Source organism: Octopus sinensis, unplaced genomic scaffold (genome assembly GCF_006345805.1).
Source record: "Octopus sinensis unplaced genomic scaffold, ASM634580v1 Contig14465, whole genome shotgun sequence".
NCBI lineage: Eukaryota > Metazoa > Mollusca > Cephalopoda > Octopoda > Octopodidae > Octopus > Octopus sinensis.
This window is the reverse complement of record NW_021833249.1, coordinates 3,620-75,708: the sequence shown is the minus strand read 5'-3', so window position 1 is coordinate 75,708 and position 72,089 is coordinate 3,620. Positions and strand designations below refer to the sequence as shown.

Sequence of the window (72,089 nt, the reverse complement as noted above, 5' to 3'; positions counted from 1 at the left end):
ACCAATTTTATCGTGTAGTAAGTTTGGGAGATTTGTTCGCAATGTTCTATTCATTATTTGATTTGCAGGGGATGGTGCACCATTTTGTAATTTAGTCGTGCGTAATGCTCTTGAATGCCTTTTTTAGAGTCTTTTTTATTGTCTGTATATTTCTCTCAACCATGCCATTCGCTTGATGATAATGCGGGCTTGTCTTCGTGTGATGAAAATGCCATTTTTTTGCAAATTTTTTGAATTCAGCCGAATTGAATTCTGGACCGTTGTCACTTATAACTGTTTGCGGAATTCCGAATTTAGCAAAAGTTTCTTTTAATTTTTTGATTACGGTTTTTGACTGGCAAACATTTATTTCGTGTAGATCAAAAAATCTTGTTGTATAGTCAATAATTGTGACATACGAATTTCCAGACAGGTGAAATACGTCTGTACCCACTTTGGTCCATGGTGTAGTAGGTATTTCATGATTTATTAGTGGTTCGGCTGATTGCTGTTTTTTGTAGTCGATGCAGTATGAGCATGTGTTAATCATGTCTTTGATTTGAGCGTTAATGCCAGGCCAGTATATATATTTTTTTATTTTTATTATCATCTGTATTTTGGGTTCTTTTAGTATTCTGACACCATGTTGTTGTTATAAATATATAATGTATTGAGTATTAAAGGAAGTAGTGAGTACTTAGTATGAAATATTAAGAAAATGAGAGAGACTGAAAAAACGTGTTAACGATACGAGATACTTTATTAGACTGCCGTTGTTGTACAAGGTATTTGTTGTGGCGGGAAACTTACTGAATGTCCTTGTATCAAGGGAGACAATGGGCAACGTTGATTGTTCATGTTTGTTGTGATGATTACATAACATGGTGCAACATACTCCAACCCAAGAAAAGGACTGCACAAAATTTCCAAGCATTCAACAACGATGTTCCTACGCTATACGGGTTACGTAAGGACCGTAAATCCTATGTGAACCCTGTTATGGGCTCCCCAACCCGGCCTGTCTGTGGAGCGAATATCTCCAGCAATTATAGGCTATTCTACTTCCTCTCACAGGTGTTACGACCACTCATTGAAATGTCCCCAGATGCGAGCACGGGGGATCTAAGTAGAATCAGTAGTCGCAATTACTCCAACGGCCTCATGGGTTGTGTAGTGGGTTGTATGGATGTCGTTTCATTCTACCCATCTATAGACAGATTTTGCTGTGGAAAAATGTACTGAGATTACTGTGAGATTGAGGTAGTTCTGCGAAGCCAACACGAGGGAACTGGGCCTCCTCCTTAAACTAAGCTATGACTGTAACTACCTAGATAAACATGACCAGGTCACAGAGGGGAAGACCACCCACCATCACCTTGGCAGCGAAGAAAAGCACCACAGAGCGCTGGAATGGTTTGAACCATACTCACCCGGGACCCTAAGAACAACAGTTAGGTGAAAAGAATGATTGCACATGCAATAGGAACTAACATAAGAACCATGGTTGCCAATTTAGCATATTTTATGCTAGATTTAGCATTTTTTTCAGCATTTAGCAGAAAATTTTTGAATCTAGCATTTAGCAAGGAAAATAGGTTTAAAATTTTATTTAGCATTTTTTTTAGCATTTTTCTCTGATCATGATATTTCTCCAATAGTTACCATTTTTTCTTCTTTTTCCTCCTTTTCTACTTTCGTTAATTTTCTTTCGCTTTCATGAAACTTCAAATGAAGATTTATTCAAAAAGAAGTTTATCAAGTTAAGAATTTTTCCATCCCCTCCCCCGGCCTGGATACGGAGTGGTGCTGGTGGGGGAGGGGAGAATATAATTCATGTCAGCACCTGAACTCACTACATAATAATGTAAATATGTTGCAAATAATGAAATTTGTTCTAACAATGCTTTATTCTGTAGTGGTGAGTTTTTATCATGACAGGTTGTCTGATTTACTTTCAGTTTGACTGTTTTAAAATAGACGTGTATTTTTCATGCTTGTTTTGGATTATATATCTTGTGTAGAAGTATGGGTTTGGCAGGGGTCTTCCCCTTTATATTTCTACTTTTTTTTTCAAGTATCTCTTATGATAATTGTAGTTATATTTCTGGCTTTATCAATAGATATTAAATGTAAGATTGAAAGCGAGCTCCACCACTTTGATGACATCTTAAATGTACTAACTGAGGGCTCCAACGCGGATGTCATATACCTTGATTTCAGCAAGGCCTTTGATAGAATCAACCATAATATATTGTTAAAGAAATTATACAACGCTGGAGTCGATGGAAAGCTACTTCAATGGATTAGGTATTTCCTAACAAATAGGACCCAGCATGTTGTTGTTGCTGGCATCCACTCAAAACCAACAAAAGTTACCAGCGGAGTCCCACAGGGTACTGTGCTGGGTCCACTTCTTTTTATTGTCTATATCAATGGCATTGCAAATTTCATTGAACATAGCACCATAAAAATTTTTGAATATGACTCTAAGCTCCGTAAAATCATTAAGGGAGCATATGATCGAACAATGCTTCAATCGGACCTATGTGCAGTAACCCAGGGGGCACAAAAAAAAACCAAAACAAAAAACAAAACAATATGCAGTTGAACGAAGAAAAATTTGAGCTCATCCACTTTGGAAGAGAGGGCACACTCAAACAACGATATACACTACCGTCGGAAGACCTACTTGAACCGTCGGATAATAACAGAGACTTAGGTGTAACTGTCGACAACAACCTTAGTTGGAGTGTGCACATCAACAAAAAAGTCGATGTTGCCCGCAGAATGTGCTCGTGGATCCCCAGAACTTTCCAAGACCATAGGGATCATGAAACCATCATCCTTCTCTTCTCCACATTCGCTAGGCCCCACCTCGAATACTGTTTCCCCCTAAAAAAAAACAAGACATAATGAAGATAGAAGCGCCACAAAGATCAATCACAAAAAAAAAGAATAATAATAGAGGGCATGAAGGAACTTGATTATTGGACTCGACTTAAACAGTGGAAGCTCTAATCTCAGCAACGCCGCCGTGAGCGATACATTATTTGCACCATGTGGAAAATATTCCACCAATATTATCCAAATTATATTGGCATTATGTTTACAATTCACCCAAGACTAGGCCCCCGTGCAATGCGTCCCCTACAAAGGTCGAAATCACATCACATAATAACATTGCAACACAATTTCTTCACTGCAAATGGTCCTGCACTTTTCAATGTTACCCCCAAAGCAATTAAAGTAGAAAAATACCTCACAACTTTTAAAAGATACCTGCACAAATTCCTCCAGGAAATACCGGATAAACCATCTACACCTGGATACGTCACAACCAACAACAACTCTCTGCTCGAGTGGTCCATCGTGTCCCGAAATAATTAACTAAAAGACTTTTCCAGGTAATGCTATTGAGTTAGTCATGGCCTGGGCCGATAATGGCTGAAAACGAATGTAACTTATATCAGAACACAATTTTAGGATTTCTGCAGATTTTACTTTTCAATTTATAAGTTGGCCACCCTGCATACTCAATCAGTGTTCTTCACCTCAAGAATTTGTAAGCTGCAAACATAAGAACTGTTAACGGCGAATGAAAGAATTCTTAGCGGCAAACTGATAAGTTGTATTTTATATTTCTACTAGCTTAAGGTGACCCGCTCTACGCGCGGGTAAGAGTGTGGTTGTTATTTTCTGTTGCTTCCTTTCTGTTTTTATCACCACATTCTCCCTCTTTGTTTCTCTCTCCTTTCTCTCTCACTTTCCCACTCTCTTACTTTTCTTTTCTCTCGGACTCTCCCTCGCTTTCTCTTACTCTCTATCTTTCTCTATCTATCTCTCTCCCATTTATAAACAACAAAAGTTCTTGAGTAGGTTGAGAAAGAAAATATTTTGAAAGATCAATCATAAATATCAGGCAGTGACAACGGAAAGGTCTGCTTCAAGATAGACAGCAAAACACTAACATTTAGAAGGGACAGACGAACTTGCGAGCTGAATAAAAATTAAAAAATATTGGAAAGCAAAGTTTGAAGGGATATAATATGAGGATAGTAGAGTCACCATGGCAAGCATTCAAAACCTCTTCATCATGGACGCAACATATTGAAGATTTAAAGGCTGGTGCAAATTTTTTAGCTTGATGTAACAGAGAATTCCTAAACACCCACTCTTGTAAATTTTAATCCCCTTCCAGCTCCATTTAGACCCCTTTTGACATTTTGGTTAATATAACCCGATTTCATTCGGGTCTACTCGGGCCACATTTTATAAGATGAGGAATTTTGTCCTAGAGGTCACACCTTTCATTTAAAGAAAAAAATAGTTGCCATGCAAACTCGCCAGCACTTTTAACATAGGTGTGCATATTTTCAGCTCAACCGACCACATAATGCACACATTATATATATATATACGCATTAAATATATATATGTACATATATACGAATTATATATATATATATATGTGTGTGTGTGTGTACGCATTATATATACAAATGTGTACAAATTATATATATATCTATAAAACTGAGAATGTGTGTCTGTCTGTCTGTGTTTCCCTAAAACTTGAGAACTACACAACCAATTTCATTCAAATTTTACACATGCCTTACTTAGCGTCCATGTAGTTTCATGGGCAAAAAGATGTTCAACTTCTTGCCTAGGGCGAGCCCATAGCAATATCATATCTTCTCCACTATTTCAGTATTACGTGTTAAAAGTGAAACGAAAACATTTCTCTATTTTATGTCAGATACTTTCACTTTAACAATAAAAAATATAGATAATAATAACAATTGAATTATATGTAGTAAGTAATAATTAAAATCAAACTAAAGTATAATATAATCGTAACATAACAAAAGTAAAAATAGCAATTGGTATAAAATTGCATCAATGACTTGAACTTGAATAAGTGGTTTCACATAAATGGGAATAAATTAAAAATAAAATTAGTTGCATTTGTTAAATAATTGTAAACTGTAACCCTCCCCCTTTGGGAGAAGGAGCTTTGGTTATTATTTAAAAATTGAATTGTGTCCCTGTTTGGGGAATTGACAATATTTTCATCGTTTATACGAAAACATTTTTGTTAGAATGCCTTTGATAGAAGAAAGTCCAACAATGAATTTCGCTGCAGCCGTCGGCGGGCGCGATCTCATAAAAATTAAAATGGAAGAAATACAAACCTATTTCGGATTGATCACCGACAAAAACGGTGAATCTAGGATAACACCACCAAACGACATAAAAATTAAATTAAAGAAAAGACTATTGTCTATAAAGTATACAATGTAGAGAAAAAAAAGATTTGAACACCTGGAGGAAAGCACCATCGAAAAGTGTCTTGGTGCGACTATGAAAGATATCTAACCAGAGGCGGTAAATTTGCCACAATAGAAGCAAGGTTCGAGTCAACGGAGCGTGCAAGGGAGTACTCGACTAGAACCTTGCAAAGTGGAAATATTTTATTTTTACCTTTATATCTGGGATTAGGACGACCCAGATAAAAATTTTAAATGTCCCCCCCCCCAGAAGTAGAAGTAGGCTGGATTGTAGCCACACTTCTATACAAGAGGGAGGACAAGATACAATTGATCGAAATTGCAAGAGACGGGCCTACAATTCCAGTCTGTTATATATTTTGAGTATTGTTATCACTAGATATAACTTTGTATTTTGTATTTTATGTGCAGATATATATATATATATATATAGATGTACATGTAATATGTACACATATACATACACATATATACATACATGACGGGTCATAATGCTAGTATATATATAAATACAGATATATACACTTTGTATATATACATTATATATACATATTTATATATAGAACACACACACACGCGCACACACACACACGCATATATAAATTAACCCAATAAATATCTGATTCATATTTGTTCTCATGATTGTGTGGTTGTGGTGGCGATGATAATTCTCTCTATGAATGCAAGTACTTCTTAGCACTGATAGATAGACATTTTCCAGTCAACCATACTTACAAGGAAGCTCTTCAATAACCTATAGAGAGAGAGAGAGTGGGGATGTGGGAGAAATAGTGACAGCGCTGGCGAAGGCGGCGGGGGTAAAGATAGTAGACGCTGTCAAACGACATTATAGAGAGAAAGTGAAAGGAAGGGAGGAAAGAGAGAGGGATGGAGGAAGACAGGCAGATAAGAGAATGAGAGTAGACTTGTCAAAGTGTGCGTTTTTGGCCCTAGTAACCACACCTTTTAAGATATGGATTTCTAACCTAGCCCACTCACATCCTCACCTCATTTTACATGTTCCTGTAAATTTTGGAGTCAATCCGACGGGATCTAGTGCCCTTTAACTTGTTCCAATGCCAAAACCAGACAAAGAACTTTTCGCATTTCAAATTTATAGATATTGACTAGCTTAGGGTGACCCGCTCTATGCGCGGGTAAGAGTGTGGTATATATAAATATAAATGTATACAAATTATATATATATATATATATATATATATATATATATATATATATATATAAAACTGAAATGCGTTTTTACCGCTTGGATCGCTTTCAATGCCACTACATCCCGTCCGATTCGCTCCAAAATTTACAGGGGCATGTAGAATAAGGTGACAAGGCTCGTGGGCTACCTTACAAATCCCTATCTTGAAATGTGTGATTGCTAGGGGCCATCTTCCTCACTCACGCTATTTCCTCCTTTCTCCCTCTTACTCCCCTTCATTTTTAACTTTGAGAAGTCCACTACCGTTATCTAATGTATTCCCCTCAACTCCCTTTCACTTTCCCTTTATAAGTTCGTCAGACGGCTTTCTTTGATGTATCTGTCTGCATTCATAGGGAGAATTATCATCGCTACCAACAACACACAATCATGAGAACAAATATTATGAATCAGATATTCATTGCGTTCATTTATAAATGTGTGTGTGTGTATGTGTGTTCGATATATAAATATGTATATATAATGTATATATACAAAGTGTATATATCTGTATTTATGTATATTAAACTTTTTAATACTTTTTGATAGTTATATATATTTTTAAACAAATTATAAATATAAGTTAATAATTGCTATTTTAAATTTAAATAATTCAAATTTTTCAATTTTCTATATTTTCTATATTATATTTTTATTTTTATGTTTTTTTTTTTTTGCCTATTAGTGGTTTTATCTCTAATTTAATTTATACATATATATATATAATTTGTATATATAATGCGTGCACACACACACATATATATATATAATGTGTGCATTATGTGGTCGGTCGGTTCAGCTGAAAATATGCACACCTATGAACCCTTTCGTTACTTGGTGTTTATGAATTTTCTTTTACATCAAGTTCAAAATTTTACGCCAGCCGTTAAACTGTCAATACGTTGCTGTCCGTCGTTAAGAAATGCCAGCCATGGTGACTCTACTATCCTCAGATTCTATCCCTTCAAACTTTGCTTTCCAATATTTTATTATTTTTATTCAGCTCGCAAGTTCGTCTGTCCCTTTTAAATGTTAGCGTTTTGCTGTCTGCCTTAAAGCAGACTTTTCCGTTGCCACTGCCTGATATTTATGATTGATCTTTCTAAATATTTTATTTCTCAACTAACTCAAGATCTTTTGTTGTTTATAAATGGGAGAGAGATAGATAAAGATAGAGAGTAAGAGAAAGCGAGGGAGAGTCCGAGAGAAAAGAAAAGTAAGAGAGTGGGAAAGTGAAAGAGAAAGGAGAAAGAAACAAAGACGGAGAATCATCATCATCATCATCGTTTAACGTCCGTTTTCCGTGCTAGCACGGGTTGGACAGTGTGACCGGGGTCTGGGAAGCCAGGAGGCTGCACCAGGCTCCAGCCTGATCTACAGGTGGATGAACTTCCTAACGCCAACCACTCTGTGAGTGTAGTAGGTGATTTTTTCGTGCCGCCGGCACAGGTGCCAGGGGAGCTCGCTGCGGCAACGATCGGTTGGTGCTTTTTACGTGCCACCGGCACAGAAGCAAGTCAAGGCGGCGCTGCAATCGGCCACGTTCGGATGGTGCTTTTTACGTGCTGAAAGGACGCAACAGAAAGTAACAACCACACTCTTACCCGCGCGTAGAGCGGGTCACCTTCAGCTAGTATATATATATAATTGATATAGGATAAAATTTTTTCGGGAAAAAATTTTTATCAATGGTCAGCATATCAAAAAATGCCTTTAAAGGTAAAATTTATACATAATTTATCTTGTAAATTATATATATATATTTATTCATAAATACAGATATATACACTTTGTATATATACATTATATATACATATTTATATATAGAATACACACACACACACACACATATATAAATTAACCCAATAAATATCTGGTTCATAATATTTGTTCTCATGATTGTGTGTTGGTGGTGGCGATGATAATTCTCTCTATGAATGCAGACAGACGTAGAGAGAGAGAGTGTGAAAGCGCTGTCGAATCGGTGGGGGAAGATATAGGACGCTGTGAAATGACGTTATAGAGAGAAAGTGAAGGGAAGGGAGGAAAGAGAGAGAAACGGAGGAAGACAGATATATAAAAGAATGAGAGGAGACTTGTCAAAGTGTGCGTTTTTGGCCCTAGCAATGACACCTTTTAAGATGGGGATTTCTAAGCTAGCCCACTCGCATCCTCACCTCATTTTACATGTCCCTGTAAATTTTGGAGTCAATCCGACGGGATCTAGTGGCCTTTAACCCGTTCTCAATGCCCAAACCAGACAAACAAACTTTTTACATTTCAGAATTATAATATAGAGACTAGCTTAAGGTGACCCGCTCTACGCGCGGGTGAGGTGTGGTTGTTACTTTCTGTTGCTTCCTTTCTGTTTCTTACCGCCATATTCTCCCTCTTTGTATCTCTCTCCTTTCTCTCTCACTTTCCCACTCTCTTACTCTTCATTTCTCTCGGACTTTCCCTCGCTTTCTCTTACTCTCTATCTTTCTCTATCTATCTCTCTACCATTTATAAACAAAAAAAGATCTTGAGTAAGTTGAGAAAGAAAATATTTTTACGCTTTTTAAACCCTTCGTCGTTATTCTAATTCACTCATTATTACTTTCTCCCTTCCTTTCACTTTCACTTTCTATAACGTCGTTTGATTTCATTTCTGATATAGGAGATAGAAAATTTAGCGTGTTATTAAATGAATCTAATCTATCGATGAACAAGTTGTTAAAAATTGTTTTCATATATTATAGTGACACTCACAAAAAAGTTGTACATACATATCTGATTATGGTATCTTTAGAAACGTGATGCAGATGGCATTGTAGATGTAAGATAACAAAAGAAAGAAAGAGACTTCGATATTATGTAAATAGAGGAATTTATCTGTAAATGTAATATGTGACAATTATTCGGTAGCCATGATAAAACTCTGAGTCTCGGATGCCGAGGTGGAAATCCACGCCGCCATCTCTTCAGTTATCCGGCCATCGGAAAAACGCTATGAAAAATGAACGTTATACAAAGGGAAATTACTGCGCGATTGACCGTTATTAAGACAAAAGAGCTAAGTATGGGAGTAAAGTAAGGGAGTAAAGAGTTCATAGTATTCGCAGAAGCGCGTCTGTTCATACCTACACATGTGCGCCCGAACACCAACGTGCATGCGCATGCATTCATCCACCCTCACTTGAAAACGTACACATCCTTCGCCAAATGTATATGCATATACATATACACCTACACACACGCGCGCGCACCGTTCATACACACGTCTACATACGCACAATCGCAAGAAAAAAGGGTTAAGGGTAACAATACAGAAAAAAGGCATAAGGGAGTATACAAAGAGTAAACCACGTCTATATACGCACATACCCTTATGCACGCACACACACGCCCATATACACACTATGGATTTATAGGGGTACAAAAATTTTTTATAAAGGTAATTATAAAGTATTGAAATGATTGGGTAGAGTAGAAACACCATAGAAAAGGATATGAAATAGCTTAATCTTTAAAATCATGATGAAGTATATATACAACTTAGTAACTGCAATTGAGAAGATTTATAGAACATATGCAATAATTCTAGAAATTAAAAATTGTTTATTTACTTAATTAGCTTGTGTCTTTAATCACTGATACCTTGTATTGACTAAAAGAAAAATAAATGATGTAGGGTATGCTATTTATGCATTGATTTTAAACTAAGAGGTATATTATAGGATTTAAGAACTCAAGATCAATAAAGTGCTACATTCTAAAATATTTGAAGGTACGGGTAGTACTATGTACGTATGATACCCTTGATTATTTTATTATTGTTGTTATTGTTATTTTTATAGCAGCCCTAAATAAATCTAATCCTTGTACCCCTATTAATTCATATTCAGCTTATATAAGGTAATATCAGTATCTCCACAACTTAAAATTAGTTTAACTTTAATAAAATCAGTATATAGTTGACATGTTCTTTAACCTCAGTTGCCCCCCCACCCACTTATTAAATGCCAGTTAAATCCATTTGATCAATCTCCATAGAAACCTTATAATAATAGATAAGTAATGAGTATATAAATATCAATCTACTTATAAAAAGACTGCTTAGATTAAAATTCTTTTAATATATAATTAGCATGTACTTTTACCTCAATACTCCTTTATTAATACCATTAAATATCATTTAATCAATATTCACAGATACCATCTGATAAGTTAGTATTTAAGTATACAATATGTTTAAATATTAAACTATTTCTGTATTTTCTTTTCCTCCCTCTATTGTGGTAAAAGTTTGATATATACTAAAAAGTATTCATAAATTTATATCCTTTTTGTTACAATATTCTTCTTAATAATCTTTTGAATAACCCTAAACTTTAGCTGTATACAATATATCAGCATTGTTTTATAATATTTAACTATAGTACTACATGATAAGAGTTCCCCTGTTTCATTATCAATGGTCTGCTAGTGGGCAATCCCTTAATAATTAGCTAGCATCTTGTTTTAAATTTTCCCTTACTAAACCTCATGACATTGCTTCTATCCGTGCCGGTGGCACGCTAAAAGCACCATCCGATCATGGCCGTTGCCAGCCTCGCCTGGCCTCAGTGCCGGTGGCACGTAAAAAGCACCATTCGATCGTGGCCGTTTGCCAGCCTCGTCTGGTACCTGTGTCGGTGGCACGTAAAAAGCACCATCCGATCGTAGCCGTCTGCCAGCCTCGCCTGGCTCCGTGCCGGTGGCACGTAAAAAGCACCATCCGATCGTGGCCGTTTGCCAGCCTCGTCTGGCACCTGTGCCGGTGGCACGTAAAAAGCACCCACTACACTCATGGAGTGGTTGGCGTTAGGAAGGGCATCCAGCCGTAGAAACATTGCCAGATCAGACTGGGCCTGGTGCAGCCTTCTGGGTTCCCAGACCCCAGTTGCACCGTCCAACCCATGCCAGCATGGAAAGCGGACGCTAAACGATGATGATGATGATGATGATGATGATGATGATGATGATGATGATGAAATCTTGATTTTTATGGCTATGCCACCTTGAATGTCTGCCTACTCCATCAACTCTACTCCAAACAGATACTACCCTCTGTTTTCTCTCAGCCTTAAATATACAAAGGATTTGATAAACTAGTCTATAAATTAAAACTGACCCCATAAAACAAACAAACAAAATAACAAAAAATCAGTGACAGGCAGTGTCTTCTTGGAAAAATTTCAGTTAAAACTATGTTGTTGTAGGTACAACATGTTCTTTGTCTATCTCCTTAACTTATTGGAGATCTTACTCTTACTCTTTACTCTCTTTTACTTGTTTCAGTCATTTGACTGTGGCCATGCTGTAGCACCACCTTTAATCGAGCAACTCGACCCCGGGACTTATTCTTTTGTAAGCCCAGTACTTATTCTCTTTTGCCGATCCGCTAAGTAACGGGGACATAAACACACCAGCATCGGTTGTCAAGCAATGCTAGGGGAACAAACACAGACACACAAACACACACACGCATATATATATATATATATATATATACGACGGGCTTCTTTCAGTTTCACAAGGCTTTGGTCGGCCCGAGGCTATAGTAGAAGACACTTGCCCAAGGTGCCATGTAGTGGGACTCAACCCAGAACCATGTGGTTGGTAAACAAGCTACTTACCACACAGCCATTCCTGCGCCTTAGGTAAAATTATACTAATGTGTCCTTCTGTTCTAATTTAATTAAATTCTATGTCTTTGTGCAGCTGAAGATTGCTCTACATTTTAAATTGATGTAATGAAATGATTGCATATATATATACACATAAACACACTCATACAGTTTCGAATGGAAAAAGGTTAGTGTTTCACAGGGATGTTGCATGAAACGATTGTTCTGCATTACCTCTGGATATCCTTGTTGCTTATTCACCTACCTACATATATATATATATATATATATATATATATATATATATATTATATATATATATATATATATATATATAGACATACACACATTCCGGCATACGTACATGGCAAAGTTAAACAGACAGATAAGTAAATAAAGTGATCAAAATACGGGAGGTGATGCAACAAGATCTTGTCTACATCAACCAACTTACTACTTAAACAATCTACGTCTTGTAAGTGATAATAGCGTTAAATACGTTATTATACATGCAAACATGAATGTGAAAACTTACATGCAAACATTACGCACATTACGCATACACATACACGTACATGTGTGTGTGTAGTACACACAAACACTTACACACACACGCACACCATTTACAAATTTACACCTATACATACCTATAGACATAAGCACACACATATACGCTCACACCTACATATATTTATCACCAAGTATGCCTGTACACAACATAATAAAATACGTGCGTAACAAAATACCTTCATATTAACCTTGAAAAAGATACCATTACCGAGAAACAATGGAAAAAAAGAAAGACAAAAAGAAGTCTTCAATTCATTTAAGTCAACAAATTCATTTCATAAGAGAAAGGTTCAATATTCAATTAGAAATCCAGGTATTTAAAAGCTTGAGTGGATAGTTTTGTTTATCTTTTTATACTAGTGGTTTTCTTACTCGGTTAACGTGCGTTCTCCATGCCTGTTAGGTTGAAAGACTGAAATAAATACATATTTTATAATGAAGGCGAAAATAGATGTACTTAAATATGAATATATGAAAACAAATGCTTAGGTGAGTGAAAAAGCGATGAGTGAATCAATAGTGTTAGTTTAAAGGGATGCGTAGTTGTGTGGTAAAAAGTTTGCTTCCCAGTCACATGATTCCCATTTCAGTCCCACAGTGGCACCTCGAGCTAGTCTCTTCTACTATAGCCTCGAACTGACAAAAGCCATGTGAGTGGATTTGGTAGTAACAAACTGAAAGAAGTTCGTCGTAATATGTTCCAGAATACAAAATACTATGTGAATGATGGATTTACAGAAGGATGTTCGTAAAAATGTTAATTTAATTGGAATTTCTGTCTTAGATGGATCAAAAAACTTTAACCTAACGACAATTGTTGGCGACTGTCAAAGAAAAGGGTGGAATTTTAAGAAAGTAATAGTGGTTTCAAATTTTGGCATATAGCCAGCAAGTTTGTGGGGAGGCAAATCAATTACATCGACTCCAGGGTTCAACTGGTACTTATTTTATCAACCCCGAAGGAATGAAAGGCAAAATCGAACCTCGGCGGAATTTGAACTCAGGGCCTTTCCCAATCAACACAGCAGCTCCACCTCCCAATTCCAGTCGACTTGGAGATATGTAAATCACGAATCAGTCGAGAATGAACATGAGGGCTTGTGGATCGGAAACTGTGGTCTCGCTGATGATCACCACACCTATAGCTAGTTACCTGAGGTCACTGAGCAAGCGGCTCTGCTTCCAAGAATATGATGCCTATTCTGAGCACAGGCATGATTGATAAGAGAGCAGTGAACGAGAAAAGATCACTTACACTATGCCAACGAGTATTTCCACCCGAAGTTCTTTTATAATTATTTATTTATAAAAGCTCTGAAATTTCATACTTCTTTCGGGTGTTGTATATATTTTGCAAAATTTGGTCGATTTTATGTGAGACAGAATGTTTTTAGCTGTTGATATGTGGTTATTCTTGGCGGTGTTAGTATTTTCATGCATGCGGTCCTTTAGTTCTTTATTCTTTGAGTTTATGACAGTGTATAGCCCCATCACGAGGCTATAGTAGAAGACACTCGCCCAATATGCCTCGCAGTGGGTCTGAACCCGGAACCATGTGAACGAGAAAAATTTCTTACTACACAGCCATATATTTATATATATATATGTTTGTATGCATGTATGTATGTATGTATATATGTATATATATATATATATATATATATATATATATATATATATTATATATATATATATATATATATATATATATATATATATATATTATATAATTAGGGCTTAGTAAAATAAATTACTTTGCCACATACAGAACTTAGTAGAAATAGCAGCCCAAAAAGTTTTTTTAGCCGTTTCTACTAAACGACTAAAAAAACTTTTTTGGCTGCTATTTCTACTAAGTTCTGTATGTGGCAAAGTAATTTATTTTACTAAGCCCTAATTATATAATGTAATATTTTGAATTCGTCTTAAATGGTCCTTTTACATACTGAACACTTGGTGAAATTGATTGATTAATTAATTTTACCCTCAATTGTTGATTATATATATATATATATATATATATATATATATATGTGTGTGTGTGTGTGTGTGTGTGTGTGTGTGTGTGTGTGTGTGTGTACATACATTCATACACACACATACACACACTCATATAGTTTCGAATGGAAAAAGGTTGCTGTTTCACAGGGATGTATTTTATCCAAGCATACACCGGTTTGGCTCCATATCAATTAATATACTTTGGATTTCATTAATTTGTTTTAGTATTAGTGTTAACATTTATGAAGTTCCAATAATCATTATAGATGTTTTCATCCATTCGATATAGGAGAACAGAATTTTAATAATATAATATAGGAAAATGGAGAGTGTGAGCACACAAAAAAATCAATTTATTTGTATAATATATATATATATATATATATATATATATATATATATATATATATATTATATATATATATATATATATATATATATGTATGTATGTATGTATGTATGTATGTATGTATGTATGTGTATATATAAATATTGCTTTTTCTTTCGAAAAAGGTTTTTACTTGATTGCTTGGAAGTGCTCAGGTCGAACCCGAAACGTTAAACATATATAACTTGGTATAAGAAGAGACAAAAATTTAGATAATCATTTATGTTTATGATTTACATCAAAATAATAAATACATACATAGATATAACATAAAATGGCAGCAAGACAAGGAATATATTTATATATTATTTAGAAAGAAATAAGAGATATATGAGGTAAAAATATACATGTAAAGGGTAAATAAATGTTGATATATGCATCCATCTCATCTATCCTTCTAAATAAAGCAATTTCGTCAACATTTCTAGATCAGACATAGATATAATATTAGCCGCAAGCAGACTTTAATAAACTTTAACGGACATAATTGGATTAGATCTGATTCAATGATTTTGACATAACCATGGGATCATTAGACTCGACTCAGATAACTGATTTAGTAGGCTTATATTTCTTATCCCAAGTAAAGGATAGTTTCCCTAATTTATTGGGTGGTCTATATAGGGATGACGCGCTCTTTGCTACTAACAGTTGATCCAAACCGAGTGTAGAGAGGATAAAGAAATCCTTAAGATGTGTATTTGAAGGAAATGTGTATTTTAAACTTAAAACAAAACTATCTGACAATAGGAACTCTGATTCTAACTTAAGTAATACTAACACGTCACTGAAAAATGCAAGAATAATTAAACCTTCAGGTAATTATAAATATATTAAATACAATAAAATAGGCCCCGGCAATAAAAATAAATGCTCTAGATGATATATCTAAATGATATAAATCTAAGAAGCGCGAGGTAATTTGGTTACCCCTCCATTCTCCCTTGCTGTTAAAAATCTATCTAAACTAGTTTTCAAAATCCTAAAACATAATTTTCCAAAACGTCACAAATACTATCCAATATGCGATAAATCTTTAAAAAAATTTTCTTATTCCACAATGCCAAATTTAGGATCAATTATAGCATCCATAAATAAGAACAAAATCAGATAAGTATCAGGCTAGAACATATATAGAACTGTTGAGTTCAAACACAGATACAGAACGCATTTAAATTAATTTTCTAATATTAAATATAAACATTCTACTACTGTTGCCTCATATATACACAATTTAAGGAATAACAACATTAATTATAAAATTTCTTGGTCTATACTGGCAATAATGCTATAAGTAACAAATACAATTTATGCATTAGAGAATCATTCATTATTCTTAAATCATACAATTCGGGCACATTAAATAAATTTTCTGATACCATTCATTCGTGTACTCATAAATTTCACTCATCTTTCATGAAACTCTATAAGACGAGATATAAAGAATGAAATATTTGGCAGCCCTGTTTCTTCCTCTACTAGTAATTAATTATTCCCGGAATTACACATGGTTCCGGGTTCAGTCCCACTGCGTGGCAAGTGTCTTCTACTATAGCCTCGGGCCGACCAAAGCCTTGTAAGTGGATTTGGTAGACGGAAACTAAGAGAAGCCTATCGTATATATACATAAATATATATATATATATATATATATATATATATATATATATATATATATATATATATATATGTATGTGTGTGTGTGTGTGTGTGCGTGCGTGCGTGTGTTTGCGTGTGTCTGTTTGTCACTCCACCATCGCTTGACAACCGATGTTGGTGTGTTTACGTCCTCGTAAACAGACCAACATCTGTTTAGTAAGAGAGACCGATAGAATAAGTACCAGGTTTACAAAGAATAAGTCCTGAGGTAGATTTGTTCGACTAAAGATGGTGCTCCAACATAGCTGCAGTCAAATGACTGAAACATACAAAAGGATAAAAGTTGAGTCGTGGTGTCCTGTTTTTGTAGCACAATGCACCAACACACAGAGCATATGAAACTCTACGGAAAATACACGACATTGGCTGCGAATTGGGGGACCACCAATCTTACTCTCCTGACTTGGCCTCATCCGACTATCACTTCTTTCCGCAACTGAAGAAATATCTCAAGGGAACAAAATTTGATTCCGATTCGGAAGTGATCGCTGCTATAGAGTCCTGATTGGAGGACCAACCTTTCGAGTTTTCTTTTACAGATCTTAGAAAAACTGAAGGACCGCTGCAATAACTATGTGAATCTGAGAGGGGGATATGTTGAATAAAATCGTAATTAACTAACCCTCCTGTACTTTCTTTTACGCGAAGCCAGAAACTTTTCAGCAACCCCTCGTATTTACATCACTTAATTATGACTGAAAAAAAAGGTATCTCTTCGTTCAGCGTCGTCCGACCCACTAGAAATAATAACTAAATGTCCCTCAACGATGAAGGACTTTAGCTGTGGTGGCTATAACAAATTAAGTATAAACATCAGGCAACAACAACAACAACATACTTGGAGTTGTTCTTAGGTACCATCTCCCTTCTAAGTAGCAGGATCTGGGAACATAAAATACCATTATACTCAATATCATAAACACACCACGCAGCACAGAAGGCAAAAATAATACATTTATCTTTGTTTATTAAAGGTGTTTGCTTAAAAAATTGCAGTTTTAAATGAATTGATGATAAATGAATAATACAACACATGGGGAAAATAGAGTTAAAATGTTAATTTTTATGGAAACTATTTAAAAAGATGAGGAATTATATAAAGAAATTATATTGGAACTTGGTGCATCATCAGTTGTGTTTCTTCTCATCGATAACATAATGTCCAGCTCATATTCTGAACACAACAAAGATTTTATCAAAACTGTATCTCAAATATATTTGGTATAAATATTTTATGTCTTAGAAAAAAAAGTAGAACACTTCTAAACAACCACTCCACTTATAGTGACCCTTTGATACCATTCCACTACAGAAACATTCGATGATTGTGGTTGTGATGGTGGTAGTGGTGATGACGACGACGACGACAATGATGATGATTTGTGGTTGAATACGTGATGTTGATGGTGCAAGATGGTGACGTTGGAAGGTTGTTAAGGTAATCGGAACACAGCAGTTTAGTTGCCTCTCCTCTCACCTTCTCATTTACAAACATTCAGAACAAAAAACTGTAAAGTTATCTTTGGCATAAATCCAGAAAGAAACAGTATACTAAGGACCTTCACATTTCACTACGAAATCCTTCCTTCCTCTCTGTCTGTCTCTTACTTTCTGTTTCTCCCGCCTTCCTTCCCTCCCTCTATTTTCTCTCTTTTTTTTCTTCTTCTTTGCCTTAACTACTTCAAACATCACCATCACTACCAACAACCTCATAACCAACAACCTCATAACCAACACAACAACGACGTCGTAACCACCACAGCCACCATCACCACCAACGCCATCAATACTATACCACCACCACCACCACCACCACCACCACAATATCTACGATCACAATCATCATCATCATAAGCAATATGATGACTTTTCTAAAAAATTTATTTACATTCTTCTTCTTCTTCTTCTTCTTCTTCTTCTTCTTCTTCTTCTTCTTCTTCTTCTTCTTCTCTTCTTCTTTCTTTCTTTCTTTCTTTCTTCTTCTTCTTTCTTTTACGCGAAGCCAGAAACTATTCAGCAATCCCTCGTATTTACATCACTTAATTATGACTGAAAAAAAAAGGTATCTCTTCGTTCAGCGTCGTCCGACCCACTAGAAATAATAACTAAATGTCCCTCAACGATGAAGGACTTTAGCTGTGGTGGCTATAACAAATTAAGTATAAACATCTTCATCTTCTTCTTCTTCTTCATCTTCTTCTTCTTCTTCATCTTCTTCTTCTTCTTCTTCTTCTTCTTCTTCTTCTTCTTCTTCTTCTTCTTCTTCTCCTCCTCCTCCTCCTCCTCGTCATCGTCGTCGTCGTTGTTGTTGCTGTTGTTGTTGTTGTTGTTGTTGTTCTTCTTCTTCTTCCTCTTCTTCTTCTTCCCTCCTCCTTCACCGATTCTCTTTTGCTTTCTCTTCTCACTACCATTATCATAACCACTGTTGTCAACTTTGTTACCGTTGTCGTTGTCGACCTTGCCTCTCATCCTTTCGGGGTCGATAAATTAAGTTCCAGTGGAACACTGGGTCGATATAATTGACTTGTCTCTTCCCCAAAATTTTCAGGCCTTGTGCTTTTAGTCGATAAATTAAGTACCAGTCAAGTACTGGGGTTGATGTGATCGACTTACCCCTTCCATTAAAATTTCAGGCCTTGTGCCTATATTAGAAAGGATTATTATCAATATTGAAGGCAGCGAGCTAGCGAAATCGGAAGTAGCTTTGCAACTTTCCTACTATGGTCATTTTGTCTGCTTCCTTTTAGGGGTCGATAAGATAAATACCAGTTGAGCACTGGGATCGATGTAAGTGACTTACCCATCCCCCCAAATTGCTGACTTTGTGTTAAAATTTGAAACAATTATTATCATTATTAAAGGCAACGGGTTAGTAGAATCGTTAGCGCGTCGGACAAAATGTGTAATGGCATTTTTAGCAGTTTTTTACGTCCCGAGTTCAGATCCTGTCAAAGTCAACTTTGCCTTCCATCCTTCTGGATTCTATAAAATATAGCATTAGTCAAGAACTAGAGTCGATCGTAACAATCACAAAACTTGAGGCCTAATGCCTAATCAGAAATCATCATCACTACAAATGTTCACTATAACACATTCCTTATATTGATGGTGTTTTTGTTGGTAGTGGTGATGGTGGAGGTTACCGTTGTTGTTGTCGTTGTTGTTTGTGCTGTTTTTCCAACAGCCACTGTTCGGCTTGTAATTATCGTATTTTCTAGTTCGACATCGGCTAGATGATAAAATTTTAAATTTGAATTGTTTTTTCCCGTTTACTACTTTTAATACAAAATATATTCAGTTCAGGGACAGTTGTTAAGTTCCAAGTGAGGCCGGATTTAACCATTCTGTCTTATTTCAGACATTCTATCAATAAGTACCAGACTTTAAAATAATTTCTAGCGTCAATTTGTTCTTTTAAACCTTTCAATGCTATTTTTACTACAACACATACCTTGATTTGAGGGAAATTAGCTTGCTGCTTCTAGCAGTTTGAGCGATCATATGCTGTATTAGTTAATTGTTGAGAATGTATCGTGGTGTTCTTAGGGCGGCGAGCTGGAAGAAACGTTAGCACGCCGGACGAAATGCTTAGTGGTATTTCGTCTGCGGTTACGTTCTGAGTTCAAATTCCTCCGAGGTCGACTTTGCCTTTCATCCTTTCGGGCACTGGGGTCGATGTAATCGACTTAATCTCTTGTCTGTCCTTGTTTATCTCTTCTGTGTTTAGCCCCCCCTCCCGTGGGCAATAAAGAAATAAATATTTGTAGTGTTGTGATCGTCGTCGGCGTTGTTGTTTGTTTTTGTCGTTGTTGTTATTGTACTTGTTGCTGTGAATGTTGCTGCAGAATAGAAAGAAGATAAAGTTTTGTACAGAAGTACAAGACACGTCATGTGGCAACCTTGAGTAAGTGTAGCGTATATATATATATATATAATATAATAATATATATATATATATATATATAAATTGATCAAAATAAAATAAAAACATGATGCGAAGGATTCAGCGGTACATATGTTTCGGGCCTTTATTAGACAGATTTATAACAATGCATAATGTATGTCTGTGGCCTTCTTCAGCCGCGCACAACAGCTTCCACAAGGACATGTGTTACATCAAAAATTCTTGTTGGGGATGCAAATCCTCTCATTCACGTACGACATAATGCGGCAGCAGCATAGAGTTGAAGCGTCCATCTCTTTCTTCTCTCAATGTAGAATGAGGAAAATTGGATGTGATGTATGTAAAATAAAATACAATATAGAGGTGAAGATGGAGGGGCGAGAGTTCGGGACGAGGGATAAAAAATGTATAAAAAGTGTAAGTATAGAATATATAAAAATGTAGAGGATTAAAGGGTTGTAATAGATGTAAGGGGGTATAAAGAAATATAAAGTAAAAATAGAAATAGAAATAAAAGTAAAAAAGCCTGATAAAAACATGATAAAAGTGTAAAAGAATGTAAAGATTAAGGGATGTATAGAGGTTATGGACCAAGCATGGTGGTCAGGAGATTAATAAAATTTAGTTGTAGAATTGTCAGTACATCATCAGTTTCGTTCGTGGGGACTTAATGCGTTGTAAATCAGAGCTGATGAGCATTTAATCTGGTTCCTTGAATTAATGGACTTCTAGTACATACATATCATCATGGATATATACACACCCACATACACGCGTACATATACGCCTCCAAGCCTATAAGCATACACACGCACCGCGTGTAAACACGTACATAAACACACACGCACCCACACGCACGCGCGTACACACACATACATACAACAGAATATCCGCATATATACACGGACATTACGCGCGTACACGCTCACAAGTATATACGCGCGCCCATCACTACATACACACACGTATATGCCCACGCCTCTAGGTCCAGGTATAAGATATTAAAGGATGTGTATAAGAACGTATGTAAAGAATCCCGTACTCATGTCAATACGCGCACGCACACACGGCTGTGTGTCCGTATGTGCGTGCACATATACCCTCATATACGCACACCGCCAAACTCCACTTCCCACTCTTCCAATTTTCAGTTCCCCCCGCCCGCCCCTACGTTTAACACACAACTTTAAACTTTACAAAATTATATTTTTATCTTATTTTATTTTATTTTTATTTTTACTTTTATTTTTACTTTTATCCTACTTCCATTTATTTTTATTTTTATTTTTAATTTTATTTTTACTTTTATTCTACTTCCATTTATTCTCATTTTCATTTCATCCCTTACCTTAACTCTTATAATTTTTATAATTCTTATACTTCATTTCTAACTATTACATTGTATTTCTTATTTTATACTGTATTTTTATTTTTCTAATCTTTACCCTTACCCTCATTCTTACCCCTAACTTATCGCTTTACACCTCTATATATGTTTATTTACTTACCTATGGATCCACCTTTTTGAATATACGAGCGTCCGCGTACGTGTGTATACGCATACATACATATGCACATGCATATATGTACATGCATACTTCGATATCTTATAGCTATACCCATGTGCGCGTGTGTCTCTGTGTGGTGTATATGAGGGTATATGTGCACGCACATACGGACACACAAGCCGTGTGTGCGTGCGCGTATTGACATGAGTACGGGATTCTTTACATTCGTTTTATACACATCCTTAATATCTTATACCTGGACCTAGAGGCGTGGGCATATACGTGTGTGTATGTAGTGATGGGCGCGCGTATATACTTGTGAGCGTGTACGCGCGTAATGTCCGTGTATATATGCGGATATTCTGTGTATATATGTGTGTGTACGCGCGTGCGTGTGGGTGCGTGGTGTGTTTATGTACGTGTTTACACGCGAGTGCGTTGTATGCTTATAGGCTTGGAGCGTATATGTACGCGTGTATGTGGGTGTATATATCCATGATGATATGTATGTACTAGAAGTCCATTTAATTCAAGGAACCAGATTAAATGCTCATCAGCTCTGATTTACAACGCATTAAGTCCCCAGACGAAAACTGATGATGTACTGACAATTCTACAACTAAATTTTATCAATCTCCTGACCACCATGCTTGGTCCATAACCTCTATACATCCCTTATCTTTACATTCTTTTACACTTTTATCATGTTTTTATCAGGTTTTTTTTTACTTTATTTTCTATTTCTATTTTTACTTTCTATTTCTTTATACCCCCTTTACATCTACTTACAACCCTTTATCCTCTAATACATTTTTATATTATTCTATACTTACACTTTTTATACATTTTTATCCTCGTCCGAACTCTCGCCCTCTCATCTTCACACTCTATATATGTATTTATTTATTTACATACCTCACATCCATTTTCCTCATTCTACATTGAGAGAAGAAAGAGATGGACGCTTCAACTCTATGCTGCTGCCGCATTATGTCGTACGTGAATGAGAGGATTTGCATCCCCAACCAAGAATTTTTGATGTAACACATGTCCTTGTGGAAGCTGTTGTGCGCGGCTGAAGAAGGCCACAGACATACATTATGCATTGTTATAAATCTGTCTAATAAAGGCCCGAAACATATGTACCGCTGAATCCTTCGCATCATGTTTTATTTTATTTTGATCAATTTACTCCAACCACCTACAACCACCAAACGGTATACACAGGTGCTTATAATTATCAAGTACTCACCCCGAATTTCTCTATATATATATATATATATATATATATATATACTAGCAGTATCACCCGTGTTGCTTGGGTTTGTTTCGACCCTTTAGAATTGGATTTTTTGAAAAGTAAAAATTTTGCATTATGCAACTTGTTGTTCATTTTTCCAGTTGAAATACACCGAAAAACGGTGACACAGCAGTCAAAAATAGTAAAAAATAGGGATTTTCATAGAAAAAAAGCACCTTTTTTATGTAAATAATTTTTGGTGTTAACATGGTCCGATTTGAATTTTATCTTCTTCAGAATGAAGAGCAAGCCTTCTTCTATCATACTCTCAATTTTGGTCAACTTGCACAGCAGGGTCTCGAAGGAGATAGTGTTAGTTGAAGGCTGCCAAACCTGCCGCACACAGACAACTTCAGCTTTATATATATAGATTTGCTACGCACTACTTTCCATCCTTAATAATGAAACTTGGTAGATCCAAAAGTTAAACACACAGACACACAAGTTGAGTTTTATATATATAGATTTCTCAACGGGGATTTCAGGGGAGGGTTTCAGGGAGTCGCTGGCGATGTATCGTGATGATCAAAAATCCGGCCTGCTAAAATTTGGTTAAAGTGATTCAAACTGCAGACTCAACGCAAAATGGTCACATTTAATTCAAAGCGTTAAAAATGTTATGAAAACAATTGGTATGTGTTCACAAAGTCCAAACAATTAATACGACTGAAATGCGTTTTTACCGCTTGGATCGCTTTCAAGGCCACTACATCCCGTCGGATTCACTCCAAAATTTACAGGGACATGTAAAATGAGGGGACGATGCCCGTGGGCTACCTTAGAAATCCCCATCTTAAAAGGTGTCGTTGCTAGGGCCAAAAACTCACTTTGACAAGTCCACTCCCGTTCTTTAATGTATCTGTCTTCCTCAACTCTCGCTATTTCCTCTCTTCCCAGCACTTTTTCACTCACTCTGTTTCCTACCTTCCCATCACTTCGGCGTTCTTTTATGTATCTGTCTGCATTCATAGAGAGACAAAAACCCACTTTGACAAGTCCACTCCCGTTCTTTAATGTATCTGTCTTCCTCAACTCACTCTCGCTATTTCCTCTCTTCCCAGCACTTTTTCACTCACTCTGTTTCCTACCTTCCCATCACTTCGACGTTCTTTTATGTATCTGTCTGCATTCATAGAGAGAATTATCATCGCACCAACAACACACGAGCATGAGAACAAATATTACGAATCAGATATTTCTTGCGTTCATTTATATGTGTGTGTGTGTGTGTTCTTATATAAAATATGATATATAATGTATGTGTGTTGTGTTCTATATAAATATGTATATATAATGTATATATACAAAGTGATATATCTGTATTTATGTATATTAAACTTTTAATACTTTTTCATAGTTATATATATTTTTAAACAAATTATAAATATAATTTAATAATTTTTATTTTCAATTTAAATAATTTAAATTTTTCAATTTTATATTTTATATATTTTCTATATTGTATTTTTATTTTTATGTTTTTGTTTTTCGTTTTTCACTGTTTGATTTGCCTATTAGTGGTTTTATCTCTAATTTAATTTATACATATATATATAATTTGTATACATTTGTATATATAATGCGTGCACACACACACTCATATATATATATAATGTGTGCATTATGTGGTCGGTCGGTTCAGCTGAAAATATGCACACCTATGTTAAAAGTGCTGGCAAGTTTGCATGACAACTATTTTTTTCCTCAAATTAAAGGCGTCACCTCTAGGACAAAATTCCTCATCTTATAAAATGTGACCTCAGTACACCCGAATGAAATCGGGTTATATTAACCAAAATGTGAAAAGGGATCTAAATGGGGCTGGAAGGGGATTAAAATTTACAGGAGCGAGTGTTTAGGAATTCTCTGTTACATCAAGCTAAAAAATTTGCGCCAGCCTTTTAATCGTCAATGTGTTGCCGTCCACGATGAAGAAGTTTTGAATGCTTGCCATGGTGAGTCTACTGTCGTGAGAAAGAATCACTTCAAAACTTGGTGTTTACGAATTTTATTTTACATCAAGTTCAAAATTTTACGCCAGCTGTTAAACTGTCAATACGTTGCTGTCCGTCGTTAAGAAATGCCAGCCATGGTGACTCTACTATCCTCATATTATATCCCTTCAAACTTTGCTTTCCAATATTTTATTATTTTTATTCAGCTCGCAAGTTCGTCTGTCCCTTTTAAATGTTAGCGTTTTGCTGTCTGCCTTAAAGCAGACTTTTCCGTTGCCACTGCCTATTTCTGATTGATCTTTCTAAATATTTTATTTCTCAACTTACTCAAGATCTTTTGTTGTTTATAAATGGGAGAGAGATAGATAAAGATAGAGAGTAAGAGAAAGCGAGGGAGAGTCCGAGAGAAAAGAAAAGTAAGAGAGTGAGGAAAGTGAGAGAGAAAGGAGAGAGAAACAAAGAGGGAGAATCATCATCATCATCATCATCATCGTTTAACGTCCGTTTTCCGTGCTAGCACGGGTTGGACAGTTTGACCGGGGTCTGGGAAGCCAGGAGGCTGCACCAGGCTCCAGTCTGATCTGGCAGTGTTTCTACAGGTGGATGACCTTCCTAACGCCAACCACTCTGTGAGCGTAGTGGGTGCTTTTTTTCATGCCGCCGGCTCAGGTGCCAGGGGAGCTCGCAGCTTCCACGATCGGTTGGTGCTTTTTTACGTGCCACCGGCACAGAAGCCAGTCAAGGCGGCGCTGCAATCGGCCACGTTCGGATGGTGCTTTTTACGTGCTGAAAGGAAGCAACAGAAAGTAACAACCACACTCTTACCCGCGCGTAGAGCGGGTCACCTTCAGCTAGTATATATATATATACCCTATTTTTTAAAGTTTCAGCTCAGAGCTGCACCACCGTTTTGCGCTACACTGTTATTACTAGGAGCCTCCTCTAACATGTGGCACCTGATGAAGAAGGGAGTCTGATATAGCTACCCTCATTTGCACCTCTTGCCGTGAGGTAGGCTCATCTGGGACTCTCGACAGGAAGAGGTCCAGCCTTGATTTAAAAACCCCTACATCTACTTTGTACAAGTTCCTCAGACTCTTTGGGAGAATATTAAAAATATATATATATATATTACATACATACATACATACATACATACATACATACATACATACATACATACATACATACATACATACATATATATATATGTGCGAATAATGCAGAGTTTTCTTTCCTCAGTCGAGTTCCAGATTATCTTTGCAATTATATATATATATATATATATGTAAAATGGGACAAGAACGCAAAACATCCAGATAGACGATATAAAGAAAACAAGGTCGGGTCATTCGGAGTTTTCTTTCCTCAGTCGAGGAATTTCGGCTGACTATACTCGAGTTGCTCCAATCTGGCCAGCCCTAGGGAAAAACTAAGCTAAGAGCATTAGATTCCTTGGAAGAAAGCAGCGACGAAACAAGGATGAAAAAAAACGGACAATGTTATACAAATACAATAAAAATAATAACAGGATATAACAACAGGTGCCTTAACCAGCCGAAATTGCAAAAATTATCTGGAACTCGACTGAGGAAAGAAAACTCCGAATGACCCGTCCTTGTGTTCTTTGTATCGTCTATCTGGATATTTTGTTGTCCTCTTTTTAGTATCACCTGTCAGGATGTTTTGCGTTCTTGTCCCATTTTGTATTTTATATATGTATGTATGTATATATATATATTATATATATATATATATAGCGGCATACGTACACTTTGGTCTCTTATATATATATATATATATATATATATATATATATATATATAATATATATATATATATATATACGTTTAAAAATTTGTTGTGCAAGATAATATATAATATCACTGAAGCAAAATAACACCAAATATATAGTGCGTGTGTTTTTATTGGCTAAACTGGCAATATGACCATTCCGAAATATATATAATATATATATATATATATATAATATATATATATATATATATATATATATATATATATACATATAGTGTGTGTATGTGTGTGTGCGCGTATGTAGGAGTAAGGCAATGTGTGTATTTCAATGAGGAGTAGAAATCTCAGTGGGTAGCGAGACTGGGTAGAACAGGATGGCGGAGCGTAGGATAGTTTTGATGAGGGTAGAGCAATGTTGTGGAGTGTGGGGCAGTGTCATGGAATAACAGAGAAGTTACGAGCATCCAACTTTATGAGGAGAACTTTGCCAGTAATTTAGAATTCGAATCTATGTTAATTGCAGTAGCCAACCTGTTTGAAATTCTTCACAATCACATAAATGTGATTGTTACTCTTCATGTAAATTCCATTGTCTTATAATCATCATTATCATCCTCATCATCATCACCACCACCACCACCACCACCACCACCAATAACAGCTTTATCGCCGTGCGCTATACTTTACCTGAAATTTAAAAGGCCACATTCCTCCAATGCGATAGGTGTGGAAGCAGTTATCTTGGAGGAAGGTGATGAAGTTAAATAAAGGGTTGGCCTGGGCGGCAACATATTCTAGCTACGCTAAATGAGGGTGGAATAAAATAAGCGGAAATAAATCCTGTCTACCAATAGAAAAAACATCGGGAAATGAGTGATCAGTGAAGAAATTTATTCAATCTTTTCGAAAACGAGCATTCATGTTTTGATCTTTTTGAATTTAGGCGTAAAATTCAGCATTACAACGGCGATGCACTGACTTTTGGAAGGCGCCCAAACGTAAGCTCGGTTACTAACCTTCATTAATAATGAAGATATATACTCTCCTTCTCACCATTTAATCTTTGTTTGTAACCGTCATGTACATGCATGTGCATGTTGACATGCACACACACACACATACAAACACACACACACACATCCACACACACATGTACGCGCGCGCGCGCACACACACACACAAATACACGCGCACGCACACACACAGAGAAGAGGGAAAGTAATGAGGAAGTCAGTAACAGAGTCTATGAATGAGAGAGCAAGAACAAAATTAGAGAGACAGAGGAAGTGGGGAAGAGATTCTTTGAAAAAGAGAAAAAGAATGAAATGAGTAAGGAGTGAATGAATGAGTGAGTAAGTGGGAGAAGAAATATGAGTCTGAGTATAAGTGAGTGTGAGTGAATGATAAGAGAGAAGGGAGAGAGTAGGAGAGGAGAGAGAGAGAAAGAGGGTGTGATGCTTTGTTGGCAGCCAAGTTGATAAATGTGGATCTGCAAATATGGATGACATAATTTGTTCTGCAGTAGAGAACAATGCTCACAGTATTTGTACTGGGGAGAAAAACATTTGAATTTATTAAGTTAATAAAGGAAACTTCTACGTAGTCGTTCTACCTACAAGACATAGCAGCTAAATCTCATACCAGAAATAAACGTATCCTAGAAATCGTGGGCTATGATTTCAAACATAAAACTGTGAACCATAGCATTGAATTTATAAACTCAAAACATGGGACTCACGCTCAACAAATTGAGAGTACCTAGGCATCTTTAAAGCGTGGAAACAAACGCCGGTGTGGGACACACCGTTCCATGGTTGACTGTGAATTTATGTGGAGAAGGAGATATATGAAAAATAATTTATTTTATAAAATCCTAGAATGTATTGCAAACTTCCGTTCTTGAATTTTTTAAAACTAATAAATGTGTTTTAAGCAATGTTTTGACTATTATTTCTAGCAACTCCTCCTGGTTTACACGTAGCTTTTAAATATTTAATTTATTCGCGAATGTTTTAATGCTTTTCACTTTTTACTTTGCTCGTATATATTTTAATGTTTTGACTGTTATTTCTAGCAACTCCTGTTGGTTTGCTCGTATCTTTTAAATATTTAATTTGCTCGTGAATCATTTAATGTTTTAAACTGTTTACTGGAGCTAGTTTAATGTTTTGACATGCCCCTACCCCACTTTCTCGCTACTGTAACATCATGGAAGAGGCGGCGAACGCGCTGTTTTCTGATTGGCTGAAAATTCTGAAAATTATCAAATTTTGAACGCAAAATTTTTTCCAGAATAAATAAATAACGAATTCGGATTCAGCGTCAAAAATTACATCTACATGATACATTAAAATTTCTTTTTAAAGATTTCGACATGCAGTGACAATAACCACAAAGATCCGAGTTCGATTCCCGGCGATGCGTTGTGTCCTTGTGCAATACACTTTATGTCACGCTGCTCCAGTCCACTCAGCTGGCAAAAATGAGTAGTGCGTGTAATCCAAAGGGCAGCTTTGTTACATTCTGTGTCACGCTGAATCTCCCTGAGAACTACGTTAAGGGTACACGTGTCTGTGGAGTGCTCAGCCACTTGCATGTTAATTTTCACGAGCGGGTTACTTCATCAACTCGAACTCTAGTCGTTGTAACCGACGGAGTGCCAGAAAAAAGAAATGTGTGTGTGTGTGTGTGTGCGCGCGCGTGCGTATATATATATATATATATATATATATATATATAAATATATAAATATATACATATATATATATATATATATATTATATATATATACACACACACACACACACACACACACACACACACACACACACACAACACACACACACACACATATATAATATATATATATATAATATAATATATATATATATATATATATAATATATATATATATATATATAATATATATATTACTAGCTGGTGTACCAGGTAATTCCCCGGGGGTAAAGGTGTTCTATTGAAACATCTTCTTACTCTGATATAAAAAAGCAATTTCGAGATAACTGCCACAAAAGCTGTATTTTCCGTCACGAAAAAGTACAAAATCTGTCAGTTGGAGGAGGGAGAGACTGTTGGAGATTGGCGGGAGAGGTTTTTGGAGTTTGGCGAGAAAGATTGTCGGAGGTTGGTGAGAAAGGTTGTTGGAAGTTGGCGAGTGGCAAAGACATTATTCTGCTTAGCAAAGGTATCTGGGAAATGTATAACTGCTGTCATTCACAGAAAAAAACTATTGTTTTACCGTGAGAAAAGCGCTGTTGAAGTGTTAAGTGAAATTTGGCAATCGAGGATGGAATCCACGCTATGCCTGCATATACGTTGCAGAATAAAAAATTTATCTACTGTCATGGAAAAAGTGTAACTGTAAAAACGCTGAATTATCGGTGTACTGGGCATTCAAAAAAGTATGTATGAATAGAAATGCACGAATGAAGTTTTTAATGTTTCAGATTCACATTAAGGAAAGTGCAATAATAATATTTAGCAGTTTAAAACTGAGTAGTGAAATGCAGATTTAAGTCAACTGATCGTGAGAATTAAATATTGATCGCTTCGCTAAAATCTGCAGGTGGTATGAGCTATTTCCCTTTGGTTGTTTAAATAAAATATTCGTAATATGTAGTAGGTCGAAATATCCATTGGAAGGGCCTTATTATCAAATTTTTTCAACAATCTTAGTATGTCACGACGTTTCCAGACATTAGTTCTACTCACGTGTCAAATAAAGTGATATTGTCTGCAAAAATTAGAAATAGGACACACAAAAAAATCAATATTCAAAGTAATCGAACACAAACAATGAAATAGATTATTTCCCTTGAGTGTTTAAAAAATTTTTTGTACGGGTGCTATGGGTTACTTCCCTTGGGTGTCTAAAAAAATTAGTTATATGAGTTGGATATAAAGGTCGTATTATCGATTTTTCAACACGATACGTATGTCACGAGGTTTCCAGGCATGAGTTCTACTCACGTGTCAAGTTTCATCAAAATCAATAAAACGATGTAGGAGGAGTTAGCTAACAACGCCACAAACAAACACACACTGATTTTCCACATATGTAGTATACATACATATATATCGTAAAACTGACTCTTCCCATCGGTGAAAGTTGCACAATGATCTCAATAACAAGAACAACAGCAACAACAACAGCAGCAGCAGCAGTAGAAACATCAGCAACAATAATAATAATCCTTTCTACTAAAAGGAACAAGGCCTGAAATTTTTTTGCTGGAGACTAGTCGATTACATCGACCCCAGTGTCTCACTGGTACTTAATTAATCGACCTCAAAAGGCAAAGTCGACACCACTATAATAATAATAATAATAATAATAATAATAATAATAATAATAATAATAATAATAATAATAATAATCTGATGACTGGATGTTAAAACTTGTCTTAAAGCACCAAAACAAGAAAGCATCATACTCAGTAACAAAATAGCCAAAAAGAATATCTAAGAGAATTCCAAATACAACAAATCCCAGAATAAGACGTGCTGGAAACAAGAACAGAAAAACTAAGCGTATGAAAACCCGAGCTAAAACTGCTGCCTTAGATATTCTTACTGACAAATGGCAAGAAAAACCTCTCAATGGCAAATACCCAAAGAGAGCGAATAATGCAGATGTTGACAAAGCCCTTACCCACCAACGGTTAATGTCTTCTGGCTTAAAATCTGAAACAGAAGGGTTTATCATAGCAGCCCAAGATCAGTGCATACCTACAAGGAGCTACCAGGCCAACACATCAAAGAACGGCAGTAGCCCAACATGTCGTGTATGTCAACAACAAAATGAAACCATTGATCATGTTGTCTCCAAGTGCAGTCTTCTTGCGCCTACAGAGTAGGGGCTGATTCCTACATAGGTTAGATACCAGGAAACCCCAAAAGGGCAGAAAATGAAAAGATAGTGTTCATGGGAAGTGTTCTTATCCTGCGTAAAATAATATCTATGTAATCTCAAATTTTAAAACAAACTTGTAATTTTCTTATGTTTTCTTAAACATTCTCTAGAACCAAATATATGAGACCTTAGGCATAACACCAACTTTTTGTCTCTTGAGGTCTCTGGGTGAGACTTGGAATCAACTTGTACAAATACAAAGCAAAAGTCAAAAATATAATAATAATAATAATAATAATAATAATAATAATAATAATAATAATATTAATAATAATAATAATAATAATAATAATAATAATATTAATAATAATAATAATAATAATATAATAATGATAATCATAATAATAATAATAATAATATTAATATTAATAATAATAATAATAATAATAATAATAATAATATAATAAAAAATAATAATAACAATAACAATAACAATAACAATAACAATAACAATAACAATAACAATAATAATAACAATAATACTAATAATAATAATAATAATAATAATAATAATAATAATAATAATAACAATAACAATAACAATAACAATAACAATAATATAATAATAATAATAATAATAACAACAACAACAACAACAACAACAAGAATAATAATAATAATAATAATAATAATAATAATAATAATGATGATGATGATGATGATGATGATGATGATGATGATTATTAATAATAATAATAATAATAATAATAATAATAATAATAATAATAATAATAAACACCGGGGGACTTTTAGGATGTAAGAAGGAAAATTCAGAGCTCCGAAACCTATCCACAAACATCGAAAACAAGGACATCCTATGGAGCCAAAGTTTTACTAACAAAGAATTGGACTGTATCCGAGTAAGTAATACAAATTGAAATTTATTACTATTTTCGAAACGAAATGATGTATTTTGACTCGATATCATCTCCACCTCTAACGCAACACATGTAAACATGCGTGAAACATCACGATCATCTCCGACCCCAAACACCATGTACAAAGGAACTACGAAGAAATTAAATGCCACCGATACTATTCAACCCAAGAATAACAATCGAGCGGTACGTACATTAAACCTACAACAAAAAATGTACGTAAAACTACACGTGCGAAATAATGTGACAACAGAAATAAACGGACCGGTACCCTACGAAAATGACGACCGTCAAAATAATGGGCCGGACGTTGTACCTCATGTCCCGCAAATAAAACCCAAAAGACGTAAATGGACACGTGAGGAATACATTTCTATCTTACACGCATACTTCACAGCAGTACTCTACCCAAAAAATGAAAATAAAACAACACATACATATAAAATATGGAAGGAAAATAATAGAGATTTAGACTTGGATACAGCAATGAACCCTAATAAATTAGCTAACGTACGAAGATACATTCTCAACACAAAAAAAATATCAGAAATAGAAATAGAACACCTAAAAGAAAACATACACCAGGAAAATGTAGATAGAAGCCACACAACAATGCCCAATAATATAAACACTGAAACTGTAAAACACAAAGACAAACGCAACATTCCCAACAAACACGATGTAAACAACGAAGGGGAGCCTAATGATTATGATAATATAAATAAAATAATCAAAGAACTGAAAACCACAGAGCTCACAATGGACCATCGACCATACCTCCCAAGAATCAAAATAAACAAAATAACAACACCTATTATAAACAGCATAAACCTAGCCGTCACTGAACTGATAGCCACTGAATAAAAAAAAAGTGATATCACTGAGCTAAATAACCTAATAACGCAGCAGCCACTGCAGCCACAAAAGAAGCTGGATACTCACCCAACCCGCCCAAACAGGAGTACCACCCCACCCAAACAAACCTGTGGATAAATAACATCCAAAGCAAAATAAAAAAAAATAGAAAAGACCTGTCGATTCTTAATGAAATCAGCAAAGAATCAACGCTACTGAGCAACAAAAAGAGAACAAAAATACTCCGCAAATATAACATCACAGAAAAAGATTTGCCTGAAATAAAAGAAAAGCTGAAGCAAGATATCCTTGCCAAACCACAAAGGATCCGCCGGTACGAGAAACGCCAACGCTTCTTTGAAGAAAACAAAAAGTTCAAATCCAACCCCAAAAAGTTCTACCAAGAACTGGGCAAAAATAAAATAGAAGTCACTGCAGCACCAACGGCAGAAGAATTGGAAGAATTCTGGGGAGAAATATGGTCGGCGAACGAACCACCAAAAAAAAAGGAGTATCAAAATAACAAACTCGGCATCTGAACAAACTTGGACCCCCATAACAACTGAAGAGGTCACCCAGGCACTGCAAAGACTAAGCAACTGGAAGGCACCTGGGCATGACAAGATCCCCCATTCTGGTTGAAATATCTAACAGGAATGCACAAAAAGCTGGCTGAAAACTTTAACAACGTACTAGCAGAGCCAGAGACAATGCCTGAATGGCTCACGAAGGGAAAACCATCTTAATTCCCAAATCAAATGAAACAGAAAACTACAGACCAATAACCTGCCTCCCTACTATGTTCAAGGCATTTACTGCAGTGATATCACAAGGCTGAACAAGCACCTGGACGAAAACAACTGTTCCAGAAGAGCAGAAAGGATGCCGCAAAGGCTCATATGGCTGTAAAGATCAACTAATGATTAATAAAGCCATAACTGAAGACAGCCACAGAAAGAAGAAAGGCCTCAGTATGGCCTGGATTGACTACAAAAGGCGTTTGATAGCATCCCCCACACATGGATCCTCGAAACACTAGCCATTAACAAAGTAGCACCAACAATCATAAAATTCATAGAGCACTCTATGAATAAATGGCAAACAGTCCTACACCTCAAACAAAAGAGGGACTCATGAAAACCAAGACATCCCCATTAGAAGAGGAATATTCCAGGGAGATACGCTCTCTCCACTCCTTTTCTGCTTGGCACTGTCACCTCTATCTGATATGCTAAATAGAACTGGATGCGGATATAAATGTTAAGGCAAAACGATCAGCCACCTTTTATATATGGATGACCTAAAACTATACGCTGCAAATGACAAACAGCTGGAAACACTATTAAAGACAGTTCATGGATTTACCAAAGAAATAGATATGAAAATTGGATTAGAAAATGCGCCAAAGTAACCATGAAAAGAGGAAAACTAGTAAGAGTAACAACATCACACTAGATGAAGCAAATGAAATAAAAGAATTAGACCAAAGCCAAACTTACAAATACTTAGGAATCCATGAACTAGATAAGACACAACACACACAAATGAAAGAGAAAATAAAAAAAGAATATTATAGACGAGTTAGATCAATACTGAACACAGAGCTCAATGCTAAAAACAAGATAATAGGTATCAACACTTTAGCTGTCCCAGTTATAAGTTACAGCTACAATATCCTTAACTGGACACGAAATGAACTGACCAAAATAGACAGGAAAACAAGAAAAATAATGACAGGATCTAGGATGCATCACCCAAAATCTGACATAGAAAGACTATATATACAACGTATAGAAGGTGGTAGAGGCCTTATACAGCTGGAAAACTGTAATAATCCAGAATTCTACCAGTGAGAAACAACAAGACGCAGACGTAAAAGATATATATACTACTTTATTCTCTAATGTGGTAACAGTAACAATAAATGTGTCAGTGCTGAACCTTATCGCTGTAAAATAAGAAAGTGTTCAAATGCAAAACGACACTGGTCAAAGATGGCGTCTGGAACAGGGAGATGTGGTCTGCAACAATTTGGTTAAAGGCCTTTTGGTAAGGTGCTGCTAGAATCAAGTTCGGACGGAGAGAAAATATACGTGACCGTCGCCTTCAGTCGCTGCTGTCTCAAGTCGCTGCTTGATGGACGCTGGTGGTCAACGTCATACGATCCCCTTGCCTCGGCTAACTGCTACGTAGGCAAAAGGGTTCTTCTTCCGGTGGTGAAAGCACCAACCTCGCACGCGCGAAATACAAATGGACGGTGCACGAGCGCGCGCCGTTGTATAGGATCACTACAGAGCTACACCCCAGTGCGTAAGCACGACACAAAATTCCCTGTAGTGACTATAAAACTCAAGGTTGACACCAGATAACCAAATAGCACACAATATAATAAAAATGGCAAAATTTTACATCATACATAAGAAATTCACCAAAAGGAAAAAATACTCAAAATGAGCAAAATTCAAAAGTGCATGCATGAAAGTGGATACGTCACAAAGTATAGAGCCTTCCGCTGTAGGGAGCGGGAGAAAGCAAACTCACAGTTAATGAACCTAGGCGAAATTAAATCCAACTTCTCTAAAGTAGTTGATCCTGCGAAATAGCAGTTAAGTCAATTGCTGCAGGAGAGGAAATGGAATCGACAGATAGATCGCTAGTAACACAAAAGGCAAAAGTGCAAGCATGCTGGTGTGATGCGCGACACAGATAATTTTCTCTGTTAATTACGTGACCAACAGGAGTCTAACAGGGAAAAATAATTACGCCCATACATAGGCGCAGCGCATGTGAACATCCGACATACTATGAGTCGGGAAAAGAATTAAGCTAACGCAAACGTGTTGCAAAAAAACAAGGCAATACACGTGCGAAGCAAAGGCGCATGAAATGCAATAGAGCTTGCCAGACCGAAAAACAGCAATGAATATGCCAGTGGTTGAGCGATTATATGCCTCGTTCGTACAGGAACAAAAGTATGACATGCTGGCGCGTTATAATGGACAAACAACCCTCTCTATGTATACGTGACCCCTAGGGTCTATAGAAATGAGGTGTGTCCACAAAAGGCAAATTTAGCATGGAATAATCAAGCGAGAAAAGCATGTGTGACGTATGTATGTGAGAGATAGCATTTATGTGTGTGTACGTGTGTGCGACAAAAATACATACAAGGCGAAATGCGAGCAAAATAATATACAGCGCATAGAAAAATGTCTCTCAGTGCTATTTCAGACAATGGAGTTAATTTACCAGTCTGTAATAGCCTGATGCACAATAGCAGTTCGTTCTGTAACAGAATGTTGAGATCACAAATGCAGATGCCGATTGGACACATATCGTGTAACGGTTGTGGCTTCAATGCTGTGACAGGTTAACTGGAACAGAAGAATCTCGTAGATAGACGGTGCTGTTAATCCTTGGTGTGCATATGCACAAACAGCGTGCACGCTAAAGTTCCGCGAGTTGCTATGCGCATCTTGGTCGACGGTGTTGAAAAGCGACGGTGGTGGTGGAAGGCGACTGTAGTGGACTTGAGACAACATTGTTCTTAGTGGTGATGGCGACGAAGACAACGACGACGTGAAGTAGAAAGACGACGATGGCGATGACGAAGGTGGAGAAAAGGCATCGTTGATATGATGGCGTTCGTCATCGTGGCTGTAGAATAAGAAAGAGGCTCCTTCTACAACTGTTTGTGGTGGCCGGAAACAAATCGTCGAAAGATGATGACTGCGTAGAGTTAAATCGTGTTCCGACTTCGCAGAAAAACTGGATTTTTTGTTGTTGTTCAGTGATCTCTGGTTTTAGACCAGAATCACGTCGGGGTCACCACTGTAACGGTCTTAGTGTGAGTGAACATCTTCTCTTGTACTTTCGGGGTACAAGAAAGCAATCACTATTCGTTGCTTTAATAATCCAGAATTCTACCAGTCAGAAACAACCAGACGCAGACGTAAAAGATATATATACTACTTTATTCTCTAATGTGGTAACAGTAACAATAAGTGGTTATCTGGTATCCCTTTGGTATAAATGTGTCAGTGCTGAACCTTATCGCTGTAAAATAAGAAAGTGTTCAAATGCAAAACGACACTGGTCAAAGATGGCGTCCGGAACAGGGTCTGCAACAATTTGGTTAAAGGCCTTTTGGTAAGGTGCTGCTAGAATCAAGTTCGGACGGAGAGAAAATATACGTGACCGTCGCCTTCAGTCGCTGCTGTCTCAAGTCGCTGCTTGATGGACGCTGGTGGTCAACGTCATACGATCCCCTTGCCTCGGCTAACTGCTACGTAGGCAAAAGGGTTCTTCTTCGGTGGTGAAAGCACCAACCCCGCACGCGCGAAATACAAATGGACGGTGCGCGAGCGCGCGCCGTTGTATAGGATCACTACAGGATGTACATTTGGAACCCTATCGTGGTCGTTTTATAGGACATTTCAAGTTGGATTAAGTTTCTACTACCTTCCTTATATGGAAGATAGACCCTGTGGACGTCTGATTTTGGGTGTCAGCAGTTTCCTGGACTTTATGTCCATATGCTGGATTTCACTCAGATTCAAATTGACGACATTAATGAATGGACAACTTGTAATGCAAGGAAGTTTATAGCCGCAATTCTATTCTGGGAGTTCAGCTCAGTATTCAGGACCATTCTTTTCTTTCATTGACTTGTGTTGAATCTCTTTCCTAACTTCTACCTTACACCCAAGTTAATTAGAATCTTCGATCTATGTTCACGGTCTGTTGTGGTCACGTCATTATTAGCTGTCAGTTCACCACATTTGAATGAAGCTTTTGCACACTTGTACAGGCCAAATTCCATATTGATGTCATCGCTGAATTTTTTCAGTTACTAGTAGCCCTTTCAGACCCTTGTATTCTATATTAATAAAATTGGTTTGGAAATTGTCAGTTGATCAGTGCATGTCAGTCTGCTATAGTCACTCCTCCTCCCTCAAATAGCCCTACAAAGATCTTAGCGTTCCAATAAATAATAAATAAATGAAAATATGACGCTACATTATATACTTTACACACAGTTTGTACTGTTCACTAACAAATAGTGCCAAGAGTGGATGTGGTTTGGCATATGCAAACACATACATATGAATGTGTAACATCCCTTCTTGAGAAAAAAAAGGGGTCTTCTGGCAGTGAAGACAACTATGAGTAGTCTCCCTTGCACCATGGATTGTAGTCTAGCTGAATTAGATACTTTTTTTCTTTAACGGTATCGAACCGGTGGCAGAATGTTCTTTCTCCATCTGGTGGATCTTGTGCTTCGCACCGGTGTCTGAGATGTGTTGTTGGGCTGCTGATATGTGGTTGGTACACGTTGGGGTGATGATTCTGTGGGTGTTGTCACCAATGCAGCAGGTGTTGTACACGTTTTCCTCGGCAGCTCTGGTGTTAGGCGGATGTGGGCCCTGTTGCGTCTCAGCTGCCTACCAGATTCTGTTTCTATATATACGATCTTGGAGTTTCAGCTCCACTGACAACCTGTGCTGGGATCCATGTTTTAGTTATGGGATCTTGAGTATGCACATGTTGTCCTCCAAGCATCTCAGGTAAATATTGTGCATGCTTGTTGTAATACCTCTGTGATTGTTCTTGAGTGGCTGCTAGTTTTGCCCTTGTCTCTTCCTGGTCAATAGGAGGTTGGATTAGTTGGCAGGGTAGTTTTATACTTTCTGCCATTCAGCAATTCTGCTGGGGATTTCATATCAGCTCTCAGTGGTGTCGTTCGTAGGGACAGAAGTGCCAGGTGTGGGTCTTCCTTAGTCTCTCGGCATTTGACTAGTGTTCTCTTCACTGTCTGCACCTGTCTTTCTATAAACCCATGGCCTTTGGGATAGTGTGGAGATGAAGTTGTAATATTGAACCCATACTCATCGGCTAGCTTTTTGAATTCTTGTGATGTGAACTGGGTTCCCTTGTCACATATGATCTGCTCTGGTATTCCTTGCTCTGCTAGGAGCCCTCGAGCCACTGTAGTGATTGTTTTGGCTGTCAGGTCTTTCACTTTTCTCACAAATGGAAATTTGGAGTAGTAGCAGGCCATTATTAAATACTATTCTTGGCCCTCTGTGAATAGATCTACTCCAATAGTTTGCCATGGCCTTCTTGGGATGTCACTAGATATCATTTCCTCCTTTTGTTGTGAGGTTTTGTACTTTTGGCAGATGCGGCATGTAGAAACTGTCTTTTCTATGTCTTTGTACATGCGCTTATTGGTTGTCACATTTACAATGTGGTGGACCTTTCTGCTTAGTCCTTCCATCTCCTTTTTGTTTGTGATTGGTGGTCGGTCTTTGATAGGCATATCACTGTCAATCCTGCTTGGAGCTGCTTTCACTTCAGCATTGACCGACACAATATTTAACCTCCTGCAGGTATCGAGTCCAAGAATTGATGGGCCTTCTGTTCTTGTGACATATAGCTTAAATAAAGAAACGGAAACTGTGCCTTTACAACAAATCTGAAACGCAACGAACCAGGAAATTAACAAACAAAACATCGCTTCGCCTTCGGACAACATAAACAACGAATCCAAGATGGCGACCCCCGTCGCCGTACAGATGAATCTCGATTGTTTTCCTTTTGTGTGTCCCCTTAATCGTTGTTTTCCCCAGTTGTGGAATCACATCACTTGGTGTGAGGATTCCTTTTCTGACCCTATCCTCTTCTGTCATATTTTCTGGGAACATCTTGTATAAGCTGACAGGCAAGATATCACTCTGGGCCCCAGTGTCTATCTTCAGCCTTAAGTCTATGTTTGTTCTTTTCCTTCCGGCCTTCTTTTAGATTCTTATCGTCGTGTATGCCTCATCTTCTTTCTTCCGGTCGTCCTTTCCCATCTCATGCACATTTATTATGCCGATTGCCAAGAATTCCTCCTCTGAGGTGCTTTGTTCCTGTTGTTGTGCATGTATATCTCTTCTATTTCTGCTCCTCTTTGAAAATTGGGGCTTGTATCTCTGGGATTTCGTTATCCTACACATTTTTTTCCAGTGGTTCAGTTTTCCACATCCTTTGCAGTGTGTACCGAATGCAGGACATTTTTCCCGGTTATTAAATTCATGCTCTGTACCACAGTACCGGCATGTTCTTTGTTTGTGGGTTTGTGTCCTGTGCCTAGATACAGTATCTACACTGCTACCTAGTGGGCTTGTTTGTAAGCTTAGTGAGGCCATTTGTTTGGTAGTGGCCTCGAATGCTCTTGCAGTGTCTACTGCTTCTGCCAACTGGAGAGCGTCCTTACCTATGAGGGATTTCTGAACTTCTATGTGGGCACACCCCCATATTAATTGGTCTACAATTCTCTCCTCCCTGTCTTTGAATTTGCATTTCTCTGCAACATTTTTCAGTCTTGACAGGAAATTGTCAATTGTTTCTTGTGGGGCTTGTTTCAGGCCCTGGAATTCGTATCTGTGAATTCTATGGTTTGACCTGGGCTCTAGGTGCCTCTCAAATTTCTCAAGAAGTGTATCTGGGTTATTGCAGTCGGACTCTAACATATCCCAGCTATTGAATAAGTCTATTCCTTTATTACCTGACTACAGAAGGATATAGCTTACCTTCTCATCGTCAGTTGTGCCTGTCAGGAAACTTTTGAAAGCTAGTTGAGTTTTCTGTTTAAACTTTTTAAATGCCTCCAAAATATCATCAGAATCCCAATTCATAATCGGATGCAGATTCATCTGTACGGCGACGGGGGTCGCCATCTTGGATTCGTTGTTTATGTTGTCCGAAGGCGAAGCGATGTTTTGTTTGTTAATTTCCTGGTTCGTTGCGTTTCAGATTTGTTGTAAAGGCACAGTTTCCGTTTCTTTATTTACCGCTGCCACCATGTGATGTGTGTGTTGGGTTCTAATGGGATCGACAACCAAATGAAAACCATTGTTATTGTTTACGTGTTTATTTTCATTACTTGTTATACGGACGACGACATTCCAGCGTAGTAATACATTATATACTTTACACACAGTTTGTACTGTTCACTAACAAATAGTGCCAAGAGTGGGGATGTGGTTTGGCATATGCAAACACATACATATGAATGTGTAACATAAACGATAGTTTTTATATCCAGTTGAAAATTGTCGTCTGTTACTCTCAGCCTTCCAATATATATATATATATATATATATATATATATATATATATATATATATATTTGTAAAAAATGAAGTTCGAAAATGCTGCTGTATTATACAATTTTTAATTTTTATATATACATTATAACATGTTTCAGTTCCTGAAATGAACCTTATCAAAAAAAGTTATATATAAAAAAAGACAGCTCATGCCGTCAAACACAAGAAATTCATTTATAATACACAACGGAGTCAGACATCTTAGAGTTCATGTATAGTTGATATATAGTTCATGTATAGTTGATATATAGTTTGAAGTATATGTTCAAAGTGTTCGATGCAGTGGCCCACGGTGGCGATACGTATTCAATACAAGAAACAGATCAAAGTGGTGGAAAGCGGTCAATACAGAAGATTGATGTTTCCGAAAGAGCGAGGAATTCATTTTTACCTTAAGCAATTGTGATGACCCATGGTGGATGTTCGCTGGGTGGTTCTAGTGGGTTTTGTGAAGTGCTCGGTTTTATAATCAACGTTTTGACCAATCGTTTCGTTAGGTGGCTTTAGTCAAGCAGAACGAGACGTCATCATTATTTTGACCAATCGCTGCATTATAACTGCCTCTTGTTTGTTTCCTGTTTTGACCAGTCGCTTCGTTAGTCAAGCAGAACGGAACGTCATCCAGATTCTGCCCAATCACGACTTATAGCTACATTAGATCTGCCCCCTGTCTGTACTTGTTAGGTGACTAGTCAAGCAGAAAAGGACGTCATCAATATTCTGACTAATGACTGTCCCCTGTTTGTATCCTGTCCATTCTAGCAGAGCTAGACGTCATCAACTTGTTGACCAATCAGAATCGGGTCTGACCCTTAGCTGTATCGTATGTATCAGGGTCAGATTTGCACGAAAGAATTTTTTTCCTTTTTTACTAAGGCATATTTCCGTCAGAGCGAGTGTCTGTTTAAAGTAGCGGCCGTGGTGGAATTTTGCTTCTCCTTTTCGGAGGACTTATCTTTTGTTTTAGTATTCTTGGCCCAGGGTGTTTAAACTTGGTCTAAATTTTTTTATGAAATATAGTTCTTTATTTTGGCGTTGTGTGAAGGTTGCGTTGTCACTGAATTTATAGAGCGGGTTAGTTGTAAATTTCGGATTTACATTTCCAGCACATGTATCTATGTGTCCGCTGACCGGTATTTTGCGGTAATCAGGGTTTCTAATTTGTGATTTATGCACCGCCATTCTGTTACGTAAGCTATTTTTTGTATGGCCTATATACTGCCTATTGCAGCCTGCGCATGTTATGACGTAAATTAAGTTTTCTGATGCGCAGGTGAAGTTTGTTCTAATGGTGAACTGGTGGCCTTGTTCCAGTATAAATTCTAATCCTTCTTTCAAGATGACACAGATTCCGCAGTTGGGCCTTCCACATTTTCTAACTGCTGGTTTTGTGGTTGATGTTGAGTGCAGTGTAGCTTGGGTTAAAATCCTTTTCAAGGATTTTGGTTGCCGTTTACTTTTAATGATGGTGTGTGTTTCGAGGATCCGGTTCATCTTTGGGTCTCCCTTTAGTAGGGCTGTGCTTTGTAGTATGGTGTTGAAGGCCTCATTGTTGAGTGGGTTGTGTGTAGAGATGTAGGGAAGGGTTTTTAATTGTTCTTTCTGTTTTGGTTTTGTTTGTCTCAGGTCTTCTATATATATATATATATATATATATATATATATAATATATATATATATAATATATATATATATATATATATATATTGGAAGGCTGAGAGTAACAGACGACAATTTTCAACTGGATATAAAAACTATCGTTTATGTTACACATTCATATGTATGTGTTTGCATATGCCAAACACATCCCCACTCTTGGCACTATCTGTTAGTGAACAGTACAAACAGTACAAACAGTACATACATATATATATATATATATATATATATATATATATATATATATATATATATGTGTGTGTGTGTGTGTGTTGTGTGTGTGTGTGTGTGTGTGTGTGTGTGTGTGTGTGTTGTTGTGTGTGTGTGTGTGAATTTTAAAAAAAGACACCCAATCTTAACCAACCGACACTAAAAACCGAAATGAAACTCCAACAAAAATCCCAATGAAACTAAAGATCAGTACAATATTCTTTACTACTAAAGGCACAAGGCCCGAAATTTTGGGGGAGGGGAACAGTCGATTAGATCAATCCCCAGTACGCAACTGGTACTAAATCTATCGACCCTGAAAGGATGAAAGGCAAAGTCTACCTCGGCGGAATTTGAACTCAGAACGTAAAGATAGACGAATTACCGCTAAGTATTTCGCCCGGTGTGCTAACGTTTCTTATTTCTTTATTGCCCACAAGGGGCTAAACATAGAGGGGACAAACAAGTACAGACAAACGGATTAAGTCGATTACATCGACCCCAGTGCGTAACTGGTACTTAATTTATCAACCCCGGAAGGATGAAAGACAAAGTCGACCTCAGCGGAATTTGAACTCAAAACGTAACGGCAGACGAAATACCAATTTCTTTACTACCCACAAGGGGCTAAACACAGAGAGGACAAACAAGGACAGACAAACGGATTAAGTCGATTATATCGACCCCAGTGCGTATATCGACCCCGAAAGGATGAAAGGCAAAGTCGACCTCGGCGGAATTTGAATTCAGAACGTAGCGGCAGACGAAACACCGCTAAGCATTTCGCCCGGTGTGCTAATGTTTCTGCCAGCTCGCCGCCTCGAACAGTACAATATTACCACTATTATTGTTGTTATTGATGACGTTGAAGATTATACTGTTGCAGTTATTCTTGTCTTTTACATATAATTTCTGATCATCTACGTAGAGCAAGTGTGAGATGGTCTTGTCAGACAATTTGTAACAATGATTTGTTCTATTCAGCTCATAGGACAAGGGATGAGAAAAAGACAGAAGAGAAGAGGGAAGAGTGAATCACCCTGGAATATTCCACAGTCAATTATGATGTTCTCTGATACATTACAAGCCTTTCTCGTGGTTGAGAAACAATTTTGTGCTGAAGGAAACCTTTTACGAAAGTAGAATCTTGTATACAGTCAATCCATGCTGTACTAAGGATGGTTTTTTTGGATGAGCAATTTTCGAATATCATACGGTTAATTAATTCTTGGTCTTTTGCACCCTTTTTGTTCATGGGGAAGCGTGTTGTTTTCATCGAGAAATTGGTACATCCTTTCGGTGAGATTGGATGTTTTGTACATGGTGGTCAAACAAGTGATCAGCCTTTTGTTTTGGGGGTTTCTTGTGTCGCTCGTTTTAGGGAGTAGGTATGTTATCCATAATGTTAACCAGCTTGGAGTATTTTCAGGGTTTCTGATGATACTAGAGAAACAGTGTGATGATGAGAAGCTGTTAAGCCACAATTTTGAGATTTTATCATGTCCCACTTACGAGTTTTAGACAGAGCTTGAGTTAGTCCCTGCATTCTAATATCGTTCCATCTCTGTTCTCCAATCTCAAACATTCTTTCTTCTCTCCCTACCCATTCAGCTTTCTTATTAAATTCCTTTCTGTCCCTCTATATCACTACTTCATCATATCAGGCAGGTCTTTTACTTCGATTGACTGTTTCCCTAACTCTCTGCAAAATTTCTTAGCAATAGTTTTAAATATCGTATATTGTCTGCAAAATTTTTTTTTCATACTTTTCATTTTTTTCAGTACTTCTTCCACGTTTATCAGATTGTAGTTTTGCATTATCTTTCTAGCCATCCTCATCTTATATTATTTCTTTTTTTCTCTATCTTGACACCTATTTTCTTTGTGGCAGCAAAGCTGTTAAGTACCAAAAAAATGGCTTAGTTAGATTAAATCTGTCTCAGTTTCAAGGAGAAGCTGCCATATATTTTGATTGTACAGTGATTTGATCTGGTGTTCTGAAACATTGGTAGTTGATCTCTCTCATTCATTTCTAGATGTTTAGAAATGCCTAGCTCTCTCAAGATATTGTTCTTTTGCCACAGGTATTTTCTCTCTATTGGCTTCAGTCTACCATTGCAGTTTCAGGTTCATTCCTACTTCCTGTTACTTCACTATCAGTTAGGCCATCTGCATGTTGCCTACATCAACATCATGTTCGGGTGTGTCTTTATCAATAGGCTGTATGTTTTCCTGTTCATTATTCCCAGTACCTGCACCATGTGCTTCAGCTTAATTTTCTGGGATGGTAGTGGTAATTATTTTTCATTGTCTCTAATTCTGCTGGTGTTAGACGGTTATTACGCATGATGTCTGCGTAAGATGGCTAATTTGTTTGCATGGATATAACCACAGACGTCATCCCCTATCATTTCTCTCCAGGTATTGAAACACAACTCAGTTTTATTATGTCCTAGTTAGTTCAGTGCTGTGTAGAATGCTGTCATGACTTGCTTATACTCCTCTGTTGTTCATCTATCTTTAGTAGTTCTTTCGACGTTTGTTTTATTTGAGTATCAGGGTTGATTTCTCGGTTCTGGTTTCCCTCAAGATAATTTTAAGAGGAGTTTGTTCCAGTTTTCAATTTTTCGATCTCAGGTTTGTTCCTCTCTGGAGACGCATCCCTTGGTGATTTGCATGACGGACGATGCAGTGTTTCTAGTTTGCATTTTGCATGAAAAATCTATTTTAACCTTACTGGCAAGGAGTGATTCTTGTCACTTCTCTAGACAGATTTGCTTCAAGCGTGGAGGGGCCTGTCTTTCCTCATTTGGATGGGCTGTGCTGCGCTGGTCATCAATACAGTATTCACGGCCCTGCAGCAGTGGGTTAAGCGTTTTTTTCTATTATTACTTGGGAAGTATAAACTCTTTCCGTATTGTATTGCATCAGTGTAGTTTGTTGCTTGAGTCTTTTGTTCTATTAATATGGGTATTGTGAGCTATGTGTTTGCTATTATTATTATTATTATTATTATTATTATTGAGTGAGAGAGCAGTGCATGCCATCAAAGTGACACGGGGGTAAAATATACGAAGCCCAGTATACCCATCATGACTACCCGTCTGATAACGGTACACCAGGCACATGTAACACAACCATATGTGCGAGACATGGTGATCTCATATCAAGATGTTGAGAGGAATTCTTCGTGGTATTGATAATTCACCTCTGGAAACATGGGTGTTTTGTTCAACATCCTTAAACAACCCTTATTCAGAGACTTTTTGAGCGGGATGGGCTACTCGACCTGAAGAAAATCCTAACTGGGCCCCTACCTGCAGGGTTATGCGCTGTATATCTTGATATGAGATCACCATGTCTTGCACATATGGTTGTGATGCATATGCCTCGTGTACCCTTATCAGACGGGTAGTCATGATAGGTATACTGGGCTTCATATATTTGTATCCCAGTGTCACTTTGATGATATGCACTTCTCTCTGACTCAATAATAATAATAATAATAATAATAATAATAATAATAATAATAATAATAATAATAATAATGATAATAATAACACCGGGGGACGTTTAAGAGAGAACACCGGGGGACGTTTAAGAGAGAACACCAGAGGACGTTTAAGAGAGAACACCGGGGGACGTTTAAGAGGAGAACACCGGGGGACGTTTAAGAGAGAACACCGGGGGACGTTTAAGAGAGAACACCGGGGGACATTTAAGAGGAGAACACCGGGGGACGTTTAAGATGTAAGAAGGAAAATTCAGAGCTCCGAAACCTATCCACAAACATCGAAAACAAGGACATCCTATGGAGCCAAAGTTTTACTAACAAAGAATTGGACTGTATCCGAGTAAGTAATACTAATTGAAATTTATTACTATTTTCGAAACGAAATGATGTATTTTGACTCGATATCATCTCCACCTCTAACGCAACACATGTAAACATGCGTGAAACATCACGATCATCCCCGACGCCAAACGCCATGTACAAAGGAACTACGAAGAAATTAAATGCCACCGATACTATTCAACCCAAGAATAACAATCGAGCGGTACGTACATTAAACTTACAACAAAAAATGTACGAAAAACTACACGTGCGAACTAATGTGACAACAGAAATAAACGGACCGGTACCCTACGAAAATGACGACCGTCAAAATAATGGGCCGGACGTTGTACCTCATGTCCCGGAAATAAAACCCAAAAGACGTAAATGGACACGTGAGGAATACATTTCTATCTTACACGCATACTTCACAGCAATACTCTACCCAAAAAATGAAAATACAACAACACATACATATAAAATATGGAAGGAAAATAATAGAGATATAGACTTGGATACAGCAATGAACCCTAATAAATTAGCTAACGTACGAAGATACATTCTCAACACAAAAAAAATATCAGAAATAGAAATAGAACACCTAAAAGAAAACATACACCAGGAAAATGTAGATAGAAGCCACACCAACAATGCCCAATAATATAAACACTGAAACTGTAAAACACGAAGACAAACGCAACATTCCCAACAAACACGATGTAAACAACGGAGGGGAGCCTAATGATTATGATAATATAAAAAATAAAATAATCAAAGAACTGAAAACCACAGAGCTCAAAATGGACCACCGACCATACCTCCCAAGAATCAAAATAAACGAAATAACAACACCTATTATAAACAGCATAAACCTAGCCGTCACTGAACTGATAGCCACTGAAAAAAAAAAGTGATATCACTGAACTAAATAACCTAATATACGCAGCAGCCACTGCAGCCACAAAAGAAGCTGGATACTCACCCAAACCCGCCCAAACAGGAGTACCACCACCCAAACAAACCCTGTGGATAAATAACATCCAAAGCAAAATAAAAAAAAATTAGAAAAGACCTGTCGATTCTTAATGAAATCAACAAACAATCAACGCTACTGAGCAACAAAAAGAGAACAAAAATACTCCGCAAATATAACATCACAGAGAAAGATTTGCCTGAAATAAAAGAAAAGCTGAAGCAAGATATCCTTGCCAAACCACAAAGGATCCGCCGGTACAAGAAACGCCAACGCTTCTTTGAAGAAGAAAACAAAAAGTTCAACTCCAACCCCAAAAAGTTCTACCAAGAACTGGGCAAAAATAAAATAGAAGTCACTGCAGCACCAACGGCAGAAGAATTGGAAGAATTCTGGAGAGAAATATGGTCGGCGAACGAACCACCAAAAAAAAAAAAAGGAGTATCAAAATAACAAACTCGGCATCTGAACAACTTTGGACCCCCATAACAACTGAAGAGGTCACCCAGGCACTGCAAAGACTAAGCAACTGGAAGGCACCTGGGCATGACAAGATCCCCAACTTCTGGTTGAAATATCTAACAGGAATGCACAAAAAGCTGGCTGAAAACTTTAACAACGTACTAGCAGAGCCAGAGACAATGCCTGAATGGCTCACGAAGGGGAAAACCATCTTAATTCCCAAATCAAATGAAACAGAAACCAGAAAACTACAGACCAATAACCTGCCTCCCTACTATGTTCAAGGCATTTACTGCAGTGATATCACAAAGGCTGAACAAGCACCTGGACGAAAACAAACTGTTCCCAGAAGAGCAGAAAGGATGCCGCAAAGGCTCATATGGCTGTAAAGATCAACTAATAATTAATAAAGCCATAACTGAAGACAGCCACAGAAAGAAGAAAGGCCTCAGTATGGCCTGGATTGACTACAAAAAGGCGTTTGATAGCATCCCCCACACATGGATCCTCGAAACACTAGCCATTAACAAAGTAGCACCAACAATCATAAAATTCATAGGGACTCATGAAAACCAAAGACATCCCCATTAGAAGAGGAATATTCCAGGGAGACACGCTCTCTCCACTCCTTTTCTGCTTGGCACTGTCACCTCTATCTGATATGCTAAATAGAACTGGATGCGGATATAAATGTTACGGCAAAACGATCAGCCACCTTTTATATATGGATGACCTAAAACTATATGCTGCAAATGACAAACAGCTGGAAACACTATTAAAGACAGTTCATGGATTTACCAAAGAAATAGATATGAAATTTGGATTAGAAAAATGCGCCAAAGTAACCATGAAAAGAGGAAAACTAGTTAAGAGTAAAACACATCACACTAGATAAAACCAATGAAATAAAAGAATTAGACCAAAGCCAAACTTACAAATACTTAGGAATCCATGAACTAGATAAGACACAACACACACAAATGAAAGAGAAAATAAAAAAGAATATTATAGACGAGTTAGATCAATACTAAACACAGAGCTCAATGCTAAAAACAAGATAATAGGTATTAACACTTTAGCTGTCCCAGTTATAGGTTACAGCTACAATATCCTTAACTGGACACGAAATGAACTGACCAAAATAGATAGGAAAACAAGAAAAATAATGACAGGATCTAGGATGCATCACCCAAAATCTGACATAGAAAGACTATATATACAACGTATAGAAGGTGGTAGAGGCCTTATACAGCTGGAAAACTACTATAAAATAACCACCATAGGACTGCAAAAATATCTACTTCAGAAGGAAGGAAAACTGATCCAGATAGCGGCAAAACAAAAAACTGTTCTTAGTATTTAAGGAAGCTGACAAATACAAACAAGAAATCATACCACCAAATAAACACGAAGAAGAAGAAGAAGATGAAGAAACAACAAAAGCTATAAAACAAATGAAATCCAAACTAAAAATAGAACAGCAACGAACCATGATAAAACGATGGCAAGAAAAGCCCCTTCATGGTAAATACTGGACTAAACTAAACGCAAAAGAAATAGACAAAGAAAAATCCCAGCAATGGTTGAGAAGCTCAGGACTCAAAGCAGAAACAGAGGGATTTTTAATTGCAGCACAAGACCAAAGCCTCCCCACCAGAAATTACCAAAAACATGTAATGAAAAGAAATATTACAAGTAACTGCAGAATATGTGGAGATGGACAAGAAACAATAAATCATATTATCTCTAGCTGCCCAGTCCTGGCTAAGAAGGAATATATTCACAGACATGACAGAGTTGGAACCTACATACATTGGAAGCTATGCCAACATTATGGAATAACAACAGAAAAAAGATGGTATAGGCACACACCAGAAAAGGTCACAGAAAACGAGAAAGCAACCATACTCTGGGATATGCCGATACACACAGATAGAGAAATTAAGGCCAACAGACCAGATATAGTTGTCAGAGACCATGAAGAAAAAAAAATGCTTTCTAATTGATGTATCAATACCGGCTGATGACAACGTGTCTCTAAAAGAAATGGAGAAACTCTCAAAATACAAAGACCTGGAAATAGAGGTAACTAGAATGTGGAATCTGAAAACAGAAACAATTCCTATCATAGTAGGTGCATTAGGCATGATAAAAAAATATTCAGCCAAATACATAACAAAAACACCAGGACTTACAAACACATATAACATACAGAAAATTGCACTACTAGGCACTGCACACATCCTACGCAGAACACTTTCCATACAATAACCATCAGAGCATCACAACAAATGACAGCACATACCCAAGGCACACAGTGAAGTGAAAGCACGCTATAAAAATAAAACTACTGAATAATAATAATAATAATAATAATAATAATAATAATAATAAAATAATAATAATACGACTTTTCTTCAAAGCCCATCTAGCCATGTGGGGACTAAACTTAGTTTGTGCAAAGTCGGCGCACAGCGTCCATTTTTGCACATCTGTTATGCCTCCTCCCCCCACACCATTTTACTCCGTACATGAACTGCTTCACCTGGTGACTCATATACTCCTTCTGTGTTGTGTATGGGAGTACATATTTTGCTTATAGCCTTATACCTTCATGCAAGCGCCCGGATGCGTGTCTTATACTGTTAAAGGTATCTCATATATAAATATTTAGACATATAATACTTAAACCGTCATAAGTAGCCACCCTATTCTCTCTTTCTGCTCAACCTATATTTCATATTCTCACACCTACTTCATCTATTGTTAGTTCTTGCTCTAGATATTGTATGAAATGGAGGAAACTGTGATTCATTGCAATTCAATGAATAAACTATGTAAACTATGTACCAAAGCTCTATGCTAGCTGGCAAGCGTTTGCGCAGATCTTCTTTTCAGGTGATGACGAAAGTTCTACAACTGCCTTCCCACCATCACTCCCAAGTACTCAATCTCGGGGCCGCTACTATTAATGTTGGCACAATGAAAGAAGGATTAGGGAGCGATGCCATATTTATGTGTTGGTGTGCAAGAAGTAAGATGGAGGGGAGCCTCAGCTAGATTCCTCACCGTTAAGTGACAGAGATTAAAATTCTTCTGGGTAGGTAGGAAAGATGGAGTGGGTGATGTAGGCATACTGTTAGCAGAAAAGTGGGTAGATAAGGTAATTGAGATATTCAGAGTATGTGATAAGGTAATTAAGATGAGACATAGATTAATTAACAGTTACATTTATCTCTGCATATGCTCCTCAGTCTGGGCTGGCTGATGAGAAGAAGGACCAATTGTATGAGGTCCTTTTGCAGACTACCTCAATGACAAATGACAGTGATTTTGTTATTGTAACTGGTGACTTCAATGGACATAGAGCATCTCCATGGATTCCAAGGAGTGCGTGGTGGCTATGGCTTTGGATCCAGAAGTGAGGAGGAAACAAAACTGCTGGAGTTATGTGATGCAAATCATCTTATGGTCTTTAACACTAACTTCAGAAAACCAGCCAACCAACCAGCCAGCCAGCCAACCACCTAATCACTTATCAGGATGTACAACACTTAAGCCTTGTAGCAGCTAACTATAATACTACTACACCAGTCATTGAAGAAGGTGCCTTCCTAAATAACTTGATTAACTATACTCGTGACTAAGCTGTATCATTCACCAACGGAAATTTTAATCATCTTGGCAGTGATGGTGAGCACTTAAGCCAGATTAACCACCTCCTCACTAGGCAACGAGATAGATGGATGCTTAAAAATGCAAAATCTTTCCCTGATGAAGAGTAAACAATCCAACATAGGTTACTAGTTAGTGACTTCAGAATTAGAGCTAGAAAACTCGGAAAAATAAACCAAACTCGAAAGGAAAATTATGAAAGCTCAGTAAACAGACAAAAGTTTAGAGATTTCCAAATGGAAGTTTCTGACGAAAGAGAGGAAGAGTTGGGGACATATAGCGTAGAGGACAATTGGAAGTTCCTGCGGGACAATATACCGAGGACTACAGACGAAATCTGTGGTTGGTGCTGAGTCCCAGCTAGACCAAGGGTGACATGGTGGAGGAACAAGGAGGTAGACAGTGCTATAAAAGCAAAAAGACAGACCTGGAAAGACTGGAAAAATGGTAGAAGCAAATAATTATATCAGGTAGTCAGAAGGACAGCGAGGCGACAAGTTTACATAGTAAAAGGAATAGCAGAAGGTAAGAGATTTGTAAATGTTGTACAGCGTGAGGATCAGCGATGTGAGGTGTTTAGGATTGTAAAGCAGGTATCAGAGAGAATAGAGATGCGGTGGTGGGTGAGAAATGTATGCGAATGGATAATGATATGCTTGCACTTAGTGACTCAGAGAAGAAAGATGTATGGAAGAGTCACTATTAAAGGTTACTAAATGTAGAAAATGAATAGGAGAAAGAAAGTCTACCAAATATTAAACCAATTGAGGGACCAGCCATCAGAGTTGATAGGTAAGGCAATTTAGGATATGAAGACAGGGAAAGCCCTTGGGCCATCAGGAATCACTGCCAAGATGATTAAAACTTTCGTTGGTGAATGATACAGCTTAGTCACGAGTATAGTTAATCAAGTTATTTAGGAAGGCACCTTCTTCAATGACTGGTGTAGTAGTATTATAGTTAGCTGCTACAAGGGCAAAGGTGATGCCTAAGATAGAAACAACTACAGCGGTATCAAACTGCTAGACCAGTCATAAAAGTTACTGAGAGAGTTATAACTCGGAGAATTAAACTAGATGAGATGCAGTTAGATTTCGTACCTGGGAAGAGTACCACAGATGTTAACTTCCAAGTGAGACAGCAGCAGGAAAAGTATTTGGCCAAAAATAAGCCATTGTACAGTAGTGCTGTCCGTAATGTGAAAGTTAGCTATAAATAGTGATGAATTTAGCATACAAGTAGGGGTTCATCAAGTCTCAGTTCTCAGCTCACTCTTATTCATTATAGTCCTCCAGGCCATAAAAGAGGAATTCAAAACTGGATGCTAATGAGAATTGCTATATTCGGATAACCTTACTCGTATTGCTGAATCTTTAGCAGAATTCGAAAAGAAATCTCAGGATGTTGGATGTTGAAGAAATAACAATGGACCGAGATGTTTGACAATATGAGGTTCTAGAGAAGATCTGCCCACATCAGCAAAACTTGAGTTCTAGAAGCACTGTGTGTCCCAACTATACTTAACAAGAAAACTTCTCACACACTCTACCACAACAAACCAAACTACATATCTTCTCTTCCTCACATTTCCTCCTTCATGCACTATGCTCACCTCCCACTCCCCAATCCTGTCCTCACAGCTCTGTTTCATTGCTATCCAGTAGACCCCCCCACTCTCTAATCACGCTTCTTTGGTAATGTCCTGCCACTTATATTATGATATCTGAACCTCAAGTATGTGCCCTGGCACTTGCCACCATCTATATCTTCTTTCCCTCGACCATCCCATCTCCGTCCCTTGTGAGTATGCCTGGCACTTTGCCACCATCTCTATCCTGCTGTCTCCCACTCTCTCTCTCTCTCTCCAGCCGGGCAGCCTTGTACTCCTCTACAGCAAGACACCTGTTTGTGTCTCTCTGTCACACTAAAACCTTTCATCATGACACAAGATCACCTCCTCCAATGCCCCCTCCCATCTCAAAAGAGTTTTTGTCATGGAAGTTACTTGGTGACCCTTTCAGTTCAGGTGCCACTTAAAAAGCATCCAGTCCACACTGTAAAGTGGTTGGCGTTTGGAAGGGCATCCAGCTGTAAAAACCTTGCCAAAACTGACTTCGCTTGTGCTTGTGCTACGTAAAAAGCACTCAGTCCACTCTGTTGGGTGGTTGGTGTTTGGAAGGGCATCCAGCCGTAAAAATCCTGCCAAAACAGACACAGAAATCTGGTGCAGGCTTCTGCCTGACTAGCTCCTGTCGAAGCATTCTTCTCATGCCAGCATGGAAGGCTGACGTTGAACGCTGATGATGATGATGAAATATACAACAGCTTTATATACCTACACCCACCCACACAGACATACACACTCGCATGATGTTAATAATGACTTCTAATATGGTTGAAATCTACACAGTTTTGTACATACATATACACCCACACGTATACATTGCTGGATCTCATTTTGTAAAAGAAGATTATAATACAAACAATAATTGAACTTGGAGGAATGGAAAGTAATGTATTTTCCAATACAATTTAAACAGTAAAGTGCAGCAGTGAATGCAGTGTTGATGTATCATACATGTATGACTCTCCATTATGTCGGCTTTTGCATTGTTTGATATAAATTAAAAGAACGTATTACTGAATTTCGTGTTGAATCTTTGAAAGACAATTTAAATATATAAAAACCGTTTGCATCTATTATTCAAAGCAGTAGCAATCGAAAGATTAAGATGTTTTCAAAATATAACTTCACTTACCCGTTTGTTTTGAAAATGTCCCTAAAAATACAAAACGTGTCATGATTACATATGTAAAATTTGAAGAAAGCCTTTTTGTAAAATTAAAGGTACATGCTGACATCGACATACAGAAAGAAAAACGTTTTTTATTGCATTACCAAATTTGCTACAGCTCTTTCAAAGCCAGTTATGGACTTCATATGCATATGCGTTTTTTACAAATACAATTGTCTATATTTATTAAACGTGAATTGTGATACAAAGCAGAAAAGAAAAATGTGCAAATTGCCCTTATATTTTTGAGTAAAATTACGTTTTTTTAAAATTTCTCACCAGTCAATTAACGAATATTATTATTTTTTAATACATAAATGATAAATATATTTAAGAAATGAATAATCTTATCACAAAATTCACAAATGTTCGTGATAAAATACTTTTCATAGTTATAAAATAAATTGATAGGCGCAGGAGTGGCTGTGTGGTAAGTAGCTTGCTAACCAACCACATGGTTCCGGGTTCAGTCCCACTGCGTGGCATCATGGGCAAGTATCTTCTGCTATAGCCCCGGGCCGACCAATGCCTTGTGAGTGGATTTGGTAGACGGAAACTGAAAGAAGCCTGTCGTATATATGTATATATATATATATATGTGTGTGTGTGGGGGGGGTTGTGTGTCTGTGTTTGTCCCCCTAGCATTGCTCGACAACCGATGCTGGTGTGTTTACGTCCCCGTCACTTAGCGGTTCGGAAAAAGTGACCGATAAACTAAGTACTGGGCTTACAAAGAATACGTCCCGGGGTCGATTTGATCGACTACAGGCGGTGCTCCAGCATGGCCGCAGTCAAAATGACTGAAACAAGTAAAAGAGTAATGAGTAAAGAGAGTATAGTTCATTTTAGATTTTATTATTTTCTATTGTTAGCTATAAAACATAGCATGAAGTCCGATAAGTTCATGTCCTTTTATGTGTGTGATTTTTCAGATTTTCATGGAATTTTTTAACAGATTCTTTCTACCTAGTAGTATATACGTTCTTCATTTATATATGCAACTTATAACGCATACTTTTCTCATAGCAGCACAAACAGCGGCCATTCTTTGTGTGACATTCTTCTTAATAATGTTTAAATTCTTTCCCATTACTATTAAAGGCAGCCGAAATTGTTGTAGCCAAATGCCTTTAAATAATACCATGCTTTGTAAAACACACGAAACATTTTCAATTCAAAATATTGGGAAATTACTCTTCATTCGCTACCCCATAACAAATAATAGTTCTTTAAAAGTGCTTACAACTAGTGATAAAAGGATATCTTAAATCAATCTGTTTCATTCAAAGCTGCCCATACCACAATATTATTATGGCAATAAATAGACAGTTGTTACATAATTTGACCAAAAGTAATAAAAAAAAAATCTTACCTGCTTTGTAAACAGAATGTGTTAGATAACCTCCACAGAAATCTTCTTTGTTGCCTGGACAGCTTGAATTACAGAGGTCTTCAGCAGCAGCAGCAGCAGCAGCAGCAGCAGCAGCAGCAGCAGCAGCAGCAGCACCATATTTGTCATAACTGTTTCCACAGAAGCAGAGGGCACCATGCTAATTAAAAAGAAATGCTCTTTTAGCAAAGTTGATGTTGCTAATATTTTCTACTCTTGACAAAAGGCTCGAAATTTTTAGGGAGGGTGTGCAGCCGAATAGATCGACCCCGAAAGGATGAAAGGCAAAGTCGACTGCGGCGGAATTTGAACTCAGAACGTAACGGCAGACGAAATGCCTATTTCTTTACTACCCACAAGGGGCTAAACACAGAGAGGACAAACAAGGACAGACAAACGGATTAAGTCGATTATATCGACTCCGGTGCGTAACTGGCACTCAATTTATCGACCCCGAAAGGATGAAAGGCAAAGTCGACTTCGGCGGAATTTGAACTCAGAACGTAACGGCTGACGAAATACGGCTACGCATTTCGCCCGGCGTGGTAACGTTTCTGCCAGCTTCTTTTTAGTTTGTTGAGTCACAACCCCAAAGATGTGTATCGACTATTAATCCATGAGTGACACAGACAAATTTTAGCTAGTCCTAGTTTGAGGAGATTTATAGATTGTAAAGATAATTCTCTGAGAGGAATGTTATTAAATATTAAAACTTGTTGCTGAAAAATTGCTCGTAATAAATTGTAGCTGTGTTGTGTTGCATTTCCCAAAATATATTCGCAATTAGACATTCCTAAAATCATGTGAAGATCTGAATATATATATATATATATATATATATATATATATATATATATATATGTGTGTGTGTGTGTGTGTGTGTGTGTGTGGTGTGTGTGTGTGTGTGTGTGTGTGTGTTTGTTTGTGTGTGTGTGTGTGTGTGTATGAAAAACAAAATAGAGAAATTTACATATAGACATCAGTTTATTCAAAGATATTCAAATCAATATAATATGAAATTCCTATCCCTATAGCCGTTTCCATATCCTATTAATTCAATTAGAGAAACTAAATTGAATTAAATTAATTTTATATTTTCATATTGAAACTGGTTAATTGGGTATTTCATCAGGGAAGAATTTTCTGAAAGGAGTTATGTTCCAACGTGTTGGTCGATCCATGACAGGCTCAGATGTGTGCGTTTTGGTAATGTATGTATTAAAAAAAACGTTATGAGTATATATATATATATATATATATATATATATATATATATATATATATATATATATATATATATATATACTTATAAACAAATATGTAGGATATAGTTGTGCGCGTGCGTTTGTTATTGGTGGTGATGTTGCAGTTAGGGTTAACTGGGTGTTATATATATATATATGATTTTGATTTTTGATTTTTCCAGTTTCAGCTCATGAATATATATATATATATATATATATATATATATATAATATATATATATATATATATATATATATATATATATATATACATAGGGAGAGAGAGAGAGAGAGAGAGAGAGAGAGAAAGAAAAATTGGTTAAGAGAGAGAGAGTGGGAGAAAGAGCGGTAACACTATCATGTAATTGCGCGTACGTTTGTTAAAATATGGAAGTCAACAAAAAATTGACATATCAAAAACTGCTAATTAATTATTGTATAGTAGCGCGTCATTCATATTTGTGCGCAATATGTAAACAAAGGAAAACTTAAACGCTATCAAATAGAATTGATAAAAAATTTTTTATATAAAATAACTAAAATTACTAAAGCCACAATCGCTATAAATCAATATGTTTACCTCTAATTTAGTTTAATAAATTATTTGCTAACATATAAGAAGGTCAGAAAAATTGATTGTCTATCTAATATTGAGAAAACGATCTTAAAAGTAATATGGAGGTTAGGACAATACAACAACAACAATACAAACATACGAAACCAAAACAACAACAATAGCAATAGCAATGTTAATGACAACAACAATAGTGGCAATAACAATAACAACAATGATAACCACAAACAACTTTAACATCAACAACACAAATGTACGAAAATAAAAACAACAACAATTATAACAACAGCAATAGCGATGATGATAACAACAATAATCGCAACATCCCACACACAGACAACAATACCAACCACATCATCCACACCACCACCACTAGCATCAACGCCACCCACAACAATAACAACAACAATAACAATAACAATACTGAACATAATACACCTCAATACACATGGGAATGTGGTGTGTTGTTGTTATATATATATAATGTATTGAGTATTAAAGGAAGTAGTGAGTACTTAGTATGAAAGATTAAGAAAATGAGAGAGACTAAAAAAACGTGTTAACGATACGAGATACTTTATTAGACTGCCGTTGTTGTACAAGGTATTTGTTGTGGCGGGAAACTTACTGAATGTCCTTGTATCAAGGGAGACAATGGGCAACGTTGATTGTTCATGTTTGTTGTGATGATTACATAACATCTTCCCTTTTTTATTTTTATTTTTTTTTTATCTGTATCTACAGGGAATAATTATTCGTCGTCCACTTTTTGTGGTTTTATTATTTTGTAGTGTTGAATTCTGTAGTTGTGCTGTTTTTGTTTTTTCATGCGTGTTTGTTGACTTTGGAAATATATTTTCATAATCTAATTCTTCTGTTATGCGAACGTGTTCGTTTGTTTTAAGAATATGTTGTCTATTTCGTTTGACTGTATTACCTTCCTCTGTTATTACTAAGTATGAACGAGGTTGCTCTAGTTTTTTAATTATTTTGCCCCTTCTAACCAATTGTTGTTAAACTTAATTCTAACCGTGTCGTGTGGTTTTAACTCTGGGAGTTCTGTTGTAATGTTTGATTTCTTCTTTTCGTGAGGCCTGATACCAATTTTATCGTGTAGTAAGTTTGGGAGATTTGTTCGCAATGTTCTATTCATTATTTGATTTGCAGGGGATGGTGCACCATTTTGTAATTTAGTCGTGCGTAATGCTCTTGAATGCCTTTTTTAGAGTCTTTTTTATTGTCTGTATATTTCTCTCAACCATGCCATTCGCTTGATGATAATGCGGGCTTGTCTTCGTGTGATGAAAATGCCATTTTTTTGCAAATTTTTTGAATTCAGCCGAATTGAATTCTGGACCGTTGTCACTTATAACTGTTTGCGGAATTCCGAATTTAGCAAAAGTTTCTTTTAATTTTTTGATTACGGTTTTTGACTGGCAAACATTTATTTCGTGTAGATCAAAAAATCTTGTTGTATAGTCAATAATTGTGACATACGAATTTCCAGACAGGTGAAATACGTCTGTACCCACTTTGGTCCATGGTGTAGTAGGTATTTCATGATTTATTAGTGGTTCGGCTGATTGCTGTTTTTTGTAGTCGATGCAGTATGAGCATGTGTTAATCATGTCTTTGATTTGAGCGTTAATGCCAGGCCAGTATATATATTTTTTTATTTTTATTATCATCTGTATTTTGGGTTCTTTTAGTATTCTGACACCATGTTGTTGTTATAAATATATAATGTATTGAGTATTAAAGGAAGTAGTGAGTACTTAGTATGAAATATTAAGAAAATGAGAGAGACTGAAAAAACGTGTTAACGATACGAGATACTTTATTAGACTGCCGTTGTTGTACAAGGTATTTGTTGTGGCGGGAAACTTACTGAATGTCCTTGTATCAAGGGAGACAATGGGCAACGTTGATTGTTCATGTTTGTTGTGATGATTACATAACATGGTGCAACATACTCCAACCCAAGAAAAGGACTGCACAAAATTTCCAAGCATTCAACAACGATGTTCCTACGCTATACGGGTTACGTAAGGACCGTAAATCCTATGTGAACCCTGTTATGGGCTCCCCAACCCGGCCTGTCTGTGGAGCGAATATCTCCAGCAATTATAGGCTATTCTACTTCCTCTCACAGGTGTTACGACCACTCATTGAAATGTCCCCAGATGCGAGCACGGGGGATCTAAGTAGAATCAGTAGTCGCAATTACTCCAACGGCCTCATGGGTTGTGTAGTGGGTTGTATGGATGTCGTTTCATTCTACCCATCTATAGACAGATTTTGCTGTGGAAAAATGTACTGAGATTACTGTGAGATTGAGGTAGTTCTGCGAAGCCAACACGAGGGAACTGGGCCTCCTCCTTAAACTAAGCTATGACTGTAACTACCTAGATAAACATGACCAGGTCACAGAGGGGAAGACCACCCACCATCACCTTGGCAGCGAAGAAAAGCACCACAGAGCGCTGGAATGGTTTGAACCATACTCACCCGGGACCCTAAGAACAACAGTTAGGTGAAAAGAATGATTGCACATGCAATAGGAACTAACATAAGAACCATGGTTGCCAATTTAGCATATTTTATGCTAGATTTAGCATTTTTTTCAGCATTTAGCAGAAAATTTTTGAATCTAGCATTTAGCAAGGAAAATAGGTTTAAAATTTTATTTAGCATTTTTTTTAGCATTTTTCTCTGATCATGATATTTCTCCAATAGTTACCATTTTTTCTTCTTTTTCCTCCTTTTCTACTTTCGTTAATTTTCTTTCGCTTTCATGAAACTTCAAATGAAGATTTATTCAAAAAGAAGTTTATCAAGTTAAGAATTTTTCCATCCCCTCCCCCGGCCTGGATACGGAGTGGTGCTGGTGGGGGAGGGGAGAATATAATTCATGTCAGCACCTGAACTCACTACATAATAATGTAAATATGTTGCAAATAATGAAATTTGTTCTAACAATGCTTTATTCTGTAGTGGTGAGTTTTTATCATGACAGGTTGTCTGATTTACTTTCAGTTTGACTGTTTTAAAATAGACGTGTATTTTTCATGCTTGTTTTGGATTATATATCTTGTGTAGAAGTATGGGTTTGGCAGGGGTCTTCCCCTTTATATTTCTACTTTTTTTTTCAAGTATCTCTTATGATAATTGTAGTTATATTTCTGGCTTTATCAATAGATATTAAATGTAAGATTGAAAGCGAGCTCCACCACTTTGATGACATCTTAAATGTACTAACTGAGGGCTCCAACGCGGATGTCATATACCTTGATTTCAGCAAGGCCTTTGATAGAATCAACCATAATATATTGTTAAAGAAATTATACAACGCTGGAGTCGATGGAAAGCTACTTCAATGGATTAGGTATTTCCTAACAAATAGGACCCAGCATGTTGTTGTTGCTGGCATCCACTCAAAACCAACAAAAGTTACCAGCGGAGTCCCACAGGGTACTGTGCTGGGTCCACTTCTTTTTATTGTCTATATCAATGGCATTGCAAATTTCATTGAACATAGCACCATAAAAATTTTTGAATATGACTCTAAGCTCCGTAAAATCATTAAGGGAGCATATGATCGAACAATGCTTCAATCGGACCTATGTGCAGTAACCCAGGGGGCACAAAAAAAAACCAAAACAAAAAACAAAACAATATGCAGTTGAACGAAGAAAAATTTGAGCTCATCCACTTTGGAAGAGAGGGCACACTCAAACAACGATATACACTACCGTCGGAAGACCTACTTGAACCGTCGGATAATAACAGAGACTTAGGTGTAACTGTCGACAACAACCTTAGTTGGAGTGTGCACATCAACAAAAAAGTCGATGTTGCCCGCAGAATGTGCTCGTGGATCCCCAGAACTTTCCAAGACCATAGGGATCATGAAACCATCATCCTTCTCTTCTCCACATTCGCTAGGCCCCACCTCGAATACTGTTTCCCCCTAAAAAAAAACAAGACATAATGAAGATAGAAGCGCCACAAAGATCAATCACAAAAAAAAAGAATAATAATAGAGGGCATGAAGGAACTTGATTATTGGACTCGACTTAAACAGTGGAAGCTCTAATCTCAGCAACGCCGCCGTGAGCGATACATTATTTGCACCATGTGGAAAATATTCCACCAATATTATCCAAATTATATTGGCATTATGTTTACAATTCACCCAAGACTAGGCCCCCGTGCAATGCGTCCCCTACAAAGGTCGAAATCACATCACATAATAACATTGCAACACAATTTCTTCACTGCAAATGGTCCTGCACTTTTCAATGTTACCCCCAAAGCAATTAAAGTAGAAAAATACCTCACAACTTTTAAAAGATACCTGCACAAATTCCTCCAGGAAATACCGGATAAACCATCTACACCTGGATACGTCACAACCAACAACAACTCTCTGCTCGAGTGGTCCATCGTGTCCCGAAATAATTAACTAAAAGACTTTTCCAGGTAATGCTATTGAGTTAGTCATGGCCTGGGCCGATAATGGCTGAAAACGAATGTAACTTATATCAGAACACAATTTTAGGATTTCTGCAGATTTTACTTTTCAATTTATAAGTTGGCCACCCTGCATACTCAATCAGTGTTCTTCACCTCAAGAATTTGTAAGCTGCAAACATAAGAACTGTTAACGGCGAATGAAAGAATTCTTAGCGGCAAACTGATAAGTTGTATTTTATATTTCTACTAGCTTAAGGTGACCCGCTCTACGCGCGGGTAAGAGTGTGGTTGTTATTTTCTGTTGCTTCCTTTCTGTTTTTATCACCACATTCTCCCTCTTTGTTTCTCTCTCCTTTCTCTCTCACTTTCCCACTCTCTTACTTTTCTTTTCTCTCGGACTCTCCCTCGCTTTCTCTTACTCTCTATCTTTCTCTATCTATCTCTCTCCCATTTATAAACAACAAAAGTTCTTGAGTAGGTTGAGAAAGAAAATATTTTGAAAGATCAATCATAAATATCAGGCAGTGACAACGGAAAGGTCTGCTTCAAGATAGACAGCAAAACACTAACATTTAGAAGGGACAGACGAACTTGCGAGCTGAATAAAAATTAAAAAATATTGGAAAGCAAAGTTTGAAGGGATATAATATGAGGATAGTAGAGTCACCATGGCAAGCATTCAAAACCTCTTCATCATGGACGCAACATATTGAAGATTTAAAGGCTGGTGCAAATTTTTTAGCTTGATGTAACAGAGAATTCCTAAACACCCACTCTTGTAAATTTTAATCCCCTTCCAGCTCCATTTAGACCCCTTTTGACATTTTGGTTAATATAACCCGATTTCATTCGGGTCTACTCGGGCCACATTTTATAAGATGAGGAATTTTGTCCTAGAGGTCACACCTTTCATTTAAAGAAAAAAATAGTTGCCATGCAAACTCGCCAGCACTTTTAACATAGGTGTGCATATTTTCAGCTCAACCGACCACATAATGCACACATTATATATATATATACGCATTAAATATATATATGTACATATATACGAATTATATATATATATATATGTGTGTGTGTGTGTACGCATTATATATACAAATGTGTACAAATTATATATATATCTATAAAACTGAGAATGTGTGTCTGTCTGTCTGTGTTTCCCTAAAACTTGAGAACTACACAACCAATTTCATTCAAATTTTACACATGCCTTACTTAGCGTCCATGTAGTTTCATGGGCAAAAAGATGTTCAACTTCTTGCCTAGGGCGAGCCCATAGCAATATCATATCTTCTCCACTATTTCAGTATTACGTGTTAAAAGTGAAACGAAAACATTTCTCTATTTTATGTCAGATACTTTCACTTTAACAATAAAAAATATAGATAATAATAACAATTGAATTATATGTAGTAAGTAATAATTAAAATCAAACTAAAGTATAATATAATCGTAACATAACAAAAGTAAAAATAGCAATTGGTATAAAATTGCATCAATGACTTGAACTTGAATAAGTGGTTTCACATAAATGGGAATAAATTAAAAATAAAATTAGTTGCATTTGTTAAATAATTGTAAACTGTAACCCTCCCCCTTTGGGAGAAGGAGCTTTGGTTATTATTTAAAAATTGAATTGTGTCCCTGTTTGGGGAATTGACAATATTTTCATCGTTTATACGAAAACATTTTTGTTAGAATGCCTTTGATAGAAGAAAGTCCAACAATGAATTTCGCTGCAGCCGTCGGCGGGCGCGATCTCATAAAAATTAAAATGGAAGAAATACAAACCTATTTCGGATTGATCACCGACAAAAACGGTGAATCTAGGATAACACCACCAAACGACATAAAAATTAAATTAAAGAAAAGACTATTGTCTATAAAGTATACAATGTAGAGAAAAAAAAGATTTGAACACCTGGAGGAAAGCACCATCGAAAAGTGTCTTGGTGCGACTATGAAAGATATCTAACCAGAGGCGGTAAATTTGCCACAATAGAAGCAAGGTTCGAGTCAACGGAGCGTGCAAGGGAGTACTCGACTAGAACCTTGCAAAGTGGAAATATTTTATTTTTACCTTTATATCTGGGATTAGGACGACCCAGATAAAAATTTTAAATGTCCCCCCCCCAGAAGTAGAAGTAGGCTGGATTGTAGCCACACTTCTATACAAGAGGGAGGACAAGATACAATTGATCGAAATTGCAAGAGACGGGCCTACAATTCCAGTCTGTTATATATTTTGAGTATTGTTATCACTAGATATAACTTTGTATTTTGTATTTTATGTGCAGATATATATATATATATATATAGATGTACATGTAATATGTACACATATACATACACATATATACATACATGACGGGTCATAATGCTAGTATATATATAAATACAGATATATACACTTTGTATATATACATTATATATACATATTTATATATAGAACACACACACACGCGCACACACACACACGCATATATAAATTAACCCAATAAATATCTGATTCATATTTGTTCTCATGATTGTGTGGTTGTGGTGGCGATGATAATTCTCTCTATGAATGCAAGTACTTCTTAGCACTGATAGATAGACATTTTCCAGTCAACCATACTTACAAGGAAGCTCTTCAATAACCTATAGAGAGAGAGAGAGTGGGGATGTGGGAGAAATAGTGACAGCGCTGGCGAAGGCGGCGGGGGTAAAGATAGTAGACGCTGTCAAACGACATTATAGAGAGAAAGTGAAAGGAAGGGAGGAAAGAGAGAGGGATGGAGGAAGACAGGCAGATAAGAGAATGAGAGTAGACTTGTCAAAGTGTGCGTTTTTGGCCCTAGTAACCACACCTTTTAAGATATGGATTTCTAACCTAGCCCACTCACATCCTCACCTCATTTTACATGTTCCTGTAAATTTTGGAGTCAATCCGACGGGATCTAGTGCCCTTTAACTTGTTCCAATGCCAAAACCAGACAAAGAACTTTTCGCATTTCAAATTTATAGATATTGACTAGCTTAGGGTGACCCGCTCTATGCGCGGGTAAGAGTGTGGTATATATAAATATAAATGTATACAAATTATATATATATATATATATATATATATATATATATATATATATATATAAAACTGAAATGCGTTTTTACCGCTTGGATCGCTTTCAATGCCACTACATCCCGTCCGATTCGCTCCAAAATTTACAGGGGCATGTAGAATAAGGTGACAAGGCTCGTGGGCTACCTTACAAATCCCTATCTTGAAATGTGTGATTGCTAGGGGCCATCTTCCTCACTCACGCTATTTCCTCCTTTCTCCCTCTTACTCCCCTTCATTTTTAACTTTGAGAAGTCCACTACCGTTATCTAATGTATTCCCCTCAACTCCCTTTCACTTTCCCTTTATAAGTTCGTCAGACGGCTTTCTTTGATGTATCTGTCTGCATTCATAGGGAGAATTATCATCGCTACCAACAACACACAATCATGAGAACAAATATTATGAATCAGATATTCATTGCGTTCATTTATAAATGTGTGTGTGTGTATGTGTGTTCGATATATAAATATGTATATATAATGTATATATACAAAGTGTATATATCTGTATTTATGTATATTAAACTTTTTAATACTTTTTGATAGTTATATATATTTTTAAACAAATTATAAATATAAGTTAATAATTGCTATTTTAAATTTAAATAATTCAAATTTTTCAATTTTCTATATTTTCTATATTATATTTTTATTTTTATGTTTTTTTTTTTTTGCCTATTAGTGGTTTTATCTCTAATTTAATTTATACATATATATATATAATTTGTATATATAATGCGTGCACACACACACATATATATATATAATGTGTGCATTATGTGGTCGGTCGGTTCAGCTGAAAATATGCACACCTATGAACCCTTTCGTTACTTGGTGTTTATGAATTTTCTTTTACATCAAGTTCAAAATTTTACGCCAGCCGTTAAACTGTCAATACGTTGCTGTCCGTCGTTAAGAAATGCCAGCCATGGTGACTCTACTATCCTCAGATTCTATCCCTTCAAACTTTGCTTTCCAATATTTTATTATTTTTATTCAGCTCGCAAGTTCGTCTGTCCCTTTTAAATGTTAGCGTTTTGCTGTCTGCCTTAAAGCAGACTTTTCCGTTGCCACTGCCTGATATTTATGATTGATCTTTCTAAATATTTTATTTCTCAACTAACTCAAGATCTTTTGTTGTTTATAAATGGGAGAGAGATAGATAAAGATAGAGAGTAAGAGAAAGCGAGGGAGAGTCCGAGAGAAAAGAAAAGTAAGAGAGTGGGAAAGTGAAAGAGAAAGGAGAAAGAAACAAAGACGGAGAATCATCATCATCATCATCGTTTAACGTCCGTTTTCCGTGCTAGCACGGGTTGGACAGTGTGACCGGGGTCTGGGAAGCCAGGAGGCTGCACCAGGCTCCAGCCTGATCTACAGGTGGATGAACTTCCTAACGCCAACCACTCTGTGAGTGTAGTAGGTGATTTTTTCGTGCCGCCGGCACAGGTGCCAGGGGAGCTCGCTGCGGCAACGATCGGTTGGTGCTTTTTACGTGCCACCGGCACAGAAGCAAGTCAAGGCGGCGCTGCAATCGGCCACGTTCGGATGGTGCTTTTTACGTGCTGAAAGGACGCAACAGAAAGTAACAACCACACTCTTACCCGCGCGTAGAGCGGGTCACCTTCAGCTAGTATATATATATAATTGATATAGGATAAAATTTTTTCGGGAAAAAATTTTTATCAATGGTCAGCATATCAAAAAATGCCTTTAAAGGTAAAATTTATACATAATTTATCTTGTAAATTATATATATATATTTATTCATAAATACAGATATATACACTTTGTATATATACATTATATATACATATTTATATATAGAATACACACACACACACACACATATATAAATTAACCCAATAAATATCTGGTTCATAATATTTGTTCTCATGATTGTGTGTTGGTGGTGGCGATGATAATTCTCTCTATGAATGCAGACAGACGTAGAGAGAGAGAGTGTGAAAGCGCTGTCGAATCGGTGGGGGAAGATATAGGACGCTGTGAAATGACGTTATAGAGAGAAAGTGAAGGGAAGGGAGGAAAGAGAGAGAAACGGAGGAAGACAGATATATAAAAGAATGAGAGGAGACTTGTCAAAGTGTGCGTTTTTGGCCCTAGCAATGACACCTTTTAAGATGGGGATTTCTAAGCTAGCCCACTCGCATCCTCACCTCATTTTACATGTCCCTGTAAATTTTGGAGTCAATCCGACGGGATCTAGTGGCCTTTAACCCGTTCTCAATGCCCAAACCAGACAAACAAACTTTTTACATTTCAGAATTATAATATAGAGACTAGCTTAAGGTGACCCGCTCTACGCGCGGGTGAGGTGTGGTTGTTACTTTCTGTTGCTTCCTTTCTGTTTCTTACCGCCATATTCTCCCTCTTTGTATCTCTCTCCTTTCTCTCTCACTTTCCCACTCTCTTACTCTTCATTTCTCTCGGACTTTCCCTCGCTTTCTCTTACTCTCTATCTTTCTCTATCTATCTCTCTACCATTTATAAACAAAAAAAGATCTTGAGTAAGTTGAGAAAGAAAATATTTTTACGCTTTTTAAACCCTTCGTCGTTATTCTAATTCACTCATTATTACTTTCTCCCTTCCTTTCACTTTCACTTTCTATAACGTCGTTTGATTTCATTTCTGATATAGGAGATAGAAAATTTAGCGTGTTATTAAATGAATCTAATCTATCGATGAACAAGTTGTTAAAAATTGTTTTCATATATTATAGTGACACTCACAAAAAAGTTGTACATACATATCTGATTATGGTATCTTTAGAAACGTGATGCAGATGGCATTGTAGATGTAAGATAACAAAAGAAAGAAAGAGACTTCGATATTATGTAAATAGAGGAATTTATCTGTAAATGTAATATGTGACAATTATTCGGTAGCCATGATAAAACTCTGAGTCTCGGATGCCGAGGTGGAAATCCACGCCGCCATCTCTTCAGTTATCCGGCCATCGGAAAAACGCTATGAAAAATGAACGTTATACAAAGGGAAATTACTGCGCGATTGACCGTTATTAAGACAAAAGAGCTAAGTATGGGAGTAAAGTAAGGGAGTAAAGAGTTCATAGTATTCGCAGAAGCGCGTCTGTTCATACCTACACATGTGCGCCCGAACACCAACGTGCATGCGCATGCATTCATCCACCCTCACTTGAAAACGTACACATCCTTCGCCAAATGTATATGCATATACATATACACCTACACACACGCGCGCGCACCGTTCATACACACGTCTACATACGCACAATCGCAAGAAAAAAGGGTTAAGGGTAACAATACAGAAAAAAGGCATAAGGGAGTATACAAAGAGTAAACCACGTCTATATACGCACATACCCTTATGCACGCACACACACGCCCATATACACACTATGGATTTATAGGGGTACAAAAATTTTTTATAAAGGTAATTATAAAGTATTGAAATGATTGGGTAGAGTAGAAACACCATAGAAAAGGATATGAAATAGCTTAATCTTTAAAATCATGATGAAGTATATATACAACTTAGTAACTGCAATTGAGAAGATTTATAGAACATATGCAATAATTCTAGAAATTAAAAATTGTTTATTTACTTAATTAGCTTGTGTCTTTAATCACTGATACCTTGTATTGACTAAAAGAAAAATAAATGATGTAGGGTATGCTATTTATGCATTGATTTTAAACTAAGAGGTATATTATAGGATTTAAGAACTCAAGATCAATAAAGTGCTACATTCTAAAATATTTGAAGGTACGGGTAGTACTATGTACGTATGATACCCTTGATTATTTTATTATTGTTGTTATTGTTATTTTTATAGCAGCCCTAAATAAATCTAATCCTTGTACCCCTATTAATTCATATTCAGCTTATATAAGGTAATATCAGTATCTCCACAACTTAAAATTAGTTTAACTTTAATAAAATCAGTATATAGTTGACATGTTCTTTAACCTCAGTTGCCCCCCCACCCACTTATTAAATGCCAGTTAAATCCATTTGATCAATCTCCATAGAAACCTTATAATAATAGATAAGTAATGAGTATATAAATATCAATCTACTTATAAAAAGACTGCTTAGATTAAAATTCTTTTAATATATAATTAGCATGTACTTTTACCTCAATACTCCTTTATTAATACCATTAAATATCATTTAATCAATATTCACAGATACCATCTGATAAGTTAGTATTTAAGTATACAATATGTTTAAATATTAAACTATTTCTGTATTTTCTTTTCCTCCCTCTATTGTGGTAAAAGTTTGATATATACTAAAAAGTATTCATAAATTTATATCCTTTTTGTTACAATATTCTTCTTAATAATCTTTTGAATAACCCTAAACTTTAGCTGTATACAATATATCAGCATTGTTTTATAATATTTAACTATAGTACTACATGATAAGAGTTCCCCTGTTTCATTATCAATGGTCTGCTAGTGGGCAATCCCTTAATAATTAGCTAGCATCTTGTTTTAAATTTTCCCTTACTAAACCTCATGACATTGCTTCTATCCGTGCCGGTGGCACGCTAAAAGCACCATCCGATCATGGCCGTTGCCAGCCTCGCCTGGCCTCAGTGCCGGTGGCACGTAAAAAGCACCATTCGATCGTGGCCGTTTGCCAGCCTCGTCTGGTACCTGTGTCGGTGGCACGTAAAAAGCACCATCCGATCGTAGCCGTCTGCCAGCCTCGCCTGGCTCCGTGCCGGTGGCACGTAAAAAGCACCATCCGATCGTGGCCGTTTGCCAGCCTCGTCTGGCACCTGTGCCGGTGGCACGTAAAAAGCACCCACTACACTCATGGAGTGGTTGGCGTTAGGAAGGGCATCCAGCCGTAGAAACATTGCCAGATCAGACTGGGCCTGGTGCAGCCTTCTGGGTTCCCAGACCCCAGTTGCACCGTCCAACCCATGCCAGCATGGAAAGCGGACGCTAAACGATGATGATGATGATGATGATGATGATGATGATGATGATGATGATGAAATCTTGATTTTTATGGCTATGCCACCTTGAATGTCTGCCTACTCCATCAACTCTACTCCAAACAGATACTACCCTCTGTTTTCTCTCAGCCTTAAATATACAAAGGATTTGATAAACTAGTCTATAAATTAAAACTGACCCCATAAAACAAACAAACAAAATAACAAAAAATCAGTGACAGGCAGTGTCTTCTTGGAAAAATTTCAGTTAAAACTATGTTGTTGTAGGTACAACATGTTCTTTGTCTATCTCCTTAACTTATTGGAGATCTTACTCTTACTCTTTACTCTCTTTTACTTGTTTCAGTCATTTGACTGTGGCCATGCTGTAGCACCACCTTTAATCGAGCAACTCGACCCCGGGACTTATTCTTTTGTAAGCCCAGTACTTATTCTCTTTTGCCGATCCGCTAAGTAACGGGGACATAAACACACCAGCATCGGTTGTCAAGCAATGCTAGGGGAACAAACACAGACACACAAACACACACACGCATATATATATATATATATATATATACGACGGGCTTCTTTCAGTTTCACAAGGCTTTGGTCGGCCCGAGGCTATAGTAGAAGACACTTGCCCAAGGTGCCATGTAGTGGGACTCAACCCAGAACCATGTGGTTGGTAAACAAGCTACTTACCACACAGCCATTCCTGCGCCTTAGGTAAAATTATACTAATGTGT

The 72,089-nt window shown here is 36.9% G+C and overlaps 2 long non-coding RNA genes across 2 annotated transcripts; both read left to right on the top strand.

Moving 5' to 3' along the window:
• Nucleotides 1–28,825: 28,825 nt before the first annotated feature.
• LOC118761504 lies at nt 28,826–43,082 on the top strand. The gene is made up of 3 exons (XR_004997431.1): nt 28,826–28,991; nt 30,546–30,552; nt 43,073–43,082. It is a non-coding gene; the product is annotated as an uncharacterized LOC118761504 (long non-coding RNA).
• Nucleotides 43,083–45,236: 2,154 nt separating this feature from the next.
• Nucleotides 45,237–56,032, top strand: LOC118761506. The gene is made up of 4 exons (XR_004997433.1): nt 45,237–45,318; nt 52,692–52,695; nt 55,319–55,322; nt 56,023–56,032. It is a non-coding gene; the product is annotated as an uncharacterized LOC118761506 (long non-coding RNA).
• The last annotated feature ends 16,057 nt before the right edge of the window (nt 56,033–72,089 follow it).